General features: G+C 38.9%; 1 protein-coding gene and 1 long non-coding RNA gene across 2 annotated transcripts; both read right to left on the reverse strand.

Moving 5' to 3' along the window:
• Positions 1-13,755: 13,755 nt before the first annotated feature.
• On the reverse strand, positions 13,756-14,201 carry LOC110902712. The gene is made up of 3 exons (XR_002571352.2): positions 14,123-14,201; positions 13,914-13,999; positions 13,756-13,834 (listed from the first exon to the last, which is right to left on the reverse strand). It is a non-coding gene; the product is annotated as an uncharacterized LOC110902712 (long non-coding RNA).
• A 20,571-nt stretch (positions 14,202-34,772) lies between these two features.
• On the reverse strand, positions 34,773-36,562 carry LOC110922180. The gene is made up of 2 exons (XM_022166489.2): positions 35,373-36,562; positions 34,773-35,115 (listed from the first exon to the last, which is right to left on the reverse strand). The coding sequence occupies exons 1-2, from the start codon at positions 36,532-36,534 to the stop codon at positions 35,078-35,080; spliced, it is 1,200 nt and encodes a 399-aa protein (XP_022022181.2). The 5' UTR covers positions 36,535-36,562; the 3' UTR covers positions 34,773-35,077.
• Between the last annotated feature and the right edge of the window lie 35,527 nt (positions 36,563-72,089).

The following is a 72,089-nucleotide window of genomic DNA, read 5'->3' on the forward strand; positions in this document are numbered from 1 at the left end:
GATTCTGAAAAGGAAAGTTGATGGGAAAGGAAAAGCTCCATTGGTTGTTGAGAAAAAGGTTTTGAAAAATGAAAACATCAAAGTCAAAACTGAACCTGCTAAAAAGGTGGTAACTAAAAATGATAAATTTTTTAAGCGGGTTGCATCAGCTCAACAAACATGGAAGCCAAAAGTGGTTGAAAAGAAAGAAAGTGTTCCAAAACTAAAGGTTTCTAAGACTGAAAAACAGTCATCTTCTACCACACCAGTAAAGATGAATGTTCCTTTGGATTATTATGTGAAACTTGAGAAAGAAATGCAAAAATCTGAGAAGAAAGATGTTCAAAAGAAAGACCAACCATCTGGTCAACCTCAAAAAGATGAGTTTTTCTTATATAAAAAGGTTGAGGTTGGGTCTGAAGAAAGCCTAAAAATGAATGACAAAAATTTTCCGCCACTTTACACTACAAAATCTCACATCAAAGTTGAGTTACCTGAGTCAAAACAGGCTTGGGTAGCATCCAAATCTAACTAAGTGTTTGTGATTTGTGTAGGAGCTTTCGAGATCCATTTCGTGATGGATTATGGATAGTGGAGCTTCTCGGCACATGACGGGGAAGACAGCATTGCTGTACGATGTGAGAAATTTCAATGGAGGTTATGTAGGTTTCGCAGGCAATCAAGGTGGTAGGATTATTGGTGAAGGAACGTTATCCAATGGGATTGTGACGTTTGAAAGAGTTAATTACATTGCTGAGCTGGAGAATAATCTGCTGAGTATCTCGCAGATTTGTGACAGGATGTATATCACTCACTTCACTGACAAAGAATGTTTGATCTTGAAGCCAGGATTTGTTATCCCTGAAGAATGGATTATCATGAGGGCACCAAGAGTCAATGATCTGTACGTGTTGGACATGAGCGTAGCTACTACAACCACGGGTCAGGCTCATTGTTTTGTGTCTAGAGCAACGGAGAAAGAATCACAATTGTGGCATAGGAAGATGGGCCATATACATCTAAGGAAAATGAATCACCTGGTGCACAACGATTTAGTTACGAGTGTTCATGTGAAAGGTTTTCATCTTGAAGGGGAGTGCATTAGTTGTGTCAAAGGCAAGCAGAAGAAAAAGTCACACCCTAAAAAGCAAGTCAATTCAGTATCAAGACCTCTGGAGAGACTTCACATGGAATTGTTTGGTCCTGTGAATGTTAAAAGTATTACAGGATATTATTACTGTCTTGTGGTTACTGATGATTATTCCAGATTTTCGTGGGTATCATTCTTGAAGTCGAAAGATGAAACATATGATACTTTGATGGCGTTGTTCAGAAAAATTGAAAATCTGTACCAAAGGCGTATCAAAAGAATCAGAAGTGATAATGGTACTGATTCAAGAACAACAAGATGGAAGAATTTTGTGAAGAAAGAGGTATATTGCATGAGTTTAGTGCTCCGTACACTCCGCAGCAGAATGGAGTCGCAGAACGCAAAAACAGGACACTAATCGAAACGGCTAGAACTATGCTTACTGATTCAAAGCTACCGATAAATTTTTGGGCAGACGCTGTTTCCGCCGCATGCTATACGCTCAACAGAGTTCTCACTGTCAAGAAATTCAACAAAACATGTTTTGAGTTGACTAATAACCGCAAACCAAATCTGAAGTATCTTGAACCGTTTGGGTCACCCTGTACTTTTCTAGAGCCTTTTGGAAAGTTTGGTCCGAAGAGTGTTGAGGGAATATTCATTGGTTATGCAAGTCCTCTACGACGTGTCTTCGTTCCAAGTGAGAAGTGGATTATTGAAGCTCCCAATGTTGAATGTCAAAGTCAAACAATGCCGCCACAAAATCCTGGAGATTCATGGCGTTATCATTACGACACTTTGTGGGATTCGTTTGACATGATGAAAGAACCAGAAGAAGAAGATGATTTCTTTGATTAGTTGGATATTCTGAGAGAGTATGAGTCATCACAGGAAAGGTTCCCAGCCGAGTATTCTATATGACCAAGGCAAACTTCGAATGATGATGAAGCTGGTCCAAGCAATGTTGGTGAACATGATGATGTCCAACAAAATGAAGTTGCTCCTGATAATCAGACAACAGTCAATGATATTCAAGAATCTGAGAATATGCCAATATTTGATCGTGGTGATTCAGATTCTGAGGGGGAGCAAATCAAGATTTCAAGTCAAACAAACCCAGTCAGTGAACAAGGTGCAAATCAAAATGTTACTAATCTGGAAGGCAAAGTAGATGTTCCGGGCGAAGTGATGCCAAGAACACTTTCGTACCATCCAGAGGAGCTGATCATTGGAGAATTGCAATCAGGTGTTCGCACTAGACGTCAAATTGACCAAGGACTTACTTGTTTTTATTCTACATTAGCACCTTTACATACTGAATTTTCATTAAGTTGTTTTATTTCGCAGATCGAACCACGAACATATAAAGAGGCGCTAACTGAAGATTCTTGGGTCAATGCGATGCAAGAAGAGTTGAGCCAGTTTGAAAAGTTGGGAGTGTGGAAGTTAGTAGACTTGCCTGACGGTCACAGGAAGATAAACACAAAATGGGTTTTTAAATGCAAGAGAGACAATAGAGGAGTTGTTGTGCGAAACAAAGCTCGACTCGTTGTTCAGGGATTTAGTCAACAGGAGGGGATAGATTTTACTGAAGTGTATGCTCCTGTAGCTCGACTAGAAGCAATTAGAATCTTCCTGGCATTTGCATCTTAGAAAAACTTCAAAGTATATCAGCTAGATGTGAAATCGGTGTTTCTCTATGGGAAGGTTAAAGAGGAGGTATATGTCGGACAGCCACCGGGCTTCTCCGATCCAATCTACAAAAACAAGGTCTACTTGCTAGACAAAGCGCTGTATGGTTTACACCAGGCCCCGAGAGCTTGATACGAGACATTGTCTCAACACCTACTAGCCAACAGCTTCATTCGTGGAAAAGTGGATGCCACTCTCTTCACCAAAGAGGTCGACGGACATCTTCTGATAGTTCAAATATACGTGGACGACATAGTATTTGGGTCAACAAATGAGAATTTGTGCAAAGATTTTGAACAAGTTATGAAGCAAAAATTTGAAATGTCATCAATGGGGGAGTGTAAGTCCCGTTTAACCGGATCTTTCAATGATATCAACCAATCTTGTGAAAGTGCGGAATCCAATCACAAGATGATTCAAGATAAATCGAAAAATATGAAAATCAAAGAACACAATACCGAATCACCTTTAAATTTGCACACGATTCTATTACTATCAATTAGCAAAATCGTCTGGTACAAGCTTGCAACCAATCGTCTCTCACTCTAGAGGAAATCTGTAATTGTGAATGTCCAACCCTAAAACAAGTAGAAAACTTGTTTAAATACTAACCTAAGCCCACTTCCCTACATGGGCTCCCCTTGGGCCTGCTTGGCCCACATGGCCTAAAGCTTGGCCCAAGTGACCTGTAAAGGTCCAAAACCTAATATAACTAACCCAGTAAAGCCCAGTTCGTAACCATAGCCCGTTGGATTAATTTGATGCGTCAGTCTCACACTTTAGGGCCTAACAATCTCCCCCTAGACTGATGCCATCAAATTGTCTTCATAACTTGAATTCAGCAACGTCTTCAACGAAATCTATGGTTGTCTCCAAGCTGCAGATGTTGTGGAAGTTCTTGACTTCTGAACTCTCAGCACTGGGTCTCTTTCTTCAGCTCTTGTGGTTAGCTTCATATCAGGATCTCGATCAGCTTTGCTTGAAAATCTTTGTCAAAAAGAATGTGAGAGGAGGATTCTCAGCAGCTCTTTTCTTCTTCAGTCTTTGTCTTTCAAGCAGGTTCACGGTACTTCTTTAAATGTACTGTCACTGTCAGACGGCGTCTCGTGTCCGGTTCTTCTGACTCAGGTACATCTTGTTGTTGTGATGCTTTGGGCTTCTTCAGCAACTAACAGCATCTCAGTCTTCATCAACCCCTGTTCTTGATTGAAATCAATTTCTGCACATGCTCACAAACTCATAAGCAAACATTTCTTATGCAACAGGGAGAGTACCACATGAACACTAGGTACATGAAATTTTACAATTTAAATTCTTTTAACTTTTGATGATCAGTCAAATCTTCAAGAACGGTTATAATTTTTTAATTTTAAGAAACAAATAAGCACTCTATTTTTTGAATTTTTCATTTTTTTTTAAATTTTTGAACTTAAGAACTAAAACAAATAAAAATTTAAAATATAAACAACTACCATAATATACAATTACAATTGCAATGGGATCAAAATTCGTTCTCAGGCAGACTAAGGAACACTTTTCGGTTCGAGCCTAATCAAACTGGTCTATGCGATTGCCAATATGTTTGTCCACTTAAACTTTAACACTCAACTTTCAATATTTCAACTTCATGACATGCTTAAAGTAATATTATACTATTATACCCGTGTGTCCCATTCCAAGGCATACCCCCACGATCAAGGTAAGCACAACTTTCATCGTAACAAGTGAGTATACTGATGTCATCCTTTAAGATATCCTGACTGTGCAGTCTGCATATAATCTGATTTATCATGTTTTGATTTCTTAACAATGAACACCCAAATAAATACTAGTCAAATCCCGGAAATATAAACAGCACACTCTATCATGCAAGTATCTTCCCTACCACATATTTCACAAGTCCAATCCAGATTTCTGAAATCTTAACTGGGAATAGGTTGAGAAGAGAACAGAATAGATCTTTTGCAGAGATGATATAATATACAGATCAAATGAGTTTTTCTCAATTTGATATAGGTTTATTTGGGTTTCTTTTGGGCACTAGAGGGCCTCTTTCGGGTGTTTAGATCTACAGCGCGACAACAGACAGCTAGGTCAGCATGTATCTGGATGCAGCAGAAGCTGTCGTTGCCTAGCACCTCCAGGTCAGCATGTATCTGGATGCAGCAGAGGAGGTACACGACTTTTTTCAGATAAGATTTCAGAATCAGATCAAAATTGTGTGTATCGGGACAACATACAGACATTCAAATAGACATGAGCTAATTCCAAGTGACTTTCTTTCCTGGGGTCATGTACTAATTTAGTTCTGAACAGAAGAACAACCAAGATATCCCTGGATGATTCAACAATATAAAGACCCGAAACCTCAGATGTTGGCTATCTATCAACGCAAGATTTAAGACCATAAAATCATACGCCGTTGGTATGTTACCCACATGATACATAGTTCGTTATGTTTATATCACTTAGTATCTTTTATCATGTTGAGCGTCAAGCCTATCGACATATCACAGTAGATCCTAGTCTTTTTAGCTATGGCACCTTACATGTGTTAGTCAAACCCTTTAACACGAACATTTATTTCACTTCCCATATCATGCAATTTTTCTTTTTGGCTTTTTCATTTTTCTAATGTTTTTGTATTTTTCTCATTTTCTCCCCCTAAACTCTATATATGTCTCTCTCTCCCCCTAAATTTGTGCATAAATCTTGGATTTTTGCGCAAATTTACCCTTTACAAGAGAAAGGACACTCTATATACAAGGTTATAAACTAAGAAAAAGAGAGAAAAATATTTTTGCTTAACCGTTCTTTCATCAGATTGAAGACTAATCAAATTCAAATCAAAGTACTGAATTTAAACGGTACCTTTTGCTGATCATCTCTTACTTCTTTTATCTCCTCCAAAGGAAACATATCATCTGTAAAAAAATTTGAACTTTTTGCAATAGTGAAATGTTACCCGTTTTTATCTCTGGAACAACCGCTATCAACATTCCAGAGATTGTCAACAGCTCCTCCAGGGTTGTTCCTGAAAAGTAAGGAGGTTAGTAAGACATGGGTACCCAGGCCATAGTGGTCCTGGGATTTCCTGAAGCATCAAAGTAAGACACTTCTTTTAAACACAAGTCCCCTTTTGTCTCAAGGATTGGAGACATTGCTGCTTTGGATTTGGGTTTCCAAATCTGTTTCGGTTTAACAAACGTGTTTGTTGCCTTCGGTTGAGCAACTTTAACTGGTTCAGGTTTATTAGTTTTGAAAACAGATTTTTGTTCCTGAACAGCTTTGCGTTTGTTTTTAGTAGCGTTCCAATCCCCATCAGAAGGTTTAACCTTAGGATTCACATTCTTCACTGCCTTAGGTGATGATACCTTCATCGGCTTGGAATGGTAGTTACCCTTTGGTGTAACCCTCTGATTTTGCATATAGTAGGGTACGTAGGGACGATTTGTGCAGTTTCGAGCAATGTGACCAGCAATGCCGCAATTGAAGCATGTTTGTCTCTTTACGTAGAAGGCATTCTGATCAGCTTGTGTAGCTCTTGCAGGCCCTGAAGTATGAACCGATCCTTTCTGTGCTTGATTTTGTTGCACATTTCTTGCAGACGACGATGAATTTGGATGCCTATACTTGTCGTTTGCAGGGGCCTTCTGTGGTGGAGATTTCTTCTGAGTTATCTTGTTTTGAGTAGACTGCACGTCATGTTCAGAAATCTCACCAGTCTTTTCGAAAGCTTTGTTAGCACAGTCAAATGCATATTTTTCACATTTGCCATTACTGACTGGCTTAACAAAGGAATTTTTCACATCACGGGCCTTTTGATGACTATTGCTGCCCGTTGAGGACTGTGGAGAGCCTGATCGTCTTTGATGTTTAGGCTTCTTCTTTCCGCGTCCTTTACCTGCTCGCTTCGGCTCTTGTTGCTTGATCTGAACCTTTTCATCACTAACCGAAGATTCAGATTGTTCAGCTTGCGCATTTGGAGCCATTTTCACATATGTCTTCTCTTCATCCTTCATGTCATCAGCTTTGACAGAATCGGAGAGTTCTGGTTTGTCGGAAGAAATACCAGAAACTTTAGCAGAATCATTTGACGAGTTATCAGTACATGAACCATTTGTGTTCGAGAATGGTTCACTGGCAGCTTTGTTTTTGAAAGAAGTCTCCTGATCCGTTTGAGAGTGTGTTTCAGTGGTCCCACATGATACATTATCAAGGACATTTACAGAAACAGTTTCAGAAGAATAATCAGAACATTGTTGATCTTCACTCTCACTTTCATTTGTTTGTTCAGCTTCAGTTGCTGTTGAACAAGAAACATCACAATTATTATCAACTGAAAAAGAACCAAATAACGACGTAAAAAAGTTTGGTCCAAAAACAGATTCAGAAGCTGTTTCATTTATTGAGTTTTTAGAAAAATCTGAATTTGCATCTGGTTCAGAAACATTTGAAATAACGACTGGTTCACTCCCATGAACGTCACCACACTTTACTTCAGAGCTATCATCTGCACATGACAATGAAACGTTAGGATCAATTGTGCCTTTAGGAACAAAATTCAATGGTGAAGACTTTTGTGGCTCAACATGTCTGTTATGAACAGACGATTTGTTGTTATGTGAACCATAAGTCATTTTACTTTCGTTCAGTATCTCCTCCTCAGTCATTGGTAAATAAGTGTAATTATCATTGTACGGAGGAGGAGTCTGATTATAACCCAATCCTGACCCTTTCTTTTTAGAATATGCTAATTGTTGATCACACAGATTTTTGACTAATTTACTGGAGGAATCGAATTTCTTAATATTTAATTGATTTATTTGGTATTTATCCCTAACATTCTCCAGTTCTTTAGTCACCTCACACAGTTTTTCTTTGACTATGATGAGTTGGGCCGTAGCTACACTGACATCGTCCTTGAGTTGAACGATGTCCTTACGCTGAGCTTCAATTTTATCTTTATAAAGCTTTTCATTCTTTGATAAAGTAAAATTTTTATTTTTTATGTCGTTGTAGTCTTGAACCAACTCAGCGTTGTGTAATCGATATGCCTCATTTCTTTTTCTACACTCAGGAGTGCAAAATACAGAAAGTATCTCTTCACGATCACGAGTAACTTCTTGAGCCATGGGTTTGTTAAACATAGATGCTGAATTTTGTGGTGAGTCAGCATTGCCATAGGATTTGATAAGAGAGATCAGCTCATCTGACTTCATTTTGTAACAGTTGCCGTCGGTTGTCACTATTATCTGATTAACATTCATAAACCAACTACAGTTCGCCTGATTTGGAATCCCTTTTATAGCCTCCAGAAGCTTTCTGTTGCTTATGCGAGTAGACACCACCATTTCTGCCTTCTCCATTTCAGAAAGCAGTTCAACAAACCGGCCAATCACTACATCTATAGATTCACCGTATGAGTAACTGAATCCTTCGAATTTCTGCTGAAGCATCTCTCTTTTTGAAGACATATTTTTTTTTTTTAAATTTGATCCCCCAAAAATGTGATCCTTTTTAACAATTTCCTCAACACACGCTCAAAGCGAGAACCCGTGTACTCGCTAACTCAAACCCGTTGAACACGAAGGAACGAACCCGCTTTCGAAATCACACCTCAAAAACCTGTCAAAAACCGTTATCACAAACAAACAAACCCCCCTTTTTTTATTTATTTATTTATTTATTTTTATATATATATATATATATATTTTTTTTTTAATATTGTTTTTATTAAGTTAATAAATAACACTTATTATTATAATTATTTATTATATTTTATTTTAAAAACAATGATTTTGTAATGATGACCTAATGATTATGACAATTATAATGACTATATTAATTCAAATACTAAAGGTCATATCACGATTTCATGGCTTGTCTTCTTCGTTCAACAATAACAACCAGCAGCCCTAAATTCAAACAAAACGTCCGCCAAAACGTTTTTTGATGTTGCAGGTGACGATGGTGAGGAGGTGACGGAGATGTGTTGACGGAGAATGAAGGTGACGATGGTGAGGAGGTAGTCGCCGGAGGTGATGATCAAAGACGGATGAGATGATGGGTAGTGAACGATGATGGTACGTGAACGAAGGAGGTGATGGTATGCGAGGTCGGTGTACGGTTCCGGTGTGCGAGATGGTGGTGTCCGATGATGACGATGGCTAATGTTTCGGATTCGAAACGGAGATCGGAGACGGAGTTGCAGGTCCGACAGTGAGAATGAAGAGGATGACCGGAGACGAAGAAGATGACGATGAACGGACGTGATGTATGATAGATGACAGTCGCTGGCCGTATAGTTTTGAAGAATGGTGACCAGAGATCGACGAGACGGTTATCGGAATTTCGCAAAGATCGACGGAGAAGATGATGGTAAACGGTGATGATGACCGGAGGGTGGAAGATCGTCGGAGATGGCGGGTGTAGCGAAGATGGTGATGAAGGTGAGAATCACGATGATGGCAGTAACAGGTTGGTCGGACGATGATGGACGGTAACTGAATGATGAATGATACGGAGAAGATGATGGTTGCGACAGGCCGTGAAGAGTCGAGATCTCGGTTGCGACTCGGAACCGAGATTGCGACTGGGAGGAGATTGCGACTGGGAGGAGGTGATTGCGACTCAAAACAGGATTTGTCGAAACCTGGTTGCGACTAGTGATGATTTGATGATGGTTGCGACACGACCTGAAAATGTGGAGACTTCGCTGACTCGAGACCTCACCGATGTGATGATGACTCGAAACTGCTATGATGATGTGCCAAAACCTCCTGTGAAGTTGTTGGAAAATGACTCGAGACCGTGGCTGAAATTGTGAAGGCTTGAAACGTTGGACACCAAAATGACTCGAGATCTCCCCTTTTTATTTATTTATTTATTTATTTATTTTTTTTTTATCGAGACCTTGTTCAAAGATTGCAAGCTGGATAAAGTTGTTGTAATTTATAAAGAATATGGAAATTTTCAATCAAATAACAACTTTCCACCTAAACTTTGGGAGTTTTTAAAAAACAGAATATTTTCAAGAAAAATAAAAAGATTTCGTTTAATCTTTTAACAGCCCTTTTCAAAAATCAAAGTACCAAAATATGTAGATTTTTATAAAACTTGGATGAACACAGTGAAGAACGCGAAGAACGCGAAGAACACCAACCAAAAATAAGGAAAATCTTGAATATTTGATATCAAACCGAGCCTAGAAATAGGTTCTAAAGGCTCTGATACCACTTGTAAGTCCCGTTTAACCGGATCTTTCAATGATATCAACCAATCTTGTGAAAGTGCGGAATCCAATCACAAGATGATTCAAGATAAATCGAAAAATATGAAAATCAAAGAACACAATACCGAATCACCTTTAAATTTGCACACGATTCTATTACTATCAATTAGCAAAATCGTCTGGTACAAGCTTGCAACCAATCGTCTCTCACTCTAGAGGAAATCTGTAATTGTGAATGTCCAACCCTAAAACAAGTAGAAAACTTGTTTAAATACTAACCTAAGCCCACTTCCCTACATGGGCTCCCCTTGGGCCTGCTTGGCCCACATGGCCTAAAGCTTGGCCCAAGTGACCTGTAAAGGTCCAAAACCTAATATAACTAACCCAGTAAAGCCCAGTTCGTAACCATAGCCCGTTGGATTAATTTGATGCGTCAGTCTCACACTTTAGGGCCTAACAGGGAGATGAAATTCTTTTTGGGTCTTCAAGTTGATCAACTACCTGAGGGAATTTTCATTCATCAGACAAAGTACATTCATGATACTCTAGAGAAATTTGGGATGTCAGGTTCTACTCCAGCATCGACCCCGTTAGCAACAAATCATGGATACACCCAGATCTCACCGGAGACAGGGTAGATGAGACGCTTTATCGTTCCATGATCGGTTCATTGATGTACTTAACTGCTTCAAGACCCGATATCAAGCACCCAACGTGCCTCGCAGCAAGATTTCAATCTAACCCGAGAGCTTCGCATATGGTTATTGTGAAGAGGATATTACGCTACCTGAAGGGAACTCCATCATTGGGGTTGTGGTATCCTAGAAAAGGCTACTTTACGCTCGAAGGGTATTCCGACTCAGATTTCGGATGTTGCAAAATCAAAAACAGCAGAATGCCAGTTCTTTGGACCTCGTCTGGTCACCTGGCAGTGTAAGAAGCAAACTTCTATGGCTCTATCCGCATGTGAGGCAGAGTATGTATCTGCTAGCAGCTGCTGCTCTCAGATCTTGTGGATCCAGCAACAGATGCGCGATTACGGTTTGCAGTTTGTTACTACTCCGATTTTTGTTGATAATGAGGCTGCTATTAATATGACGAAAAATCTAGTACATCACGCTAAAACTAAACATATCGAAATTCGACATCACTTCATCCGAGATTGCTTCGAGAAGAAGTTGATACGAATTGAGAAAATCCACACTGACAATCAGAAAGCTGATTTACATATCAAAGCTTTTGATAAAACACGTTTTAAATATCTTTTAAAATTGAACGGTATGATGCTTTTCTCGGTGTCGGATGGAATTATTGGCGTTGATGAAGGTACTGTTGTAGATGAAGATGAGAAACAATCTGCAATGGTTAGTCGATTTTTTACTTGTTTTGGTATTTAGGGGGAGTAAATATTTTCAGAAAATACAAAAACAGTAAAAATTCAAAAATCCAAAAACATGAAAAAATTTCAAAATCCAAAAACAATAGAAAACTGAAAAAGAGCTTGTGTAAAAAGGGAAAATGATAGTAGACAGTTACGGCATGCTAAAGATTTGTAGTGTTTAAAAGCGTTAAACAGTCTCGCTGATGATGTGCCGATAGGGTTTTACATATTTAGTAGGTTTGTTCGGGATATAAACATAAAAAATTCAAACTTACTTATTTTGTGGGGAACACTACTTGGATATATATGTAACCCCTGAAATCTCGGTTGAAAGGTCCCTCTTTCTGAAATACTAGGTCTTTATACTCAGTGATATCTGGGGTATTATTCCGGGACTTCTACTGAATGGAAGTTCTGACCTAGTCCCCGAATAATACTTTATGCATTGCTTGAAACATAGCACCGCCCTCAGCATAAAAAACGATGAAACATTGCAAAATGATAATCGTGTGCTGTTGAAACAAAAGATCCTCTAAAGGGGACACACCGAAAGTCGAACCGTCATCTCTCTGCTGAACGGAAGTTCTGACCTGAGCTCTCATGGTTTCGCATCTAACCCTTTACATATATCATCTGTGGTATACTCACCTGTAAGACTGAATACTGGGATCTGGATACGGGAGTATATTCAAGAGGTGGGACACATGAATGAGTATAAGTTCTTAATTCACCTAATTCGTATCCTGAACAGATTGAAAATTGTGTGAGAATTTAAGTGGATCAGCATATCGACAATCTAAGTGAATTGTTTAATTCTGAGTATGAAATTAAAGCTTAATGGTGCTAGTGACTTGTCTGATAACTGATATGATTCCCTAACACGCTCACCAAAAAATATGTTTATAAAAAGACTTTACTTTCAATACATTCTGCATTTAAGTTTCTGTATTTCATTTCTAGTTTAGAAACTTTATTAAAAATCCAAAACGATTTTTCATTTCTGCTTTATTTTCCGATAAACCAATGTGGAAAGTTGATCGTTAGATTCTCAAAGTTGAAGCAGATGCAGGAAGTTTCTGGACTGGAGGATGAGGAGAGCTTATTCTGTTAAAATTTGATTGATAAAAAGTCAAAAACAAGTTCATTAACTTGAAACTTGTTATTTTCGAAAAATGTTTGAAAATTCTTAAACAAAAATCAGTTTGTGTTGTCACAGATCAACCAAGGTCATTAAGTTGAACTTGGTAGATTAATTGAGTAATCAGGGTCACCTGAATACTTAAGTGGATTTCTAAAATTGATGAACAGTTGAAAAATTTTAAGTTTGTATAGATTGTAATGTTATATGTTTGAGAAACAGGAAACATGTTTCAACATCCCCATGGCAACAAAATGTTAAAGTTTGAACCAGAAATTCGAGTCCCAGCATACCGAGAGGGGGAGTCTGTGAATGGGAAGTCAGATTTCTGGATCAACATTTAATTGGGAGCTTGAAGTCTAAAGTTTAAAGTTTGAAGATTTGAAGAAGTGCTTTTACAAGAAAGACAATTTGGAAAGAGACAAAGACTGAAGACTCAACGCCGAAGACTTCGTCAACATCCAAGGGGGAGTCTGTTGGTGCATCCAATGTCTGTTAACTTCGTCTTAATCGAGTCTTATGTCTAGATAGGATAGATTAGTGCACGAAAATCTAGAAAGTGGTTTTTAGAAGTGATTCCGCTTGAACTTAACATCAGTGATTTCGCTTGAGTTGTTTTAAAGCGGAATCAGGTTCCGCTTGGGCAGTTTCAAGCGGAATTAGTGGCACTATATATAGGATAGGTGTGTGTTCATTTAGAGCGGAATCTGGTCATTAGTTCTGAGTCGAGGTGCTGTCCGTTTGTCATTTGAACGTGTAAAAGCTCAGGAAATCAGTAATAGAAAAGAATTGAAAAGGAACAAGCTATTTGACATTGTTTGCATTGATTCCGCCTTTGTAAATGATGATGAACTACTCAACTTGACTGTTTAGGGTCACCGGAACGATCCAACATAACCTCTGTTGACTAACCCCTTTTAACCTCTATTGACTAACCCTTTTAACCTCTGTTGACTAAACCTCTTTTAACCTCAGTTAACTAATCCGTTCTAACCTCTGTTGACTAACCATTCCAACCAGCCTTGAAACAAAGTGGAATGATACCCATTCCAACCAAGTTGCTCCTATGGATTCTCTCGAAACTCTTGGCTATCACCGCTTTCACCAACCAGAATTGATATCCAAGAGCGCACTTCGTTTTCTAACAATAATTAAAATAATAATAATAAATAATTAAATATAAAGGAAATCAAATATTGAAATAGATAACTAATCTGGTAAATGGAATCATGTTGTAGAATCTTACCCCACACAATGATCACCAACAATCAAGGAATTAGTGCTAACATGAAGCAATGCTAAATGTCCATCTGTATGCCCCTGTATTTATCAAAATTACATACATGTGACACATCTTAAACTTGATCAAAATAGAGAAAATATATAAAGTGATCATTACTGGAGCAAAAATGATTCTCAATCTCTCCCCACCAATAAAAATCTCTTCCGTTCCAGAAAAAGTCGTATAACTACCAGACCAATCATCTGCTTGAAATAAATTAAAAAAACATCAGGCTTAAGTATTATTGTGCTCACTGTTCTGTGCATAACATTTTATAGAATAAGGTAATACAATGATCTGATTTCTTATGAATGAAAAGTCCTGACCCTTTTTAATGCGACCCATGGTGTTTTCGTGGACCAAAAGCAAAGCTTCGGGATTGCTTTTCTGGACAGTGGAAAGACCTGGATAATAACTTATTATTTATTGAAATTGCAAATAAAGGTGAAAAGGTCAAAGTAATTCAGTTGTGTTAATTGTTGTAAATGTAATCACATACCACAACGTGATCATGATGATGATGAGTGACAAAGTCAATTAATTTCCGTGGTAAAGCAGCAACAATTTCTGCAAGCTGGTTGTCACAATTTTAATAGTACAGAAGTTAGCAAACAAAATTCATAATTGAAGCGCAAAACTTATATCTATACCTCTTCATTCAATTCAGATCGACATCCTGGATCTACTATCATTGCATCCCCCCTACGTAAACTTAACCACCTTGTGTTAACATGGAACCTGCTGATACAGTTTCTGCAGCATCTTGAACTGGCAAAATGCCGATTATGCCCGCTGATATGGTTTCTGCACCAGTTTAACACTACAGTAATCAAGATTACCAGTTATCTTCAACCAACAACAAACCACACCATAAAATAGCTTAAATGCTTAAACCATTTCTAAACCCAACCACAAAAGCTTCAATGTATGTCTCCTCAACAACTACTCAAGTTCCCTTATAAACCTAGCTAACTTTCACAGGCAAAAATAATCATTATACAATTAAATTTAGTAAACCTAATTAGAACTTATACAAATACAAAATAAAAATAATGAAATTTTAATAAATTCGCTAAGAATTACAGATAAAGCATTTCTATAAGACACAGATATCTAGTACAGATAAACAGAATTAGCAGTTACTTGCACACGCGTCTCGTCTCGGCTGGTCTTCAAGTCCAAATTACGGATATCTAGTACAGATAAACAAAATTACCAAGTTACTTGCACATCTCCAACCACAAAACCTTCAAACGGAAATTGGGGTTTCAGAATCCGAAAAATTGAACAAATCACAGATATATATACACATAAACATATCAAATTCACGAAATTAAGCTGTGGAAGCGTATATTACAAGCTTGGATTTGAGAGAGAGAAAGTGAGTTTGAGAGAGAGAGAGCTGAGAGTTTATATAAATAACATACCCTTTGTGGATTGATACCAGCAGGGATGATCTGAAGCACGACCTTTTGTAGATGTTGAGCATCTAGGGTTTATAGAAATCAGAAGCCCAAATCCCAAATCCAAATAGTGTTCATTTCTGTTGAAGCTGTGAGCACACGTTCTTATGCGTATTATTTCCTGAGTCTTCTAGTCGTCGATCATAATACTATGCTGATCTAACTGAAAATGGAATCGTTCGTATCAATTGCCGTAGTCACCTCTCTCATTCTCGGAGCTCTGATCGCTTCATTTGGGCGGATTTACTTTTTATGGTGTGATCTGGATTTGAGAGAGCGAAACTGAATTTGAGAGGGAGAGAGAGAGAGTTGAGAGAGAAATTGATTAGAGAGGGTAATTGATTGAAGAAGAAGATGATAGGTTATATATCTAGAGCCATAATTTTGAATTTGGAGCCATAATATTGAATCGTTAGAGGTTTTGAAGTTTGAATTTTGAATCATCAGTGGTTGATTTTTGGAGTTGGCCAGTGGTTGAATTTTGAATCATCAATGGTTGGGTAGACCTTTGAAAAGGTGAATGTGGGCCACCTTTGAATTTTAAAGTAGGGCAGTGTTTGAATTTATGATGTCACCATGCTCTCTCTTTGGCTTCCACCTCATTGTTGATGACATAAGAAAAGCCTTGTTGGACATACTCTCTAGCTGACACATCAGCTTTTCTTATGTCACTTGGATTTCTCTTTTTATAGAAAGTATAGATAGATTTAGTTTTAATATCATACAGGTAAATCTAATAAATTACTATAATAAGCAATTTATTTTTAAAAAACGTTTATAAGGGGGTAGGAGCGCTCCACTAGTGATAGTTTTTCATCACTCACAACACCCAATCATTTCTCGTCACGTCATTGAGCTTGATTCTATTACTAATGATGGAATTTACTAGAGGTGCCCATCACTAGTGATGGTTTTTTATTTTTTGTTTTTTAAATTATAAATTACCTATAACAATTTCATTTAAATAAAAAATACATTAAATAAATCCTAAATTACAAACTTAAAAAAAAACTAAGCATTGCAAACTAAAAAAATCCTAAAAAATCTACGACATCGCCCAACCCTACTTTTCACATATCTCGCGTTTGCGTTGAAGTAGGGTCGACTTAAACGGTTCGTCAAGAGTGTTGTGCGTTGTAACAAGACGTTTAAATCAATATTTTTTCCGTTTTCGGTCAAGTGCCTAATATACGCCTCGTCACGTTTAAGTTTGGAAGCCGCAAGTTTTTCTCTTCTTTCTTTGGATTCGGCCAATTCCACCAACTTAGCCGCTTTGAATTCTGTGATGGACTCCGCCATCGCTTCCTTTCCTCTACTTGACGAATCACCACTTTTCGTGCAATACGGCCTTGTGGGTGTATCATCTTGATCGGGTTCGTCATCGGGTTGGTCATTCAAATTCATTTCGGGCATGTGGCCGGACTCGGAAGCAGAGTAGTTTCCGGACTCGGAAGTTTTTGATCTTTTGGGACCTCTTCTTTTCCTTGGAGCCGTTGGCCCATCCATGTCGACCAACACAACCGGTACCCACTTCGGGTGATATCTCGCAACCTCCCATGCTATAACACCCTGTGTTTCGAAAGTCAAAGTTAAAGTCAAGATTGAGGTCAAAAGAAGAAAAGATTGCTAATTGCGATATGTCTCTCCTTGCTCAATTCCTGTTTTGACTTCTTTGACTCATAGATTAGTCTATTTTATTTTTGCTTTAGTTGTATTATGTGGAGTATATATTAATAATCGCATGGTAATCGCTATTTATCGAATATGTTATCGCTTTATCGCTATCGCAATCGCACTCGCAACTCGAATTACGCATTTTGGTTACTGTTATACGTGTGTGTGCCTTATGTGTTACTTGTGCATGTTTAATTTATGTTACGTGCGGTAATCAATCAAAACGCAATCGAACTCAATCGAAATCGAACTATGAAAATTAGTGGAGAAGAGATAGTGCAAGATATGAGTAGTTGGGATTAAAAGTAATTTGACTAGGAATCTCTCTCGCCTCGCAATACTCGCAATCGAAAATCGAAACGGCAAAACTCATCACACCGAACACACGAAACAATTGACTAATCGATCAGGCAGCTGACCGATCGACCACTATCCGATCGAACAGCAGTTCGATCGACCAGCCAGTCGGCCGGCTTGCCAACCGATCGACCAGCCCCTTTCCTCTTTGGGTAACCCTATAAATACCCCATGCCACTCTCAAACTTTCTACTTTTGGCAACTACGTCCAACCAGCTCGTTCTCCTCATTTTTCATCAGATTTCTCTCGATTCCGGTAAGATCTCGTCCTAAATCTTGTACTTCCTTGATCTACACGCACTCCTACACCTTTCTATCTTTTGAATCTTAACTTTTAACCGTGAAATCATCAAGATTCAAGGTGTTCTAGGATGATGTCATCATGAGTTCTTGAAGAACTTCATGTTTTGGCCTCAATCCACCAAAAACAACTTGGATCTAACCGATTCCACATAAACAAACAAAGATCTTTCATAGATCTAAACATATTCACAAAGAAAAGGATTGAAAGATGGTTTTCCAACTTTCTTTCAACTCTTTTACACTCAATGCCTTCAAAACCGATAGAAACGGAGCTTGTGCCGACCTACTACTCATTCTTGTGGTTGTGTGGCCCAAGATCTGGATTCTATCCACGAGGTTCACCGATTTCGGGTTAAACATGAAACACCGTCCCGAACAGTTCACTAATCGGATTTGGGTGATTCCTGACCGACCAGGAGAGCCAAGTATTGACAAAGTTTCTGTTGCTTAACTCGTTATCAAAACGCCTCGATAAAACGACAAACAATCAAAACAACCAAGTGTAAGACGAACCGGACGACCAGGACGGGGTGCCGTCCGATCGGACCGATGTCCGATCAAACAGCCAATCCGATCGACTGGCCAATCCGAACGACTTGCACCATGGGTCCCACACTAAACCATTTGTGTCAACATTTGAAGTCTGAGTGTTGAAGGAATTGTTGTCCGATCAGACTACCATCCGATCGAACTGCCATTCGGATCATGAGACATTTGAACTTCCACACTTAAACAATTTTCAACATGTTCAATGCACAAAGGATGCCGCCCGGTCGAACAACCATTCGATCGAGTGACAACCTGCTGTGAACTTGTTCTCGCTAAAGTGTCCAAACAATCGGGTTGTTGTCCGATCGAACGACCTGAAAGGTAGAGATACTTCTATATTTTCAAAATACTACAACAAAAACTTCAAAAGTCAAACCATCATACATAAACACATCTCTCCCAAAGGAAGTAACAATCCACTCGAACGGCCATCCGACCGGACAGCCGTCCGAACGGACTATCACTCGCACGACCAGCTGTCCGATCGGACTACCATCCGATCGACCAGCTGTTCGACCCACCAACACTTATTTTCGTTTTACATGTCACTTATCGTATCATTCTGATCAGGCTAACCATACTCTCAAGCGCTCCCTTCAATCCATTCAACCGCTGTGAGTATACTCGATCCCCTTTTTACTTTCGCACTTTTGGGTGTCACATACGTTACCTATACAAAATCACAATCGAACACACTACACAATACATTAAACGCTAACCATTACCTCATGTTATACGTGACTTAATGAATGCTTGTTTGTTATGTTTACACATGGAATGCTGTCTACCTGCCTTAGCAACGATAGTACTATAGTTTGGACTCAGCACCTGCTCACGCAGGGGTTGTTAAGGATAATTATTTGCATGGATTACAATTGTGATCATGTATTACGAACTGCCTTGGGCAGTCAACCCACAGTCATTGGTATCGATAGGTTCATGTCGATAACTAACATGCTTCGTTTTACTCAGTGTACGTGCTGGTTATGCGTAAACTATTTCTAACTCTATTTGCTATTATCAAACTTGTATGCTCACCTTTACATTACGTGTATTGACTTTTATTTTAACGTATGTGACAGGTGCTTAATATGCCTATTTGCTTGGAAATCAAGGCTAGGAAAGAGTCCTAGGAACCAACAAATAGTTGTCTGTACTAATGAAACCTGAGTTGTCGAAACAGAACAATTTGCCTAGATCTTTTCTGTAATAATTATATTATCTTATATGACATGGTATGGGACATGTTGCTTTAAATGTTTGGTAAATATAGTTGTTATGGAAACTTCTGGACAATCTGTTTCGCTCAGTGTCGCGCCCCGATGTTTCCGCCATTGGTTGGGGTGTGACAGATTGGTATCAGAGCCATAACTATAGGGAATTAGGCAAGACTCAACCTAGTCCGGGTCGATGTCTTAGAGACCTAGTCTATAGTTAGGATCCAATAGACCGACTCGTGCATGACCAGTAGGGATTATGTATGAGCTTATTGCTAGTCTTCGCTATTCTCGCCTACGCTACACTATCACTGCACTCGAAATTTTCAATTGTGAATAAGCGGTTAAGTCAAGAATAGGTGTGAAAGCCGCAAACTCTCGATTAAATTGCTGGTTTGATCTGTATTTATCTATAAAACGCGAGAATTCACGTTGAACCAGGGGTGAAATCCATACTTTAGCGCGAACTTTCGTCTCTATTTTATTAAAATAGGAAAGGGGTTGTCAAGCCAGGGGTGAAACCCTAACCTTGACGACTTGTTCCGACTTTTACTTGGTTTTCCAAAACTCTCACCAAAGTCTCGACGGACTCCAACGACCTGAAAACACAATATGGCTAAAGGGACGTGTGCCGAATGCCCAAGAATCAAGGCAGTAGCCCCATCCTGAAAGTCAAAATGTGTACGACAAGTCCTTGAGAATAGTCGAATCACTTTGGATAGTCAATGTCTAATAGCCGCAGACAATCTATTTTCTCGATTTTTATGTGTTTCGATTCTGAGCTTGCAATTGCCGACTCTGATAATCGTCAATTTTATGTGAAGTTTATGTGTTTATATGGTTTTGTGCTTATTTGTTAGCATTTTGAGATATCACTGGTATCGATTTAACAACTCTTGCTTCCGCTGATCTCATAACACTCGCTACATCCCGCTGACAAATCGCTAAATTATGGACGACCTCATGCTATGTTATACGCTTATACTATACTAATCGCTAAGACTAAACGCGATCGCTATATTCGAACGCTCGCGAACTTTGAATGATAGGTTTTATATTCTGACTACCTCTGTGATTACATGTGTATCTGTTTCTGTGCTTCTGTGCTCTACGTGCTTATGTGTTTATGTGCTTATGTGGCTCTATGTGAATCTGTGACTTCGTTCCTATATGCTTACGTGATTATATGTGTTCCTGAGCTTTAGTAAGTATTAAACGTGTGAGGTGAGATTCGATTTATGACGTGTCTAAGACCTATGACGATGTCTACTGCAGACAATGTCGACTGGACCATCATCTGGACCTCGTCACCCACGACTCACTCGCCAAGAACAGAGGGACAAACGCCTTGCTGCCATCCTCGCTAAACAAGTGGCCAAGGTTGTGCCTCAGATCGTGAGTGAAATCTCTGAGAATGTTAGCAAATCGTCTGAGGAGTCGAGAACCGAAGCTCCTAAAGTTGCTACCAAGACTGCTTTCAGCTTCAAGCAGTTCAAGGCTTGCGGTCCAAAGGAATTCACTGGAGAAGATGGCCCAACGGCTATGTTTCAATGGTTCGATTCCGTCGAAGTCACTCTGCACCAGAGTGGATGTCCGGAAAATCTCCGCATTCTAAACACTACCGTCGTCTTCCAGTCCCGCGCACTAGACTGGTGGACGACCGAACAAACAAACGCGGGAATGATGAAGCTTACGAGCTGACATGGGAAGAGCTGAAGGCCATCATGATGGACGAATTCTGCCCTCCCCATGAACGCCAAAAGCTGGAGGACGAATTCTGGAATATTAAGCAGAAGGAAGGTGACAATGCTGTCCTGACTGCTCGCTTCAAGCAGCTTAACATCATCTGTCCCGATCAAGTGAAGACGGCCGATATGGCAATTAAGAAGTACCTCTGAGCTCTGCCCGACTGTGTTACGGATTTTGTGCATGTCGCAAAGACAGCAACGATCAAAGAAACTTACCTGCTCGTCGCCGAAATCAATGACAAGCGGGTAAAAGTTGGTTTTTGGGATAAAGCTTCAAAAAGTCTGCACCAAGTCACCGTCGCACCAACCGCCAAAACCGCCACCGCTCAACCGTTGAAGTCCTCACGCCGCAGGAAGAAGAACAACAACAGCAGCTCCAGCAACAAGAACTGTGCTGCCACTACCACTGCTGCCCCACTTCAAGCCGTACCGGCTCAGCAGCAGTCTCACCACCGCCCAGCGCCAGTTACTTATGCACCGCCTGCAAAGCGTGCATACACAGGCCCCCACCCTACTTGTCCAACATGCTCCTATCATCACCCGGTGGGTCTTGCCTGTCGTTTCTACGCTCACTGCGATATGTACGGTCATTTCACTACTAACTGTCGTACTAGCCCCCGTCAAGCACCAGCTCAAGCCACTGCTCATCAAGCTCTGCTCCCAGCCCCGGAAGGCCGACAAGCGGCTCAGGCACCCGCGGTCAACGCCTGAGTCTGCTTCGCATGTGGTGATCCCAACCACTTTGCAAACATGTGCCCAAACAGGGTTGTGAAACAAGAGCCCCAGCAGCAACAGCCTCAGCAGCAGCAACAAGCCGCACGCGCTAGAACTTTCAACATCAATGTGCGTCAAGCCTAGACTGACAACAATATGGTCAATGGTATGTTCCTTGTGAATGGTATTTATGCTTCATGTTTGTTTGATACTGGAGCCGATAACTGCTTTGTGTCGTTTGAATTCGAGAAGCTTCTTAGCCGTAAGCGCTCCCATCTCCCCTCAACGTTCGATGTAGAAGTCGCTACCGGAAGAACTATCGCTGTTAATTCTGTTCTTCGTGATTGTACTCTTGAGCTCAACAATCACATCTTCCCAATCGACCTTATTCCGATGCAACTCGGAAGTTTTGACGTCATAGTAGGCATGGACTTTCTTCGCGAAAACCATGTTGTAGTTGCATGTTTCGATAAGACGATTCGATTCTCGCTCGCGAATGGTGATTTATTGTGTGTCTATGGCGAAACTGCTTCGAAGGGTCTCAAGCTCATGTCATGTGTCCAAGCTAGCAAGAATCTCCACAAGGAATACAGAGCTTTCTTGGCTAACATTGTAGTAGCGGAGAAGGAAAAGAAAAGGAAGACGAAAGTGAAAGACGTTCCTGTGGTCCGTGAATTTCCTCAGGTGTTTCCTGATGACCTTCTTGGACTTCCGCCAAGTCGTGATATCAACTTCTGTATCGACCTGATTCCTAGAGCCAACCCTGTTGCCAAAGCTCCTTACCGACTCGCACCGTCCGAAATGCGTGAACTCTCGAGTCAGCTTCAGTAATTACTTGAGAAAGGCTTCATTCGCCCGAGCACCTCTCCTTGGGGTGCGCCAGTCCTTTTCGCCAAAAAGAAGGATGGGTGGTTCAGGATGTGCATCGACTACCGGGAATTGAATAAGCTAACCATCAAAAACCGCTATCCCCAGCATCGCATTGACGATTTGTTTGATCAGCTACAAGGTGCTACATGCTTCTCGAAGATCGATCTACGCTCAGGCTACCACCAGCTACGCATACAAGAGGAGGATATACCCAAAACCGCGTTTCGCACACGTTACGACCACTATGAGTTCGTTGTTATGCCTTTTGGTTTAACCAACGCACCCGCGGTTTTCATGGATCTGATGAATCGAGTGTGTAAACCATATCTCGACCGTTTCGTCATCGTGTTCATCGACGATGTCTTGATCTATTCCAAATCGAAAGTCGAACAAGCGCAACATCTACGTTTGGTTCTCGAGCTACTCCAGGGGAATCAACACTATGCCAAGTTCTCCAAGTGTGAATTCTGGTTAGAGGAGGTTCAGTTTCTGGGTCACATTGTCAATAGTCAAGGTATTCATGTCGACCCCGCGAAGATTGAAGCAGTTAGGAGTTGGATTACGCCGAAGAACCCGTCTAAAGTCCGTCTTTCCTTGGATTTGCGGGCTATTATCGACGATTCATCGAAGGATTCTCAAAGGTCGTTGTGCCGCTTACCGCTCTTACGCATAAAGACAAGCCTTTTATTTGGGGAACCGAACAAGAGTCTGTCTTCCAAACCCTCAAGCACATGCTTTGCAATGCTCCTGTTCTCACATTACCCGACGGAAACGACGACTTCATTGTCTATTGTGATGCTTCCAACCTTGGTCTTGGTTGTGTTCTCATGCAACGGGACAAGGTTATAGCTTACGCATCTCGTCAGCTCAAAATCTACGAGAAGAACTATACAACCCACGATCTCGAGCTAGGCGCGGTTGTTTTTGCGTTAAAGATTTGGCGACACTACCTGTATGGTACCAAGTGTACGATCTTCACCGATCATAGGAGCCTACAACATATCTTTGATCAGAAAGAACTTAATATGCGTCAACGCCAATGGGTAGAACTTCTCAATGATTACGACTGTGAGATTCGTTACAACCCAGGCAAGGCAAATGTCGTTGCCGACGCTCTCAGCAGACGGAGTTATTTGCTCAGCATTCGTAATACCCAAGCCCAACACGATCTCGAAACCCTCATCCGCGAAGCCCAGCACGCCTGTTTTAATGAACGCACCCTGAAGAAGGAACGAATCTATCACGATGGAGCCCAACTTGTGAATAAGTCGAATGGAATATTCCATTATCTGGACCGAATTTGGATCCCTAAACGGACCAATTTGCGACAGATATTAATGGGCGAAGCCCACAAATCCCGGTATTCTATTCATCCCGGTGCCGATAAAATGTACCAGGACCTTCGCTACAAGTACTGGTGGTCGGGCATGAAAAGGGATATTGCTCTCTACGTTGGGAAGTGCCTGACTTGTGCAAAGGTCAAGGCTGAACACCAAAGTCCCTCTGGCTTACTCGAACAGCCGCTGATTCCTATGTGGAAGTGGGAGAGTATAGCCATGGACTTCATAACAAAGCTCCCGCACACGTCATCAGGTCACGACAGCATCTGTGTTGTTGTTGATCGTTTAACCAAATCAGCTCACTTTTTGCCAATACGAGAAGACTACAAGGTAGAACGATTAGCCCGAATCTACACCAACGAGATCATTTGTAATCATGGGACACCTCGCGACATCATCTCTGACCATGATGCTCGGTTTACCTCCCGACTGTGGGAAACGTTTCAAGCTGCTCTCGGTACTACGCTTAATCTAAGTACCGCATTCCACCCATAAACCGACGGTCAGACTAAGAGAATGATCCGTACTCTTGAAGACATGCTCCGTTCATGTGTTATAGACTTCGGTGGTAACTGGGACACTTACCTACCTTTAGTCGAATTCTCGTATAATAACAGTTATCATTCCAGCATTCAAATGGCACCATTCGAGGCTCTATACGGAAGAAGATGTCGATCGCCTATTGTATGGCACGAGATAGGTCACTCGCAATTAACCGGTCCTGAGCTAGAAACGACTGACAAAGTCCTCCAGATTCGAGACAACTTGTTGAAAGCTCGAAGTCGACAGAAAAGTTACGCCTATAGACGACGCAAGCCCCTTGAATTTGACGTTGGCGACTACGTACTCCTAAAGGTATCACCTTGAAAGGGTGTGGTCATATTCTGCAAGAAAGGGAAACTAGCGCCTCGATATGTTGGACCTTTTAAGATTCTGGAAAGGATCGGAAAAGTCACCTACAGACTCGAACTACCGGAGGAACTTAGTAACGTCCACCCGACTTTCCATGTGTCAAACCTCCGAAAGTGCCTGGCTGAGCATGATTTGATTGTACCTCTCGACGACCTCCAAATAAACGAAACACTACACTTCATGGAGAAGCCTGTCGAAATCATGGATCGCCAAACCAAGCAGCTCAGACGCTCGCGCATTCCTATTGTGAAAGTCCGATGGGAAGGCAAACGAGGCGCAGAGTTCACTTGGGAACTCGAAAGAGACATGAGGGGCGAAGTACCCGCAGTTGTTTGTTACGGCTTCGGCCTAATTTCGAGACGAAATTCCCTCAACTAGGGGAGGCTGTAACACCCCGTGTTTCGAAAGTCAAAGTTAAAGTCAAGATTGAGGTCAAAGGAAGAAAAGATTGCTAATTGCGATCTGTCTCTCCTTGCTCAATTCCTGTTTTGACTTCTTTGACTCATAGATTAGTCCATTTTATTTTCGCTTTAGTTGTATTATGTGGAGTATCTATTAACAATCGCATGGTAGTCGCTATTTATCAAATATGTTATCGCTTTATCGCTATTGCAATCGCACTCGCAACTCGAATTACGCATTTTGGTTACTGTTATACATGTGTGTGTGCCTTATGTGTTACTTGTGCATGTTTAATTTATGTTACATGCGGTAATCAATCGAAACGCAATCGAACTCAATCGAAATCGAACTATGAAAACTAGTGGAGAAGAGATAGTGCAAGATATGAGTAGTTGGGATTAAAAGTAATTTGACTAGGAAACTCTCTGGCCTCGCAATGCTCGCAATCAAAAATCAAAACGGCAAAACTCATCGCACCGAACACACGAAACAATTGACTGATCGATCAGGCAGCTGACCGATCGACCAGTTGTTCGATCGAACAGCAGTTCGATCGGCCGGCCAGTCGGCCGGCTTGCCAACCGATCGACCAGCCCCTTTCCTCTTTGGGTAACCCTATAAAATACCCATGTCACTCTCAAACTTTCTACTTTTGGCAACTAACGTCGGACCAGCTCGTTCTCCTCACTTTTCTTCAGATTTCTCTCGATTCCGATAAGATCTCGTCCTAAATTTTGTACTTCCTTGACCTACACGCACTCCTATACCTTTCTATCTTTTGAATCTTAACATTTAACCGTGAAATCATCAAGATTCAAGGTGTTCTAGGATGACGTCATCATGAATTCTTGAAGAACTTCATGTTTTGGCCTCAATCCACCAAGAACAACTTGGATCTAACCGATTTCCACATAAACAAACAAAGATCTTTCATATATCTAAACATATTCACAAAGAAAAGGATTGAAAGATGGTTTTCCAACTTTCTTTCAACTCTTTTACACTCAATGCCTTCAAAACCGATAGAAACAGAGCTTGTGCCGACCTACTACTCATTCTTGTGGTTGCGTGGCCCAAGATCTGGATTCTATCCACGAGGTTCACCGATTTCGGGTTAAACGTGAGACACCGTCTCGAACAGTTCACTAATCGGATTTGGGTGATTCGTGACCGATCAGGAGAGCCAAGTATTGATAAGGTTTATGTTGCTTAACTCGTTATCAAAACGCCTCGATAAAACGACAAACAATCAAAACAACCAAGTGTAAGACGAACCGGACGACTAGGACGGGGTGCCGTCCGATCGGACCGATGTCCGATCGAACAGCCAATCCGATCGACTGGCCAATCCGAACGACTTGCACCATGGGTCCCACACTTAACCATTTGTGTCAACATTTAAAGTCTGGGTATTGAAGGAATTGTTGTCCGATCGGACTACCATCCGATCGAACTGCCATTCGGATCATGAGACATTTGAACTTTCACACTTAAACAATTTTCAATATGTTTAATGCACAAAGGATGCCACCCGGTCGAACAATCATCCGATCGAGTGACAACCTACTGTGAACTTGTTCTCGCTAAAGTGTCCAACCAATCGGGTTGTCGTCCGATCGAACGACCGTCCAACTGACCGACCTGAAAGGTAGAGATACTTCTATATTTTCAAAATACTACAACAACAACTTCAAAAGTCAAACCATCATACACAAACACATCTCTCCCAAAGGAAGTAACAATCCACTCGAACGGCCATCGGACCAGACAGCCGTCCGAACGGACTATCACTCGCACGATCAGCTGTCCGATCGGACTACCATCCGATCGGCCAGCTGTTCGACCCACCAACACTTGTTTTCGTTTTACATGTCACTTATCGTATCATTCTGATCAGGCTAACCATACTCTCAAGCGCTCCCTTCAATCCATTCAACCGTTGTGAGTATACTCGATCCCCTTTTTGCTTTCGCACTTTTGGGTGTTACATACGTTACCTATACAAAATCACAATCGAACACACTATGCAATACATTAAACGCTAACCGTTACCGAATGTTATATGTGACATAAGGAATGCTTGTTTGTTATGTTTACACATGGAATGTTGTCTACCTGCCTTAGCAACGATAGTACTATAGTTTGGACTCAGCACCTGCTCACACAGGGGTTGTTAAGGACAATTATTTGCATGGATTAGAGTAGTGATCATGTATTACGAACTGCCTTGGGCAGTCAACCCGCAGTCGTTGGTATCGATATGTTAATGTCGATAACTAACATGCTTAGTTTTACTCAGTGTACGTGCTAGTTTTGCGTAAACTATTTCAAACTCTATATGCTATTATCAAACTTGTATGCTCATCTTTACATTATGTGTATTGACTTTTATTTTAACGTATGTGACAGGTGCTTAAGATGCCTATTTGCTTGGAAATCAAGGCTAGGAAAGAGTCCTAGGAACCAACAAATAGTTGTCTGTACTAATGAAACCTGAGTTGTCAAAACAAAACAATTTGCCTAGATCTTTTCTGTAATAATTGTATTATCTTATATGATATGGTATGGGACGTGTTGCTTTAAATATTTGGTAAATATAGTTGTTATGGAAACTTCTGGACAATCTGTTTCGCTCAGTGTCGCGCCCCAATGTTTCCGCCATCGGTTGAGGTGTGACACATGCCGTCAAGTGTGGAAATGTTTTATGCTTGTATGTCCAGCAATACTCTTCTAGGTCGTTTTTTATGATAGTCGCCTCGCTCGCTCCGCTTTGTGAATTTCGGGTCTATAAAAAATACAAAAAAAAACTATTTTATAAAACAAGATAAAAAAATAACATTTTTCTGTTTAAAAAATAAAAAATACAATTTTCTGTTAAAAAATATTAAAAAACAAGTTTTCGGTTAAAAAATAAGAAAAAAACAGTTCTCTATTAAAAAATATAAAAACAGTTTTCTGTTAAAAAAATATAAAAAAAACAGTTTTCTGTTAAAAAATATAAAAACCGGTTTTCTGTTAAAAAATATAAAAAACAGTTTTCGGTTAAAAATATATAAAAAAATATAGTGATAAGTTAAAGAAAAAGTTTCCAATTGAATGAAGCAAGAGTTAAATTTACTCATTTTTCGGTTCAAATTTCCCCACTTCGAAGTTATTTGATCCATGTTGCGTTCTGTTGAACTGGGAAGTCTGAAAAAATGTGATATAACTCGTCTCCAAAACAAGTCTCTTCGTTGTTCATTCGAGTGTTTTTTGTTTTCGGATGTGTGCAAGTATGCCTTGACCAAGATGACCTCCTACTCGCTCCTCCAAGCTCTCCGAGCGAATGTTGGGACGATTTCAACTTCTTTTTCCTCTTCTTGAACCGGTTCACTATCGTCATCGTCATCAAGTTGTTGTTGTGGTTCGGGGTATGCACGCGCGAATTGGTGGCTGAGATTGTTATCCTCTAGTGGGTCGAGGTTGAAATGATGGGTTTGAAATGGTTGTGTATGAAATTGTTGAGGTTGAAATGGTGGAATAAAAGGTTGGTTTTGAAATGGTGGGATTGGTTCGGGTTCGTCTTGCAACCGAAATCTCACGGGCTCGCCAAGATTAGCTCGAACCTTTGGCCGTACGGGTTTTTTCTTCGAACCCGAACCGCGTTTGCTTGAACCTTCCATTTTGGGTTGAAAGATTGATTTTTTTTTGTAGTTTGAAAGATTGTATTTTTTTGTGTTTGAATAATTGTATTTTTTGGTATTTTTGTAGGTTGAAACCTTAAGTATTGTGTGTGTATATATATAGCATGACATAAGGTTTTTTTATAAAAATCATCCTCCCAAACGGTCATATCCCTCAAACGGTCATCAGCAATGGTCATAAAATTCGAAATTCAACGCATTGGTATTTTTGTTGGTTCAAACCTTAAGTATTGTGTGTGTATATATATAGCATGACAAAAGGTTTTTTTTATAAAAATCATCCTCCCAAACGGTCATATTCCTCAAACGGTCATCATCAGCGGTCATTTTTCGAAATTCAACGCGTGATATCTACCACGCGTCACCAAGTCCACGCGTGAAAGTTTGATGGTGGCGGCGGTATATAACGTGGTATAAGGGGTAAAATTTATTCTTCACGCGACGCCCCGGGTGCCCTAATAAGATAAATCAATAACTTTTATAAACTTTTATCAAAATTACTATAATAAACCATTTACTTTTAAAAACGTTTATAACAAGATAAATCAATAACTTTTATAAACTTTTATCAAATCATCCTTCCATCCAATTTTTTTTATATATATTTTCTTGCACCATTACCGTAATTAGTATTTATCTTGTATAACAAAATTATCTTCTACTCTGACTAATAGTTTAGTGATATCTAACTACTACAATAAAAGAAACTAATTTTTGAACACGTGTCATTTATTGAAGGTATCCTCAATTCTATACTTATTTTATATTAACTAAATAAATAATAAATTAATATTAAATCTTATCAAACTTTAATAAAATATTATCCTCAAATCTAAATTATTAATTTAATATATTTTTAAAATAAATACCTCTCTTATCTACTTATCTTATATTAAATATATAAATAATAAATTAATATTAAATGTTATCCTAATTTATTAAAAAATATAACTTTTTTATTATTTGTTATACAAAATTATATTTATTCAACTCGTATAAAACGCGGGGTTTTTAAGGATATAATTTTTTTTTTACAATTTGGTAGATTTTTCAACCCGACTATACATGGGTTTTTTAAAGATACGACGTTTTTAGTATTTAATATACAAAATTACATTTATTTAGGGTATAATTTTTTTATTATTATGTAGATTTTTCAACCCGACTATACACGGGGTTTTTAAAGATACGACGTTTTTAGTATTTAATATACAAAATTACATTTATTTAATCTATGTAATACACATGGTTTTTAAAGATATAACTCTTTTTTAGATCTATTCAACACGTGTAATATACGGGGTTTTTAAGGATATAATTTTTTATTATTTGGTAGATTTATTCAACCCGATTATACACGGGTTTTTTAAAGATACGACGTTTTTAGTATTTAGTATACAAAATTATATTTATTTAATCTGTGTAATATACATGGTTTTTAAAGATATAATTTTTTATTATTTGATATATAAAATTACATTTATTTAACCCGTACAATATACAGAGTTCATAAAAATATAACTTTCTATTTTTAATATATAAAATTATATTTATTCAACCAGTGTAATACACGGGATTCTAACCTAATTATCATATAAATCAATCAATAAATCTAATAAACTACTTTCAAATAAATCATAATATTAAAAATAAAAAATAATCATTTGTAAAAAAATTATAAGAAAACTAGCAAAAAACTTTTAAAGTTCTTAAATTCTATAAAAAGTTTCTCAAATTTGATTAGGAAATTTTAATATTAAATTGAATATTATAGTCATTAATTCATACTTATTTTACAAAATCTGATATTAACAATAGTTATATACTTTACAAAGCTTTTGCATGTTCATATATTAAATATGAGAATATTAGTAATTCTTTTAAATGAACAATAAAAACAAAAATAAAGTAAAACAAAAAATTAATAAATTAATATGTAAAAAGGGTGAGGATCAAATAGGAAGTTTATTTTGGCTAGCAAGGATAGCAAGCAATAGGATTAGAACATGTGGCAAAATTAAAGAGGAATGATATTTTAGTCAATCTTATCCTTTTCTTCTTCCTTCTTCGTCCCAGTAACAGTAAAACCCACCATTTTCAAAACCCGCCATCTTCAACCATTTCTCCACTTTCTATCTCAATAATCACTACATTATAATGCGATTTTCATCACCAATCAATGATTCAAACACCCGATCAACATGTTCTTCAACTTTTTTTTTTGAAGAAAACCCAGTTTAATTTCATTCAAAATCTCGTTTTTTCCCGTGATTTTGAAGATAATCACTCGAACCGTTCGATTCGATCGCTGATAAGTGTTTCTATCATTCAAATTTCGTCAATCGTTGAAGAAATCGACTTCGATCCATGTAAGAAATTCTTTAATTTCATTTTTACGATCTGTGTTTTTGATTTAGTCATTGCGTTTTATAATCTTGGCGGGGGTCCGGGGACAGCGCCCCTGGTAGTAGGGTCCAAGGGGCGGCAGCCCCTGGCGGGGTCCAAGGGGCAGAGCCCCTCGCTCATTTCGAATTCAGAAATTAAATTGCTTTAATAAAAATGCATCAAAAAATTAAATTTTCCAGAAATTGGCTCATTTCGAATTCAGACAATTTCTGATTTGCTACTCTCTGGTTCAGACAATTTACAGACAGTTCACAGACGGTTTTATGTGTCCATTGCGTTTTAGAAATAAGAGAGTTTTATGTGTTTTGTGGTCATTGCGTTTTATAAAAAACACATTTTTTAACTGTTTTTAGTCATTGCATTTTAGGTAAAACACATTTTTGAAGTGTTTTTAGTCATTGCATTTTAGGTAAAACACATTTTTAGGTGTTTTCAGTCCATTGCGTTTTAGAGAGAACACTTTCTTTTGTTTTTTAGGCCATTGCGTTTTAGAAATGAGACATTTTTAAGTGTTTTCTGGCCATTGCATTTTATAAATAAGACATTTCTTTGTGTAGAAGATTATGGTTCAATGTTTGCCTTGATTCTCATTAAACAACCCTTTAAATACACAATACAATCTCAATATTATGGGAAGAGATAATTACAATGAATTACAAATAATATCCTAAAGTACATAAATGATATTTCCCTAACATATTCCATTACACCCCCGCAGTCGAAACGGGAGGTGGTCGAATGTTGAGACTGGATCGAAAATCTTCGAATAATATACGTGGCAAGCCTCTGGTGAAGATGTCTGCAATTTGAAACCTAGTGGGAGTGTGTAAAATTCGAACCGTGCCGCGCTGAACATGTTCACGAACAAAATGGATATCCAACTCAATGTGCTTGGTGCGCTGGTGCTGTACCGGGTTACCAGACAAATAAATGGCACTGATGTTATCACAGTAGATGAGAGTAGCCGACTTGACCGGGCGGCGAAGCTCAAGAAGAAGGTTGCGTATCCAACAAACCTCGGCAACGACATTTGCAACTACCCGATATTTGGCCTCTGCACTTGAACGAGAGATGGTAGATTGGCGTTTAGAAGACCAGGATAACAGATTGGGCCCCATGTATACACAGTAACCGGAGGTGGAACGACGAGTGTCTGGGCAGCCTGCCCAATCTGCATCAGTGTATGCTCGTAGAGAAAGATCCGTAGAGGCTGAAAGTGTTAAGCCATGATCCGCGGTTCCCTTGATGTAGCGGATAATACGTTTGAGTGCATTCCAATGGTCAGTTTTAGGGTCATGCATGTGCATACATATCTGCTGGACGGCATAGCTAATGTCGGGTCTGGTGAACGTAAGATACTGGAGAGCACCAGCTAGACTCCGGTAAAGAGTAGGATCAGCAAACAGTGGGCTGGCAGCGGCACTAAGCTTCGGCTTCGTATCCACCGGAGTTGCAACTGAGTTACACGTGGACATGCCAGCGCGAGAAACTATATCCAAGGCGTATGATTGCTGAGACAAAAACATTGTGTCAGTATTCCGGGAAACCTGAATGCCCAAGAAGTAGGTGAGAGGCCCAAGATCTTTCATAGCAAATTCAGCCGCGAGGCTAGTGATAAGATGCGAGCGAAGAGTGTCAGATGAACTAGTAAGAATAATGTCATCCACATAAATGAGTAGGTAGGCAACGTCACCCCCTGTATGATATGAAAATAGCGAGTTGTCACACCTGCTTTGGATGAACCCAATAGAGAGAACAAAGTCTGTGAATCGTTGATACCACGCCCGAGGAGCTTGCTTAAGCCCGTATAGGGACTTCTTTAGTAGACAGACATGATCTGGATAATCTCAGTGCCGAAAACCCATAGGTTGGTACATGTAAACGGTTTCGGATAAATGACCATGTAAAAAAGCATTTGTAACGTCCAGTTGATTGATGGACCACGACTGTGAGAGCGCTAATGTCAAGACCATACGAATAGTTGCGGGTTTGACAACTGGACTGAATGTTTCACCACAATCCACACCTACCTCTTGAGTACGACCATCACATACCAAACGGGCCTTGTATCGTTCCAAAGTACCATCTGACCTGTATTTGTGACGAAAAAGCCACATACTACGAATCACCTACATGTTAGCCTGCCTCGGGACAAGTTCCCAAGTCTTGTTTTTAATTAAAGCATTAAACTCGTTAGTCATAGCATTATACCATTCCGGTTTGGACAGGGCTTCAAGTGGTGTTTTTGGTATAGGAGAAATGGTGGTGTTAGAAAGGTTAAAAATGTGTTTGGGTTTAATGATACCGGACATTGAACGAGTCCGTATTGTGCGAGTGGGGGGTGGAGGCGGTGGTGTGGGAATCGGGCTGGGCTGGATCGGTGATGAGATTAGTGGGTCGGATGAGGTAAAGGGCGGACTGGGTTGGGCCGGTGAAGTGGGATGGGTCATTTGGTGTTGGGCCGAAGGGATGGGTGGTTGGGGTGAGTCTTGGGCTGATGTGGTAGTGGGAGGTTGGGTTGGAGGGGTCGGCTGAGGTATAGGTGGGCTGTGAGGAGGAGGTATCGTGTGGGATGTGTGGTGGTATTGGGCTGGGGTATAGTTGGGATGGTCTGCGGTTGAGGGGGCGGGTAACAGTAGGCTTGGATTGATGGGGTCATCCAAAAAGGTGTAATTTTGGAGTTTAGGTATGGGTTTGGTAGCAAATGGGAATATCGTTTCATCGAAAAGAACGTGCCGGTTAATTGTGATTTTGTGGGTTTTAAGATCAAGGCACTTGTAACCCCTATGGTTGGGTAGATAACCAATGAAAGCACATGGGGCGGAGCGGAATTCCAGTTTGTTAATGGCAGTGTGGGGTATTAGTGGATAACACATGCAACCAAAGACTCGTAGGTGGTCATAAGTGGGTAGACATTTGTAAAGGCGTTGGGTGGGTGTTTGAAATTGATGTAATTTGGTGGGTATGATATTTAGCAGGTAGGTGGTTGTTTCAAGGGCATGTGGCCAGTATGTGTTTGGCATGGACGAGTGGGCTAGGAGTGTGCGAAGAAGGTTATTTATGGTACGAATTTTCCGCTCCGCTTTTCCGTTTTGTGATGAAGTGTGTGGACAGGAAAAGCAAAAGTGCATTCCGTTTTGGGTACAAAAGGTGTGAAATTGATGATTAGCATATTCACGGCCATTGTCACATTGTAATTGTTTTATTTTAGCACCAAATTGGGTTTGAACAAAGGTGGTAAATTTAGTGAACATGGAAAAAACATCGGATTTATGGGCAATGGGGTATGTCCATAGGAAGTTGGTGTAATCATCTAAAAACAACACATAGTACCGATGACCCCCGTTACTAATAACGGGAGAGGTCCAAACATCACTGTGCACAAGATCAAAAGGCATAAAGGTAGTAGTAATAGATGTAGCAAAAGGAAGGCGAGTATGTTTGCCAAAAATACAAGAAGAACAAACTTTATTGTCTAAAACACCACATTTAATAATTTTTAGAAGTTTTCAAAGTTCGCAAAATAGTTGGTACAGGGTGGCCAAGCCGTTGGTGCCATATGTCTTGGGAAATAGCTGCAAAGGTAGAAGCGGTGGTGAGGTTGGTGATGTTGGACGGGCTGAGAGTGTAGAGATCCCCCGAGCTATTGCACCGCAGGATAGGTTTCTTGGTCTGGAGATCCTTCACAGTAAAACCATAAGGGTCAAATTCTATGGATAATTGGTTGTCAGTGGTAAAACGACGGACAGATATAAGATTTTTCACAAGGTTAGGTGCATACAAGACATTTTTAAGTTTGAAAGGTGGAAAGGGTGGGGGTAAAGTAATGTCACCCTGTCCGAGTACTGGAATGGTTTTACCATCACCAACAATAATATTTCGAATAATGCTAGAATTAAAAATAGACGGAAATTTATCAGATTGAGGAGACATTGTACCTGAGGCGCCCGTATCCATGGTCCAAGACGATTCGTTGTTATGTAGTGCCAAGTTGTAGAGGGCCTGAGCTATGTCCGTTGGGCTGTAACCAGTGGTGTATGACTGGGCCGCGACATTAGAAGAAGCTGGTTTTGGGCCCAAGATACCCTGGGCCGAAGCTGCGGAGGAGGTCGCATGAGGTGGGGCTGGGTTGTTGGGGTATGGGCATGGTGGGGGGTTATTCCAAGCGGGCCAGGGAGATCCATTAGGAGGTGGGCCGGCCCAAGGCATGTATGGCCACATGGATGACTGATAATTGGCAGGTGGCCCATAGAAGTTGGAATAGGATTGTTGACCACGCCCTAGACCAAAGCTGTTGCGGCCTCTGCCGCGTCCGCGACCACGACCCCGTCCACGGTAGCAATCCGACTCGGTCCTAGTACGATCACGATTTTCTGTGGTGGCGCGATTGGAGGTGTCAGGTGTGGCGGTTAATGCGGTACCCGCAGCCTGTGCCGATATCTTGGCTTGAGCCGTTTTACGTTCCTCAACTTGGCAAAGGCGAGAACGGGTGTTGTAAAAATCTGGTAAGGGGGCGGTTTGTTGTAGGATGAGGGCGATGTTTTCGTATTGATCGTTTAGGCCGGTCAGGATTTGCATGACAAGTTGTTTTTCGGTTAGGGTAGAGCCAAGACTAGTGAGTTGGTCGAACATGAGTTTCATGGCTTGGCAATAGGCTGACATGTTGGGAAATTGGTCAAGGCGGGTGTTGGCAAATTTGTTTTGGAGGTCGATGGTGCGGGATTCTTGGTTGTCAAGGAAGATGTTACGGAGGGTAGTCCATGCGGTATAAGCGGTGGTGTCGTTTTTCATGATGGTGTGTAAGAGGTCCTGAGTTATGGTGTCGTATATCCATTGTAAAACAATGGCGTCGATACGTTCCCATGACTCGGAGTAAGTGGGTTTCGGTGGTGTGGGGGCGGTTTGTTTGTCGGAGGAGGTGGAGGAGTCGGTGTTGGTTTTTCGTGGTTGAAGGTGATCATAAACTTCATACGCTTTGCAATGGTTTTTGAAGAGTTCAGCCCAGGTATTGTAGTGGTTTGTTTGTTGATCAAGAACCAAGGGGATGGAGTTCTTGATGTTGTTGACAGTGACGGCTGGATGTATGGTATGAGAAGACATGGCCACTGTTTGTATTTGATAAGGGACAAAAAGTTAGACGACAGCTACCTATTGCAATCCGTCTTATATCAAAAGTGATAGAGAAAAAAAATTGACTTTTGGTCAACAGAAAAGAGAAAATTTGGGTGAAAGGTGATGAAAACAAAAATTGACTTTTGAAAAGGTAGTTGGGCGGCAATAAAATTAGATGGCTGGAAGCAACTGGGTGAAAGAAAAGTAGGAGGTAAATTCCTATTATTTTCGACCAAAGCAGAAGTGGCGGCAGGAAGGTCAGAGAAGAAAGAAAAGAAGGTTGGGAGGGTGACGGCAAGAGAGGAGAAGGAGGGCTAGGGTTAGGCTCTTAATACCATGTAGAAGATTATGGTTCAATGCTTGCCTTGATTCTCATTAAACAACCCTTTAAATACACAATACAATCCCAATATTATAGGAAGAGATAATTATAATGAATTACAAATAATATCCTAAAATACATAAATGATATTTCCCTAATATATTCCATTACTTTGTGTTTTTTGGTGCATTGCGTTTTAGGTAAAACACATTTTTATGTGTTTTCAGTCCATTGCGTTTTAGAAAACAGACATTTTAAGTGTTTTCTAGCCATTGCGTTTTAGAAATAAGACATTTGTTTGTGTTTTTGGTGCATTGCGTTTTAGGTAAAACACATTTTTATGTGTTTTCAGACCATTGCGTTTTAGAAAGTACACTTTCTTTTGTGTTTTTAGGCTATTGCATTTTAGAAATAAGACATTTCTTTGTGTTTTCTGACCATTGCGTTTTACAAATAAGACATTTCTTTGTGTTTTTGGTGTATTGCGTTTTACAAAAATGTCATTTTTTATGTTTTTTTTTCATTGCGTTTTACGCAACTGGGTTTTTTTATTGCGTTTTACGCAACTGGGTTTTCGAAAAATAGCAATAGTATACTCGTTTTAAAGATAAAAAAAACGCTCGTTTTTTTTGGTGCAATTTTTATAAAAAATAATGTTGTATGAGAGAGTTATTAACGTTTAAAAATTTGGGGGAGAATTGGAGGAGAGAGAAACTATTGCCTTTGATTGACTAGAATGCCCCTAAACAAACCCACGCCCCTCTTTTTTTTTTCCTTCATTTTCACACATTTAATCTTACCCCTTGATTAAATAAATGGATGATCAGGATTATTTTCTAGGCTTTCTACCCAAATAAACTTCCTATTATATCCAACCCTATCTAAAAATTTTATGCGTTGGCAAGGATCTCCAAAAACACTCTTCACGGTCCTCTTATAGTTAATTTTTTTGCGCGTGTTAAATACAATTTTTATTAAGGTTATTATTAGTTTACAATAAAAAGTCATTTAACAAAATTAAATTTGAAAAATTTAGAATATGAAACAAACCAACCTTGATTAGCCATGCATTTTACCTTTCGTAAAAAAAGTTTAACCCCATTATTTATTTTAGATTTCCAGACATGATTGATACATTAACTATTTTTTGAAAGCACGTTTATGTTTATAATGTAAACTGAGTTTTATATAATAATATAATAAGATAATACATATTCAAACTGCAACTTTTTGAAAGACTAAACTTGACGACGAAAAAGGATTTGTATTGAGAAACTTTATGTTAGTATTTTATTTTATTATATATAAAAAAAAAACTCGTTAGCTGATAAATTATAATTTATCATATAATTTGTCATGTTTGTCATATTTTATTTTTATATTCAAATATAAAAAAGAACGCGTTAGTTTTGTCATGAGCTTACCATCACTCCTAAACTAACACAACTTCCAACTTTCAATTGGGTTAGGATTCAGTTAGTTTGGAGTGATGTCGGAAAATAAGTTAAAAAATTGGGAGTGGTGTTGTACAAATCGAAAGTTGAAATTTTATCAGCCAATTAGTGAAAGTTAAAGTTATTTAAATTCAATATCCCTATAACAAGATTATGAAGAACTTGTAACTTCGATCATACCTTGATTAATAAGAATAGAATAGGTTATCACTATCTTATTAGTATGAAGCATTTAATAATATATAGCATTAGAGTGAAGTAATGTGAAGGTAATATATACCTATTTAAAGAGAGGTATTTAGTGAAAATAAACCGTTAGTTTTTTTTTTACCGAAAAATTTGGATCACTGACGGACCATTAGAGTATCATCGTATTATTAGTGAACCACCCGATCATATCCATCTTCACTAGGCAATAATGCTTATACACCAATTCAGGAGTAAACCTAAAAAATTTGAAAAACCCCCCTTGTGGAAATCGAACCCATGACCTATAATGTCATGGGCAAATATAAAGCGTTAGTTAGTGGATACCAATTTAGTGAATCTAAGGCCACCTGGTATACTCTAACACCCATAGGTGTTAATCCTAGATAGCATCCGTTAACATATGTTAAACCGCTCCTGAAGGGTGTTAAGAGGCATTAAAAGCTTCACGTGTTAAGAAGTTAACTAGGAGAGAGATGGAGGGAATCAAGCATTGCAAAATTTGCACACACACAACATGCTATATATATGTATTTTAATTAATTTTAAGGGGCGTTAATGGCGTTAAACCATTTTCTTGGTGTACGGTGAAGTGAAAGAGGGTCAAGTAGGTGATGTGGTGCCTACGTGTAATTAAGGGGCGTGAAAATATACCCCATAGCCTAAAGTGAATTAGTTAACACTCATTCAAACTGTTATAAATTTTGTATTTAATGTCTCAGTCTTTCTTTCTTCTCTAACTTTTTTATGTATTATTTCCACATACAAGTTTTTAAGAAAACTTATAGCCTAATGGTATTAAGTTTGTTGAAAAAGGTAACACTAATCATAAGGTTGAAGGTTTCAGTTTCTTGGACAAACGATATAGGTTTAAAAGTAGGAATATTGGATTTAAATAACCAAAACTTTCACTTATTGGCTGATAGCACTCTCAACATTCGGTTAGTACCACACCATCTGAAGTGGAATTTTTTGATGACATGGCAGCTGACGTGGATTATGACATGGCTTTTTTGATGATGTGGCAGCTGACTTTGCTTTTTTTAATGATGTGACACAGGTTTGGTGGCGTGGCCGCTGATGTCACCAAACTAGGGTAGGGTTCAGTTAATTTTGGATTGTTATTCGTCAATAAATTGAAAGTTGAGAGTTGTGTGGTGCAAATCGAAAGTTGAGAGTGCTATCGACTAATAGTGAAAATTAAGGTTAATTAAATCAAATATCCCTTAAAACTAAGATTAATGGATGTGTGACTTTTATGCTTTACAAAAAAAGGTAATCAAATTTAAAAATAAACTATTTATCTCATATTCTTAAAAAAAAGTATTTGTTAAGGTACTTCATATTGGAAGATTGGTTAGGATTGTACCATTATCTCTATATAAATTATATAAACTAGTTATTTTTCGCCCGCGCGTTGTGGCGGGACCCAATGACTACAAAAGGCGTGTCAACAACGGCAAACAGATATCGAATATCAAAACATAAATAAAATGACGTGGTAAGGATAATCACTCCGTCATAAAAAATAATTTTAAATAACCTAATATATAACAATAGGACCCACACGTCCTACACGTTGGAAATTCGGTTGTTTTCAGTTCAGTTATTACGGTGCTAACACGTTAAAATATGGATGAGCTCGGTACCGGTAACGGCAGCGAAAGTACCAATCCGGAAAATCATCGAAATTAGGTACCGGCACCGAAAATACTCGGTATAATACGATATGGTATTTGAAGGTAAAAATCAATAAATACAGGTATGGTGCTAGACCGGTGTCGAACCGAAAGTAACGATTCTGAAAACGCCAAAAGGTGGGTACCAAATTGGTACCGAAAATGATTTGGTATAGCAAATTTGGTACCGATACGATGCTGATTCATTTACAGGATTTGATACGATTTGCTCATCAATATTCTAAATATGCAAGTTAATTTAAATGTTACAATTTATTCATTACAGAAAAAGACAAAAAAGAAAGCAAAATAAGTTGTTGTGTATATAAAAGCTCATTCAAACGAAATATAGTTTACTTACCGTGTGTATGAAAAATAATCTAAACGGTGCAATTACTTGCATTGCTGCGTTGCTACAGGATTTGATGAGCTCGGTACCAACCGGTACCAAAAATACCGTTACCGAAATCCTCAAAAGTGGGTACCGGTACCGAATATACCTAGTATGGTACGCGGTACTGGTACGGTATCGGTATTTGAGGGTAAAAACCGGTGAATACCTGTGCAGAACCGGTACCGAAAATACACCGATTTGGTAAATTTGAGACCGGTACCTATACCCGATACCATTTGCTGATCTCTTAATGATGTATTCCATTCTAATTTTAATTTAAAAAATAAATTATAAAGCACTGTTCCCGTTACCGAAATCTCCAAAAGTGGGTACCGGTACCGAATATACCTAGTATGATACGGTTCGGTACCGGTCGGTACTGATACGGCATCGGTATTTGAGGGTAAAACCGGTGAATAACTGTGCAGAACCGGTACCTAAAATACACCGATTTGGTAAATTTAAGACCGGTACCTATACCCGATACCATTTGCTGATCTCTTAATGATGTATTCCATTCTAAATTAATATATGATAAAAAAGAAAGTGAAGCATTGTTCATTCACTTTCTTTTTTATCATATACTAGTAATAAGACCCGCGCGCGTTGCGGCGCGGGTACTTCGTAAATGTCAAATGAATTAGTCCAAGCGTTATGTGTATGATTGAACTCAGTTTAACCTATATAAGCATCGTGATTCGATCAAAACGTAAAGTAAATTGAATTTATACCATACAATCATAAGATATTATACGCGACCCGACTAACTCGAATACTGTCAAGTCAAAACGAATACGCGACTTGGATCATATGTAGGAAATGTACAAAATAAACCACAAAAGTGTACACCAAGTTAACGTTAAAACGTAGACAAACTCGAACTTATAGGAAAACGTATACGAATTTTGAGTCGAAATCTAGACAAACTCGAATATTGTACCGGCTATGCGGCGTGATTATATATAGACTATTAGCGACCCTTTACGTTAAAACGTAGACAATGTCGAATTTAATCGACGAATCGTATTTGACCCGATTATTTTTAAACAAACGACATGTACATCGAAAGTATGCTCGAAAACGTATTATAATTGAAAACAAAATTTTCTTCGAAATGTAGACCAACTTGAATTTATTTTGTCAAATCAAGACGTATTATATTTGACCTGAATAGTTTCTGAGCAAAACTGACATCGAAACATACATAAAAAAGTAAGCACAAAAATGTATTATATTTTATCCGACTTGTTTTCAAACAATTTTTTTCATCGAAACGTAGACCAACACATTTTTTTATACCAACACGTACATAAAAATAAGCACACAACAATTTTTTTTAAGTTAACTACCTAGTGTATTAAGAAAAAAATAGAATATATATACTCTCAATGGGGTCAAAGTGACATTTTATAAAGTTTACAAAAAGTTAAGGGGTTGAAAATTACATTGCCTAAACTAAAGGACCTAAAAAAGGGATGAAAATGAAAGTTGAAAAACTTGAATGTCAAAAAGCAATGTCTAAGGGGTAAAAATGAACTTTGAAAAAAAACTTTGAGGGGTTAAAGAGGAATGTCCACCGACATTCCTCTTTAAGATTATATAAATTAATTAAAAGAAGATAAATAATGTATTTTTCTTCATTTAGTCTATTTTTTTATTTATTGTAAACTTTCATTTGTAACTCACGTACTTTAATTATTCTATTTTTTTTCTTTTAATTTACCAAGTTATTTTTCTACCCCTAAATAGTTTTTTTAACGAACACGTTAATATCGTTTTAGAGATATTTTTTTAATTTCTCTTTTTCTTCTTTGCTATAACGAGTGTGACGAAAGTTTTTTTTTTTTTAGTTTTTTAACGAACGTGTCGGTACTCTTTTAAACATGTTTTTATACTTTTCTTTTTCTTTGCTATAACGAGTGCACTGAAACCGGCCGAGTTTCTGTTGGGATTGAACCCTATCAGAGGAACAGATAATGTAAAGCCAAAACTGGGTCAGCTCGGTGGATTCAGAATAAGCAGATGCTGATATGCATATCTCTCCCCTTGAAAGTGATTACAACAACTGATGACCTCCTATCTGCTGATCTTACTAACTGCTGACCAATAACTGCTGCTCAATTAAAGATCTGATGAAGAATCAAGTCCTGCTGATTCAATCTACTGCCTTGAGTCAAGCACTGCTAATCCGGACAAGTGCTGCTGGGTTCACAGTAGTAGAAGGTTGCAGTAGTTGTTCTATAGTCTGTTATGTAATAGAATGTAATAGCAGTAGTTAACACAAGCAGTGTCTATATAGATCAGAGGTTAGAGTTTGTTAGGAGGTTAGATGTCACTTTCATGGTGACGTCAGCTAAAGATGCTCAGTAGTTTGCAAGTGCTTATAAATAGTACAGTACTTTGTACTGTTCTATTAGCTCTTCACATCATTCGTCTTCTTTGCACGAACAAACTACTGAGCTCGGGCTGAGGGGGAGTTTGCATTCATACATCATCATTGTAATCGTGTTTGAAATAAATTCAATCATTCGGTTCTATGTGTAAAGATGTTTGATTAAAAGTATTACTCTCATTTGATTGTATACAAAGTTTGTGTTCATCTTAATTTCCGCTGCACACTCATTCATTTCCATCTTATTTTACAAACAAAAGTACAATCAAAAGGAAACTCAGATCCAACAATTGGTATCAGAGCTAGAACAGTCAAATTTGATTTAACAATCATTTTGACGTAAATAGTTCAGCTCAAAACAGTTGATACTGATCGTTTGTTCGTCGTTGAAAAATAGAGTAAGGATTAATCACCATTATAGTTGATTTTTCAGTACCTGTAAAACAACAAGAATGACGTCACAATCTCAGGACGATAAAAACAACATTGGCTCGCTCTTTAAACCACCTATGCTAAAAAGAAATGAGTACAACATCTGGCAGAGGAGGATGGGTCACATCCTTGCTCAACAAAGCACAGGTTGTTGGAAGTGTGTTATCTTTGGTCCTCATGTTCCTATAGTGCCAAGCGCTGAAGATGCTAAAAAATTTGTTCCTAAACCTGTTGAAAATTATACTGAAACGGATTATCAAAAATTTGAACTAGATGCTAAAGCATTTAGTATTGTTGCATCAGCGCTCCCCAACGAAATATATGCTGGACTGTTACATTGTAACAGTGCCAAAGAGTTGTGGGACGCACTTAAGGAACAGTTTGGAGGTACCGAAGAGGTCATAGAAAACAATAGGGAAATCCTGAACCAACAGTATGAAACATTTTGTCATGTTAAAGGTGAATCACTGACTCAACAATTTGAGCGTTTCAGTTGTCTCATCAGTGAACTGATGCTTGTTAAGGTCACTTTTTCAAACTCGACTCAAAATAGCAGGTTCCTCAGATCACTGCCAGAAAAATGGGACACAATAGCTATTGTCACCAGAACTGCACCTGAGTTCAAGGATCTGACCTTGACCCAACTCCATGGTCGACTCCTGACCTTTGAGAGGGAGTTGAACCAGAAAAGGAAGTTACAAGAGTCAGGAAAAACCGTTGATGATTATTCATTCGGTAACACTGCTCTTCTGGGTCAAGAAGAATCTGGTGGTAGTGGTAAGGATCAGGGTTATGATCACTTCATTGACATAACTGCTGGTGCAAACTTCAACAACCTTGATCCTCACTCTACAGGTTATGCATTCACTGCAAATGAAAACCAGATGTCAGACAATTTAAGCTTTGAACTCAATGATTTACAGCATTTCGACCCCACTGACCTAGAAGAAATGGACATCCTGCACCAACTGGCCTTGCTAAGTGTTAGAACTAGCAAGTTTTATAAGAGAACTGGGAGAAAATTTCCAGGTCTTCATGGGAACCTAAGGGTTGGGTTGGATAAATCGAAAATCAAGTGTTACAAGTGTAACAGGTTGGGACACTTTGCTAGGGAATGTAGGAGTCAAACAACTGGTCCCATAGTCACTCACCCTAGTTCAAATTCTAGACCTCAAACTCAAAACATTGTGCACTATGCCCAATATGCCCCAGCAGCACATGTGAACACTGCTCACTATGTTGTTGCCCCTATGCCAGTGCATTATGTCCAAACAGCTGCTCCACAAATCCAATTTGTTCAAACCCCTGCTCCCCAGGCACAAGTGCAATCTGCACCTCAAACTACTGCTCCAGTAGTTACACAACCTGAACAACAAAGTTTCTTTAGTCAAGAGTTTGTTGACTGGAGCAGTATGCCTGAAAATCTTAATGATTAAAATTTTGCACTATATGCTTCAAATGATTCTACTCACAATGAATTTTGTTTGATGGCATTAGAGTCAATACAGGAGGGGGTTGAATCTGAGGAGGAACAGCTGAAGGTTGAAATAGTGGAAGAGGTGACTGAAGCAGTGGTTACTGCTGTGACTGATGAAATACTGCAGGGAGAAAGTTCAGGTGCCCTGATTGAACCAATGATAGATCTATGGTCTGAAGAAGACAAGAAAGATGAAAAGGCTGGTGAGGAAGAAGAGAGAGCTGATGAGGAAGAGAATCCTAAATGTGATTGTGCAATGATGGCTGCTGCCAAGGTATCACCTCAAGTTCTAGAAAAACTATGTTCTGACAATTGCATTATTGCTTTTGCTAACATCAAAGAGGTGAATGAAAACCTTAGGAACAAAATCTTAACTGATGAAGTCAAATTTGAAAGATCTTTAAAAGAACTTAAAAACAAGTTGACTGAAAAGGAAAAAGAGATTAGCAGTTTGAAAGAAGAGCAAAGCATAACCAAAACCCAACTCCAAACTATGGTAGAAAAATACCAAGTTTGCAAAAAGGAGTTAGAATCCACCCAGATTACTTGTGAAAAATGGGTGGAATCATGCAAAGGGTATGAGGTTATGCTTGAGAAACAGATAAAAAGCAATGTAAAATTTGGGGTTGGTTATAGAAAACATGATGATGAAAACACTGCTTTTGGAAAATCTGTTTCAACCACTGATGAAACTACTGAGTTCATCTCAACAAACAAGGATGGCCAAGAAGTGAAAATCACTGACAAACTTGGTAACAAAATCACACTTGACAGACTAGTGGGTCCCTCTGCATTTGAGGAGATTGAAATCATCAATTTAAACCAAGATGGTCTGATGAGTGTGATATCCTTGAAAATTTCAAGCCAATGGACTTTACATCAACTGATGGTGTTAAGGCTCCAAAAGCTAAAGCCATTCCTCTTAAGGATATTCCAGCAGTGGTCAAAACCTCTGCTATAAAGGAGTCTGAAAAGAGGAAGAAGAAAGAGAAAATTGATAACTTGTTTTGTGAATTCTGTGAGAAGAGGAACCATCTAACAAAAGATTGTTTCCATCTAAAAGCTTATGACTTAACCAAAACAAGTGTCACTACTTCAGCTGAAAGTTGCAGTGTTTGTGGTAAAACAAACCATAAAACTCAGGCATGTGTGTACTTCAAAAACTTCAATGAAAAGAAGAATGAGTACATGGCTAAAACATCCTTGAGTTCATCAGCATCTTCACCATCTGTCAAGTTCACAAAGAAACAACCACTGTTTGTGCCAGTTCAAACAGCTGTCACAAAACAGCTGAACCAAACATCTGTCAAAAGAGATGTTCAGGTTATTGATGCACCTCCTGCCAATCAATTCAGAAAGGGCAAGGAAAAACAGTCTTACCAAAGGATTCCACACGTTTATGAGGTCTACAAAAAGCCCTCTAAACCCAGAGTGAATAGGCATCCTTTCGGTTACCAGCAGTTGATTGGGCAAGACCCCCAACAGTGGTTAGCAAGAAACAGTACTAAAACTGTCCAAACCCCTGACTTAACCACTGCCCATCACACTGCATCCATACCAGACACTGTTGAGACCCCATCCAAAGCCCTGTTGGCTTTGGAGTCCTTAATGAACTAATCCTTTTACTTCATGTGCAGGGAGCTTCTGCATGCTTTGATAGTCTATGGTATGTAGATAGTGGAGGCTCCACGCACATGACATGATGTAAAGCCCTCCTCAAAGACTTTAAAATCCATGGTGGGGGTGATATATCCTTTGGAAATAATAGTAAAGGGAAAGTTCTGGGGTCTGGAACAGTGCAATCTGGCAATGTAAAATTTGAAAATGTCAATCTAATAGACAATCTAAAATTCAACCTTCTGAGTGTGTCTCAAATGAGTGACAAAGGGTTTGGGTCATTCTTCACAAAAGACTGTTGTAGGATTGTTGGACCAGAAATGGTCAAAAAGATTGAAGCAATAATTAAAAATGGTCAAACAAAACTTGTTGCTCAAAGAAGTGGCAATGTTTATGTTGTTGACATGTCTAAAGAGTGTCCTAGAGCTGATGCCTGTCTGTTCTCAGCTGCCTCTAACAAAGAGACAGAACTTTGGCACAAAAGACTGGGACACACAAATCTTAAGACAATAACAGAAATTTCAAAAAATGGTTTGGTGAGAGGCCTACCACAAAAATTATTTTCATGTCCTGAACATTGCATTTCCTGTTTAAAAGGAAAACAGCATAAAAGTTCCTACAAGTCCATTGAGGAGTCCAAAACAACCCAGTGCTTGCAAATGCTGCACATGGATTTGTTTGGCCCAGTTCAAGTCATGAGCCTCAAAAAGAAAAGATATTGTTTAGTTATAGTTGATGACTTTTCTAGGTTTACATGGACTTTCTTTTTGCACTCTAAAGATGAAACTGCAGGCATTTTGCAAGACTTTGTGACACAGGTTGAAAAGCAATTTGATCTTCCAGTGAAAAGCTTTAGGAGTGACAATGGCACATAATTTAAAAATAGGGAGTTGGATGCCTTCTGTGTGAAGAAAGGGATTGTAAGGCAGTACAACATCCCTAGAACACCAGAGCAAAATGGGGTTGTTGAAAGAAAGAACAGAACTTTGATTGAGGCTGCCAGAACCATGCTTGCAGATTCAGGTTTGCCATTAACTTTCTGGGCAGAGGCAGTAAACACTGCTTGCTATGTCCAGAACAGAGTTTTAATCAACCCCAGGCACAAAAAGACTGCCTATGAAATTCTGTATAAAATCAAACCACTGATCTCATACTTCAAGGTATTTGGCTGCCCATGCTTTATTTTGAACTTAAAAGATTCCATTTCAAAATTTGCAGCCAAAATTGATTGTGGTTATTTTCTGGGATACTCAACCACTGCCAAGGCCTACAAAGTGTTCAATGCACGGACCAAGGTAGTGGAGGAGACTTTGGATGTAAAGTTCAATGAACTTTTATCAATGAAAATCCCAGCAAATCCTGCTGAACTGTTTGATCTTGAAAAATTCACTTTTGAAAATACTGCTGTCAAGACTAACAATGCAGGTCCATCAGAGGATACAACACCAGACTATGGGTATGAAGTCATCATCCCTCAAAGGTCTGCCACAAAAGGTAAAGCATCAGTTGTTCAAAACAACTGTCAAAGCTCAACCACTGCTGCATCAATAGTTGTTGATCAAAGTAGCCCATCCACCACTGCTTCCATATCCTCAACTACTGCTGACAAAAGTCCTCAAACAGTGGATAAAAGTCAGCAGTGGTCCACTCCATTACCACCCATTCCACCACCTTTTGAAGCCACTGCTAGGTCATCAAAGTCACCAGCAGTGGTTAGCTCAGATGATACACATTTGCAGCCTTCACCAACAAATGCCATCATACCATATCAAGGAGATTTAATCTTCTTGAGATCTCATCCACCTGATCAAATCATTGGCAACATCAATGAAGGGGTGCTCACAAGAAGCCAAACCCAAAACATTTGTCTTTTTGCTAGTTTTCTATCACTCCATCAGCCAGTCAAGTACCAAGAGGCACTGAAAGACAACAGCTGGGTAGAAGCCATGCAAGAGGAGCTCCAACAGTTCAAGAGACAACAAGTATGGGAGCTTGTACCACTGCCAAAAGAGGTCAGTCCCATTGGCACAAAGTGGGTCTTCAAGAACAAAACAGATGAAAGGGGCATTGTTGTCAAGAACAAAGCCAGTGGTTCAAGGTTATAGACAGGAAGAGGGGATTGATTATGATGAAACATTATCCTCTTTTTCTCATTTTTTTCCTGTGGTTTTTTTTCTATTGATTTTTGGTGGGGCCGTCTTATTGTCTGAATTGATGTGAACATTATTTTGTATGTTTGTTTTGATCTTTTTGCTGTTGGGATTTGATTTAATATGGTTATGATTGGTATATTGGGGTTTTTGTTCTTGGCTCTTATTTAGTGGTGTTTCTGTCTTGATCTGTTGGTGATTTTGTGAATTTGTTAAATGTTTTGATCAGTGATTTCGAATTGGTTGAATGTTTGTGTGAAAAAAAAACTGTGGGTTTGACATGGTCGATTGGGCGGCGATGATGAAAAAAACGAAAATTTAGATAACGATGGCGCGCAAGGACGGCGGAGGTAGGTTTTTTGAACCGCAACCCCACTTTTGCAGCCTTTTGTTGGGATTGAACCCTATCAAAGAACAGATAATGTAAAGCCAAAACTGGATCAGCTCAGTGGATTCAGAATAAGCAGATGCTGATATGCATATCTCTCCCCTTGAAAGTGATTACAACAACTGATGACCTCCTATCTGCTGATCTTACTAACTGCTGACCAATAACTGCTGCTCAATTAAAGATCTGATGAAGACTCAAGTCCTGCTGATTCAATCTACTGCCTTGAGTCAAGCACTGCTGATCCGGACAAGTGCTGCTGGGTTTACAGCAGTAGAAGGCTGCAGCAGTTGTTCTATAGTCTGTTATGTAATAGAATGTAATAGCAGTAGTTAACACAAGCAGTGTCTGTATAGATCAGAGGTTAGAGTTTGTTAGGAGGTTAGATGTCACTTTCATGGTGACGTCAGCTAAAGATGCTCAGTAGTTTGCAAGTGCTTATAAATAGTACAGTACTTTGAACTGTTCTATTAGCTCTTCACATCATTCGTCTTCTTTGCACGAACAAACTACTGAACTCGGGCTGAGGGGGAGTTTGCATTCATACATCATCATTGTAATCGTGTTTGAAATAAATTCAATCATTCGGTTCTATGTGTAAAGATGTTTGATTAAAAGTATTACTCTCATTTGATTGTATACAAAGTTTGTGTTCATCTTAATTTCCGCTGCACACTCATTCATTTCCATCTTATTTTACAAACAAAAGTACAATCAAAAGGAAACTCAGATCCAACAATTGGTATCAGAGCTAGAACAGTCAAATTTGATTTAACAATCATTTTGACGTAAATAGTTCAGCTCAAAACAGTTGATATTGATCGTTTATTCGTCGTTGAAAAACAGAGTAAGGATTAATCACCATTATAGTTGATTTTTCAGTACCTGTAAAACAACAAGAATGACGTCACAATCTCAGGACGATAAAAACAACATTGGCTCGCTTTTTAAACCACCTATGCTAAAAAGAAATGAGTACAACATCTGGCAGAGGAGGATGGGTCACATCCTTGCTCAACAAAGCACAGGTTGTTGGAAGTCTGTTATCTTTGGTCCTCATGTTCCTACAGTGCCAAGCGCTGAAGATGCTAAAAAATTTGTTCCTAAACCTGTTGAAAATTATACTAAAACGGATTATCAAAAATTTGAACTAGATGCTAAAGCATTTAGTATTGTTGCATCAGCGCTCCCCAACGAAATATATGCTGGACTGTTACATTGTAACAGTGCCAAAGAGTTGTGGGACGCACTTAAGGAACAGTTTGGAGGTACCGAAGAGGTCATAGAAAACAATAGGGAAATCCTGAACCAACAGTATGAAACATTTTGTCATGTTAAAGGTGAATCACTGACTCAACAATTTGAGCGTTTCAGTTGTCTCATCAGTGAACTGAGGCTTGTTAAGGTCACGTTTTCAAACTCGACTCAAAATAGCAGGTTCCTCAGATCACTACCAGAAAAATGGGACACAATAGCTATTGTCACCAGAACTGCACCTGAGTTCAAGGATCTGACCTTGACCCAACCCCATGGTCGACTCCTGACCTTTGAGAGGGAGTTGAACCAGAAAAGGAAGTTACAAGAGTCAGGGAAAACCGTTGATGATTATTCATTTGGTAACACTGCTCTTCTGGGTCAAGAAGAATCTGGTGGTAGTGGTAAGGATCAGGGTTATGATCACTTCATTGACATAACTGCTGGTGCAAACTTCAACAACCCTGATCCTCACTCTACAGGTTATGCATTCACTGCAAATGAAAACCAGATGTCAGACAATTTAAGCTTTGAACTCAATGATTTACAGCATTTCGACCCCACTGACCTAGAAGAAATGGACATCTTGCACCAACTGGCCTTGCTAAGTGTTAGAACTAGCAAGTTTTATAAGAGAACTGGGAGAAAATTTCCAGGTCTTCATGGGAACCTAAGGGTTGGGTTGGATAAATCGAAAATCAAGTGTTACAAGTGTAACAGGTTGGGACACTTTGCTAGGGAATGTAGGAGTCAAACAACTGGTCCCATAGTTACTCACCCTAGTTCAAATCCTAGACCTCAAACTCAAAACACTGTGCACTATGCCCAATATGCCCCAACAGCACATGTGAACACTGCTCACTATGTTGTTGCTCCTATGCCAGTGCATTATGTCCAAACAGCTGCTCCACAAATCCAATTTGTTCAAACCCCTGCTCCGCAGGCACAAGTGCAATCTGCACCTCAAACTACTGCTCCAGTAGTTACACAACCTGAACAACAAAGTTTCTTTAGTCAAGAGTTTGTTGACTGGAGCAGTATGCCTGAAAATCTTAATGATGAAAATTTTGCACTATATGCTTCAAATGATTCTTCTCACAATGAATTTTGTTTGATGGCATTAGAGTCAATACAGGAGGGGGTTGAATCTGAGGAGGAACAGCTGAAGGTTGAAACAGTGCAAGAGGTGACTGAAGCAGTGGTTACTGCTGTGACAGAAGAAATACTGCTGGGAGAAAGTTCAGGTGCCCTGATTGAACCAATGATAGATCTATGGTCTGAAGAAGACAAGAAAGATGAAAAGGCTGGTGAGGAAGAAGAGAGAGCTGATGAGGAAGAGAATCCTAAATGTGATTGTGCAATGATGGCTGCTGCCAAGGTATCACCTCAAGTTCTAGAAAAACTATGTTCTGACAATTGCATTATTGCTTTTGCTAACATCAAAGAGGTGAATGAAAACCTTAGGAACAAAATCTTAACTGATGAAGTCAAATTTGAAAGATCTTTAAAAGAACTTAAAAACAAGTTGACTGAAAAGGAAAAAGAGATTAGCAGTTTGAAAGAAGAGCAAAGCATAACCAAAACCCAACTCCAAACTATGGTAGAAAAATACCAAGTTTGCAAAAAGGAGTTAGAATCCACCCAGATCACTTGTGAAAAATGGGTGGAATCATGCAAAGGGTATGAGGTTATGCTTGAGAAACAGATAAAAAGCAATGTAAAATTTGGGGTTGGTTATAGAAAACATGATGATGAAAACACTGCTTTTGGAAAATCTGTTTCAACCACTGATGAAATTACTGAGTTCATCCCAACAAACAAGGATGGCCAAGAAGTGAAAATCACTGACAAACTTGGTAACAAAATCACACTTGACAGACCGGTGGGTCCCTCTGCATTTGAGGAGATTGAAAATCATCAATTTAAACCAAGATGGTCTGATGAGTGTGATATCCTTGAAAATTTCAAGCCAATGGACTTTACATCAACTGATGGTGTTAAGGCTCCAAAAGCTAAAGTCATTCCTCTTAAGGATATTCCAGCAGTGGTCAAAACCTCTGCTATAAAGGAGTCTGAAAAGAGGAAGAAGAAAGAGAAAATTGATAACTTGTTTTGTGAATTCTGTGAGAAGAGGAACCATCTAACAAAAGATTGTTTCCATCTAAAAGCTTATGACTTAACCAAAACAAGTGTCACTACTTCAGCTGAAAGTTGCAGTGTTTGTGGTAAAACAAACCATAAAACTCAGGCATGTGTGTACCTCAAAAACTTCAATGAAAAGAAGAATGAGTACATGGCTAAAACATCCTTGAGTTCATCAGCATCTTCACCATCTGTCAAGTTCACAAAGAAACAACCACTGTTTGTGCCAGTTCAAACAGCTGTCACAAAACAGCTGAACCAAACATCTGTCAAAAGAGATGTTCAGGTTACTGATGCACCTCCTGCCAATCAATTCAGAAAGGGCAAGGAAAAACAGTCTTACCAAAGGATTCCACACGTTTATGAGGTCTACAAAAAGCCCTCTAAACCCAGAGTGAATAGGCATCCTTTCGGTTACCAGCAGTTGATTGGGCAAGACCCCCAACAGTGGTTAGCAAGAAACAGTACTAAAACTGTCCAAACCCCTGACTTAACCACTGCCCATCACACTGCATCCATACCAGACACTGTTGAGACCCCATCCAAAGCCCTGTTGGCTTTGGAGTCCTTAATGAACTAATCCTTTTACTTCATGTGCAGGGAGCTTCTGCATGCTTTGATAGTCTATGGTATGTAGATAGTGGAGGCTCCAGGCACATGACATGATGTAAAGCCCTCCTCAAAGACTTTAAAATCCATGGTGGGGGTGATATATCCTTTGGAAATAATAGTAAAGGGAAAGTTCTGGGGTCTGGAACAGTGCAATCTGGCAATGTAAAATTTGAAAATGTCAATCTAATAGACAATCTAAAATTCAACCTTCTGAGTGTGTCTCAAATGAGTGACAAAGGGTTTGGGTCATTCTTCACAAAAGACTGTTGTAGGATTGTTGGACCAGAAATGGTCAAAAAGATTGAAGCAATAATTAAAAATGGTCAAACAAAACTTGTTGCTCAAAGAAGTGGCAATGTTTATGTTGTTGACATGTCTAAAGAGTGTCCTAGAGCTGATGCCTGTCTGTTCTCAGCTGCCTCTAACAAAGAGACAGAACTTTGGCACAAAAGACTGGGACACACAAATCTTAAGACAATAACAGAAATTTCAAAAAATGGTTTGGTGAGAGGCCTACCACAAAAATTGTTTTCATGTCCTGAACATTGCATTTCCTGTTTAAAAGGAAAACAGCATAAAAGTTCCTACAAGTCCATTGAGGAGTCCAAAACAACCCAGTGCTTGCAAATGCTGCACATGGATTTGTTTGGCCCAGTTCAAGTCATGAGCCTCAAAAAGAAAAGATATTGTTTAGTTATAGTTGATGACTTTTCTAGGTTTACATGGACTTTCTTTTTGCACTCTAAAGATGAAACTGCAGGCATTTTGCAAGACTTTGTGACACAGGTTGAAAAGCAATTTGATCTTCCAGTGAAAAGCTTTAGGAGTGACAATGGCACATAATTTAAAAATAGGGAGTTGGATGCCTTCTGTGTGAAGAAAGGGATTGTAAGGCAGTACAACATCCCTAGAACACCAGAGCAAAATGGGGTTGTTGAAAGAAAGAACAGAACTTTGATTGAGGCTGCCAGAACCATGCTTGCAGATTCAGGTTTGCCATTAACTTTCTGGGCAGAGGCAGTAAACACTGCTTGCTATGTCCAGAACAGAGTTTTAATCAACCCCAGGCACAAAAAGACTGCCTATGAAATTCTGTATAAAATCAAACCACTGATCTCATACTTCAAGGTATTTGGCTGCCCATGCTTTATTTTGAACTTAAAAGATTCCATTTCAAAATTTGCAGCCAAAATTGATTGTGGTTATTTTCTGGGATACTCAACCACTGCCAAGGCCTACAAAGTGTTCAATGCACGGACCAAGGTAGTGGAGGAGACTTTGGATGTAAAGTTCAATGAACTTTTATCAATGAAAATCCCAGCAAATCCTGCTGAACTGTTTGATCTTGAAAAATTCACTTTTGAAAATACTGCTGTCAAGACTAACAATGCAGGTCCATCAGAGGATACAACACCAGACTATGGGTATGAAGTCATCATCCCTCAAAGGTCTGCCACAAAAGGTAAAGCATCAGTTGTTCAAAACAACTGTCAAAGCTCAACCACTGCTGCATCAATAGTTGTTGATCAAAGTAGCCCATCCACCACTGCTTCCATATCCTCAACTACTGCTGACAAAAGTCCTCAAACAGTGGATAAAAGTCAGCAGTGGTCCACTCCATTACCACCCATTCCACCACCTTTTGAAGCCACTGCTAGGTCATCAAAGTCACCAGCAGTGGTTAGCTCAGATGATACACATTTGCAGCCTTCACCAACAAATGCCATCATACCATATCAAGGAGATTTAATCTTCTTGAGATCTCATCCACCTGATCAAATCATTGGCAACATCAATGAAGGGGTGCTCACAAGAAGCCAAACCCAAAACATTTGTCTTTTTGCTAGTTTTCTATCACTCCATCAGCCAGTCAAGTACCAAGAGGCACTGAAAGACAACAGCTGGGTAGAAGCCATGCAAGAGGAGCTCCAACAGTTCAAGAGACAACAAGTATGGGAGCTTGTACCACTGCCAAAAGAGGTCAGTCCCATTGGCACAAAGTGGGTCTTCAAGAACAAAACAGATGAAAGGGGCATTGTTGTCAAGAACAAAGCCAGTGGTTCAAGGTTATAGACAGGAAGAGGGGATTGATTATGATGAAACATTCGCCCCTGTTGCAAGATTGGAAGCTATCAGACTGTTCCTGGCCTTTGCTGTCAACCACAACATGAAGGTGTTTCAGATGGATATCAAAAGTGCTTTCCTTTATGGTACATTGCAAGAAGAGGTATATGTATGTCAACCTCCAGGCTTTGAGGATCCATTTTATCCTGATCATGTCTACAGGCTAAACAAAGCCTTGTATGGCCTGAAACAAGCACCAAGGGCCTGATATGAAACTCTTTCCAACTTTCTACTCTCAAATGGTTTCAAAAGAGGTACCATTGATAAAACACTGTTTCTTAAATGGAGAGGGAAAGATTTAATGATTGTCCAAATTTATGTGGATGACATTATTTTTGGAAGCACATGTACCAAAATGTGTGAAGAGTTTAGAGAACTCATGACAGCTGAGTTTGAAATGAGTGCAATGGGTGAGCTGCAATGCTTTCTTGGTCTCCAAGTACAGCAAATGCAAAATGGAACTTTCATTCATCAAAACAAATATGCTAAAGAACTTTTAACCAAACTTGATATGAATGATTGTAAACCATGCAGCACACCCATGGCCACAAATAAGCTGGTCATGTCTGATGAAAAGGATGAGCTGATTGACCAAACACTTTATAGAAGCATGATTGGGTCTTTATTGTACCTAATTGCATCTAGACCAGACATCATGTTTGCAACATGTGTCTGTGCAAGAAGTCAATCAGCTCCCAGAAAATCTAATCTCATTGCTGTAAAAAGGATTCTCAGATACATAAAAGGTGCTCCCACACTTGGTATCTGGTATCCAGCTAATGGGAATATCAAGCTTTCAGGTTTCTCAGACAGTGACTTTGCTGGTTGTCACACAACAAGGAAGTCCACATCAGGAGGGTGCCAGTTTCTAGGTGACTGCTTAGTTTCTTGGCAAAGCAAAAAGCAAGCAGCAGTTTCAACATCCACTGCTGAGGCTGAATACATTGCTGCTGCAAGCTGTACAGCCCAACTCCTGTGGCTTCAAAATCAGTTACTGGATTTTGGTATCACTGCCTTAAAGACACCACTTATGCTGGATAGCCAGGCAGCAGAAAATATCATCAAAAATCCAGTTTCCCATTCTACCACCAAACACATCGACATCAGACATCACTTTGTGAGGGATTGCTATGAAAAAGGTTTGATTTCTCTGCATCATGTCCCAACTAAAGACTAGCTGGCAGATGTGCTCACAAAAGCACTTGATACAGCCACTTTTGAAAGTCTGGTCTCTAGGATTAGGATGCTGAACATGGAATAACAAGCAACATCTTGTTTTCTATGAATAAAAGCAACAAAATGTTTTCAGAAAATCAAAAATCCATCCTTAAAAATAGCTTAAAAATGAAAATTTCATTAAAATCCTTAAAAGTCTGCCATAACCACTGATTGTTCAAAAGTCTGCTCTACATCAAAAAGTCTGCCCAATGCTGAAAGGCAACCTCTGTTCTCTCATTCCTTGATAACCACTGTTGTTCAAAAGCAGTGTCTTATCCACTGATATGCTATCTACTGATAGTAAAAATCATCCACTGTCCTCTTTCCACTGCTTTCATCCGTTGCTTTCACCAAAAGTATTGTCCTTCATTTTCACCAGTGGTTGTCACGTGGGCAGTACATAGCAGTCAGACTTTTTGTAACGGCTGCCACGTCAGCATTCACTCTCTCTCTTATAAAACTCCCCACTCACCATCCAAACAGGGTTTTACTGTCGAATTGAATTCACAAAAATTCTCTTCTCAAAGCAGTTTTTCTTTCCATCTCCCACAAAATTCCTTCGATAAATCATTTCAAAAATGACAAAATCGAAGTCATCTGCAAAACCCACATCAAAATCCTCGAAAACAGCCTCTCAAAAGGCAATCATCACTGACATTCCATTCAAAAAATCTCACAATCTCCTGGGTCTTCTCACAAAACCAGGAACCACGGATGTTTTCGATTCCATTATCGCCATCTTGGCAAAATCAAAGTACAAAACTTTGCTCACCGCCGACGCACCCATCTACTTGGCAACCCAAAGGGAGTTTTGGAAGAATGCAACCCTTGAAAAACAAGGAGACATTACAACTGAAATCAAATCTTCCATAAAGGGTAAAGCTGTTCACATTACACCACAATCCATCTCCGAAGTCTTTCAACTCGATGACCAGGCAGGTAAAACTTCCTTCACCAAAAACGAGTTGCACATTGACTTCATTGAAAGAGGGTATGAAGCTACAATGATGACGAAACTGACCTTAGAAAAGGGTTATTTTCCTCCTGCAACAAGATTTTTATTTCATACCCTCCTAGTATGTGTTTCAAACAAAACCACTTCTTTCAATGAGATCCCTATAAAGATTCAAAATCTGGGATATTCGATTCTTCAAGAAGAAAATTATAACTATTCTCGGGAAATCTTTAAAGATTTGGTTAATAATGTTGAAAGTAAATCATTTTTACTGTTTCCAAGGTTTTTAAGCTATTATTTTCAAAAGAAATTCAGTAAGGATGATTTGCTTCTAATAAACCAAGGTGAAATAACTGCAATAAACTGTCTAACATCTGAAACATTTTCACGTATGTTAGCACCTTGCAAAACACAAGCAGGGGTACCTGAGCAGACTTTAGCAGCTACCACTGCTCCTCAGGTATCTGCTGCTGAGCCTACTGCTCTAGGTGATCAAAGCAGCAGAACAACTGTTTTGAAACCCACACCTACCACACCAAAAAGGCCATCCAAAAAGAAAAATCAAAAACCCTTCAAACCAATCAAAAAGGCAACTCTGGCAGATGAGATACCAGAGTTAATGCCTGTGACAACACAAATGTCACTAGCAACCACTGCTGCTTCTTCCTCACAGCAGTTGGTACAAATATCTCAACCCGTAACCATAACTCCTCCTGCTTCTTCACAAAAAGGACAGGTTGTACACAAAGGGCCACCACATCATGATGCTCTGGATACACTTGTCTCCATCATCCATAGCTCAATGCCCGGAGCAATTTCGCCTTCTAAACCCACCATCACATCCTCAATTCCCCCAAAAACACAACTACTGTTGGATGCAATTGACTTGAACCAGGCACTATCCAGTCCTTCTCAATCACCTGTCAATGAGAATTTACCTCAACAAATGATTGGACCTGCTGTATCATCCATTGCTAACCCACCAACAGAACCTGAGGAGGTTACACCCATCGAGTTACAAGTAACTCTTTGTGGTAATCCAAGTGAAGCAGCCACTACAACTGTTGAACCTACAGGTTTACAGTTGGGCAGTGGTTTCATTAATAAGACTTCCTTAGAGGCAATTCCTTACATAGCACCTCTGCCAACCACCAGTGGATTTATATATTCAACTGGCATCATCAAAAGGTTGTCAAGTGTTGAAGGAAGAAGACCCTAGTACCAAGAAAAAGGGGCATCAGTGGTTAGTGTTTGGAATAAATTCCCTACATCTGCCACTGATAAAACCACTGTTAGTGGGAAATCAGATGATCCCATTAAATTGGGTGATGATTTAAAGTACCGGAAATTGACGGATCGTGTTGAAAAACTTGATAACTCTGTTGCAGAGCTCAAAAATATGCTCCAGCAGTTGTTACAGGTACAATCCACTGTTGTTCCACCTCAAGCACCTGCTCTACAACAAGCACCTGCTACAAATGAGCTCTGGAATCTCTTTCAACCTTATCTCCATCATCAGGCACAACTGGCAGATCAGCAACATGAAAAACATGTTCAACAGCTGAGAAATGCTATGGAGTCTAGGTTCAAAGACACTCAGGCTGATCTAAAGGCTCTCAAAACTCAGATCCTACACACCACTGGCACTGCTCCTCCACCAGTATTTTTCATTGATCACCTCCCTGAAGATAATGCCAAAAAGGGGGAGAAAATTCAAGAATGGAGAAGAAAGGGAATAACTGATGGTCTTTACCTTGCACCAGAAAATTCAAATATGACCAAGCAGATCCCTTTGCCAGATGGTAGTAAGAAGATTGATGAGACTACAAATGCACTTGCAGAAGCACTTGCTTGTGTAAAAAGGGATAGAGAGGCCAAAAAGAAAGCCAAGGTGGATTATCCGGATCAGGGTACTTCAGGGTCAAGAGATGATGAAAATCTTTTTGATGAAAAGAAGAAGCCTACTAGAAAAGTAAGACTACCCAAATCCATTCCGGTCAGGCGTTCAAAGTCTGTTCAAAAACCACCTCCCAAAACAGGTGTTGTAGCCTCTGTTGTATCAACTGCTGTTGGTACCTCAGTAGTTTCAACATCTGCTCCCACTTCAGCACACACCACCTCAACACACACTTCATCTACTGCTTTACCACCATCACCACCAAAATCACAATCACCTCCTGTCAAAAGGCAGAAGACAGTAGATGTTAAAACATCTGTTGTAAAGACAACAGTGGTTGGAACACCAGTTGTTTCAACAGCTGTTAGTCTATCACAAACCACTGCTACTACAACCACCTTTCCATCCAAAACATCATCAGTCCCTCCTCAAATAAAGAGGAGGAGGCTAACTCCTAAAGATGATGTCACTTCACCATCCCAAACATCTTCAAAACCTTTAGCCCTTGTCAATATACCAAAACCAGTTCCACTTTCTTCTGTTCCAATGCACAAACCTTTACCTCCTGCAGGTGTTCAATTTCTTCTTGAACTAGAAGCTGTCAGAGAAGAGATAAAATCCTTCTATACTGAGGATGACCCTGCCAAAAGGAGTTTGCCCTCAATCAAAGGATAACCATGGCCCAAAAACATTGATGAATATTTGAAAATAAAGGCCAAACAAGCAGAGGATATCTCACAAAGAAACTCACAAGGGAAATCTGACAAAGAAGTTTCAAGATACTACCAACATCTGCTTACACAAGTCAATTCCCTGGAACGTTTTGCAAAGAATGTTAGTCAACAAATTTCTGAAAGAGCAGCTGAAACTCTGAAGAAAGACTACATTGAAAGCATCATGTTTTACAAAAAATACAAAGGAGAGAGACACATGTACAAAGAGTGGACTATCCCAGAGCTTGAAGCTGAATAAGCCAGAATTCAAGTTATGATAAAAAGGAAAGTCACTCACACTCCTCCTGATTGGGCAAAGTTCAAAAAGAATGTACCTGAAAAGCAGTTGGAACTGAAAAGAATGAAAGAAGAATTGGTTGTTGCTGAATTTGGCACCAAAAGACAAGTAGCTAGATGGAAGGAAGATTTGGTCAGGTCAACCTACAGAAGGTTAGAGGAATTAAGGAAGAAAGATCCTAAAATCCCTCAAAAACCTGACTACCCTGAAGCAGCGGTTTCAAAAGGACCATCAAAGCTGCAAATCAGGAGATCCACTGCTCCAGCTGGTACTGCCTTTTACAAAAGAAGGAGTCAAAGCCAGCTAGGTGCTGAAACAGTTCAAGATATTCTTACTGGCAATGCTGTTGTAAAAGAAGGCCTGTTAAGAACGTTGAAAGAAGAAGTTGAACAAGAAAATTCTGCTCCCACTGCTCAGCCAGTGATGAACCGGCCAGCCTCTCCAAATACTTCTGCAAATAAGCATCTCCCAAGAAACCCATCAGGCTCAAAAATACAAAAGTGGGCAACTCACAAACAGACCCGCGTATTAACTTTGCTCAGGTCTGGTGGAGAAGTGAAGATAATATCAAGGGAATAAGCTCTTGGCCTGAGTCTTGAAGATTTGCAGGATCTCCTTGATCTTCCACTTAGCAGGGATGATGAAGATACAGATGCCCTGAGCTTTGAATTGCAATTTAAAGGCCAGATAAGGGAGCTGTTGATGAGGCAATAAAATATCCACAATAATGAAGAGTTTTGGCATTATCTGTTCCAGGGGGAGATTGTTGGGATTGAACCCTATCAGAGGAACAGATAATGTAAAGCCAAAACTGGGCCAGCTCAGTGGATTCAGAATAAGCAGATGCTGATATGCATATCTCTCCCCTTGAAAGTGATTACAACAACTGATGACCTCCTATCTGCTGATCTTACTAGCTGCTGACCAATAACTGCTGCTCAATTAAAGATCTGATGAAGACTCAAGTCCTGCTGATTCAATCTACTGCCTTGAGTCAAGCACTGCTGATCCGGACAAGTGCTGCTGGGTTCACAGCAGTAGAAGGTTGCAGCAGTTGTTCTATAGTCTGTTATGTAATAGAATGTAATAGCAGTAGTTACCACAAGCAGTGGCTGTATAAATCAGAGGTTAGAGTTTGTTAGGAGGTTAGATGTCACTTTCATGGTGACGTCAGCTAAAGATGCTCAGTAGTTTGCAAGTGCTTATAAATAGTACAGTACTTTGTACTGTTCTATTAGCTCTTCACATCATTCGTCTTCTTTGCACGAACAAACTACTGAGCTCGGGCTGAGGGGGAGTTTGCATTCATACATCATCATTGTAATCGTGTTTGAAATAAATTCAATCATTCGGTTCTATGTGTAAAGATGTTTGATTAAAAGTATTACTCTCATTTGATTGTATACAAAGTTTGTGTTCATCTTAATTTCCGCTGCACACTCATTCATTTCCATCTTATTTTACAAACAAAAGTACAATCAAAAGGAAACTCAGATCCAACAGTTTCTATCGTTTTATTTTTCGTTTACCACTTTTTTCCTTTGTTATTTACTATATTATTTTACCTTTTCTTATTATTTTAATGTTCAGACCCGAGTTACGACGCAAATAACATAACACATTTACATATCATCTTATATAATTTTATGAATTTATTTATCAATTGTCATGATGTGCTATACGTTCTGAATTTCAACTGCGTCCATGCGTAACGCACGAGTAACTACGACTCTAGTTGAGATTATGTGTATGAAATTGAATTCTATTGTGATTTAGAACCTTGTTGAAATGTGTTTTTAGTTGTTGAAATAAGATCATGCGTAGTGGTAAGGGTGAATAATGCCCTAACTCTTGGGTGTTTTCCACCATGTGGCAAGGGGCATTAAAAATGGGTGTAGTGGAGATGTGGACATTATGTTAAAAGGGTTAGAGAGTTAAATAAAAATAGAAAACCCAACAAAAAAAAAAAGCTATTGGCCAAAAAAAGGAAGATTAAATGTGATTGGCCCTTCAAATTTGCACAAAGCGTGATTCTAAAAACGCCCGGGGGCTTTTTTGAACAATAACGACCAATAATGCCTAGTGAGCGTGTTTGGGCGTGTTTGAGAATGAAAAACGTCAAAAATTACACCACTACGGATGGTTAATGGCATGGTCACTTTGACTAAGTTACCGCATCAAAATATATGATCAGTTTCACTAATTGCAATTCTCTCAAACTTTTTTTTTTTTTTCATTCTTTAAAGTCACTCAATTTACATTTTCAAATTCATATTGCTTATTTATAGACTAATAGGTAATATTTAATCGCATGTCAGGTTTCAGTTTTTTAGTTCTTAATGATAACTAGAATTTTGACCCATGTAGCGCGTTACAGTGGTAACGTCATTTTTGGGACTTCATTTCACGTGTGATGATGATGATATTAACGTGTAGTACGCGCATATGACATTAGGCGTTTTTACTTTGTAATTACATTACCTTCGGTACATTAGTGTCATTAGACATAGATAAAAAAGAGTATGTCTCGAACGTTGCAATGTATAGTTGTAAAAGTAATTTAGACAACGGTGGACAGTCGTAAAAGTAATTTAGACATTAACGTAGTTAGGCTTAGAAAAAAAAAGTATAATAATGTATTGCCCGTTACGATGTAAAGTCATATAAGTTATTTATGCAAATGAAAGGTGTCAACGTTATTAAGGAAATGATATTTACATAGGATGCAAAATGTCACACCTTGCATTATACAATTACATTATAGTGACATTGGTTATTAAACAATTTTTTTAGACTAAAAATCAAGAAATGAAAATAATGAATAAAACATATTTACATAGGATCCGAAATGTCACTCCCTGCAACGGTGTAATCATTGGAGTGCGACACAAAAGGTTTTTACAACATATGATAACAAAAAATCTAAAGGATATTAAACAAAGTTTGGAAATACCAATATGTTCAAAAGATCGATTACATCACCAGAAATAATTGTTTAAAACCAACTTTGTCTTAACTCGACTATTATTCATGAAAATAAATGCGATGAATCAAAACAAAAGACTTGAATGCATGCTCAAATGTCCAATCCTGCGGAGCCACACTTTGAACAACGGTGTCGTCCGACACCATTGAATTTTGTATTGCAAATACAACGTATAATAGGAAAAATTCGAACGACACCATTGTTTTTTACGAGCGACACCATTGTGTTTTTACAAACGACACCATTGTTTTGTTTTCTGCTAAAGCAATTACATAAAAAACAAATTTATATTTCAAGAATTAAGCATAGTTACTTGAATTAATTAGTATACTTTAAATCATTAAAGGTCTATGCTTAATTTTTATTTTTTCTAATCTAGTAAGCATTATAGTCCTATGTCTAATTGGTTTTGTTTCAATTGTTTAACCTAACAAGATGTTTGATGATCATTTGAATGATGCGTCCACTTGTATGTTACAATGAAAAAGAGGTTTTTTTTTTTCAAGTTGCCATTGAAAACATTATTAATCGTTTGCAAAACATGAAAATACATACAGAGCAACTATTAAATGCATTTTATTATATATTTCAAATGACTTTGTAATTTTATTATGTGTTTTAATTCAATGACATTGTACTTTTACTGTGATTTATGCTTTTATTATGTGATTTGACCCGACTAGATCCGAACCGATCCAAAAAAGTTCGACTCTGGGTTACTATAAACCGGGGTATCCATAAAAAAATGACACCATAAGAAAAAATTTCTAGCTCCGCCACTGCTTGAAAAGCATACTAATAATCATCAAGATAAAGTTGTTGAGTTCACAGTTTTAAATCTACAAGTAAATCATGCGAAATTGTTTATAAAAGCATAGGCATAGTTTGTAGTATTTGTAAATGACCAAATCATAGCCTAGCTACAACAGTGACATATGTGATTAGATGTGCCTATAACCAAACCTTGATTGAAAATGTCATGACTCTTTGTACCCAAGACGACAATGTAATCATTTTTGGAAGTTTCATGCACCCTTTATTTTTACTGGGTTAGAGCTACTAACCAACGGTGAGGACGTCAACACAATAGTACTATCACGATATTCGATGGCTAAATTCATAGTTAATGGTTACACTATGTAAATACGAGGACTTTTCTGAGCTCTTGTGATATTTGATGATAAAAACTCATGTACACATAAAAGCTACAGCTAGAGTACACTATCGTTCTATTGCATATCAACTTTAAATAAATCGTATAATTTCCCTCCAAATGTTATGAAAACAACAAAATAGGGGCCGTGAAACTCACCTCGAAATATGTGCAAAAAGCTAGCAAACTATAAGCCCATGTGAAAGCGAGTTGCCTACTTGTTCCCTAAATACACGTAGGACATCCTAAGGTCTAACCAGGTCCATACGTCTATCACAAAAAGTTGTTCACCCAACTTACAAGACTCGATTGAGATGTTTTCGTTTAGAAAAATCTTTAACCATGCATTTAACTCTTATTATTATGAGAAAGGAAGGACATGTTTAACGAAAATGTCATGTGTATAAGATTTGGATATGAAGAAATGGCCCCCTACCACAATATTGGTTAGATTGCGATGGTTAGTTCTGTTCAAATTTCTTTGGAGTTTCAATTATACAAAAAAGGGACCGACAAAACACATAACTTCTTGTGAACCCGTATGCTATTAGAGTTTTTTTTTTTTCTTTCTTTCAGTTTCAATCAAATCTACTTTAATACGAACACCTATGCCCTCATGTATCGAATGTCGATTTCAGACCATGCCGGCCTACAGCCTAATGTCACGTTAAGAATTATTGAGAGGGGCTGAATTTTCATAATTGTCGTTAAAATAGTTGGTAGTCAATACAGTTCATGCATAACTCTTAGGTAGCGTTCGTTTCATGGAATGGAATGGAATGGAATTAGGAAGTTTTTCTTTGTAAAATTGATCTTGGTTGGGGGAGGGGGGAATTTGAAATCCCATGAATTTCTTTAATCAATGAAATTTGTGACTATTTCAACATTCCTTAGAAATCCTTCACTCTAATGAAGGAATGGAATGGAATGTTGAAATAGTCACAAATTTCATTGATTAAAGAAATTCATGGGATTTCAAATTCCTCCCTCCCCCAACCAAGATCAATTTTACAAAGAAAAACTTCCTAATTCCATTCCATTCCATTCCATGAAACGAACGCTACCTTACTTCATATGCGTTCGTGGGTTTATGCTATAGTAGTTAGTATTAGGGGCTGTTTGGCTAAGCTTATTTTAGTGACTTATTTACTTATTTACTTTTTGAAAAGTTAAAAGGTGTTTGGGTTAGCTTATTATGTGAGAGGAATAAGTAAATAATGTGAGATTAAATATATAAATGTAATATTTAATCTTGTAGCCTATATAATCATTTATATTATATTAGATCAAAATATATTTAATAACCTATTAATAATTAGTTGGTAATTGTTGATGGACCATATTACCCTTATTAACTAATTGGGTTTCCTCTTGGGTGTATAAATAAGGGGCTTATTAGAGAGTTAAAGGGTTACACACATTACACAATCAAACCCTCATAACATCATTATTTTCGTGACTCTCTCCCCATAACCGAAACCACCCTATTTCGGTTTCATCACCATCATTAACTTACACCCTAAGGAGGAACCAGATCATCCTGACAATCATGTCGAACTCAATGGCTGCATCTCTGACTGGATTCTCTGCTGGCCTGTCTGCTGTAACAGGTATTATTCATGTTTTCCATTACATTAAAACAGAACTGATCCAACATGTGGTATCAGAGCATATGTTGATAAATCAGTTCTGTTTTCGTATCCATTATTCTGGGATCATAATCTGGAAAACAGAAAATTTTAAGCCTTAAAATCTTGGCTGTTTTCGTTTTTATTTTTTGAGCCGAAGTCACAGTTTGGGAAAAAGGGTGGTTTATTATATCACTCGAAATCATTATGGGTAAATTGATATCCGAAATATGTTAATAAAAAATCTTAAAATTCAGGTTTCGGATCCCAGAATTATGTTTTAAATTTTTTAGGGTTCATCATAATGTTCTAAGAAAACTCGAAAATTCCCTAAGATTTGGAATATAATTTAGATTAGTGGGTGTTTTTTACTGTTTTTGATCTTAATTTTATCTAATAAAATTTCGGAAACTGTTAAAAGATAATCAGTTATTATTTTCGAAATCTTTTGATAAGTTTAGATCAGCATTAAAACAGGAAACATTATCCCACAATCCCTAAAATTTCGAGTTTTCAGTTATCATCACAAAACAGCTGTTAACAGGGATTCGAGATCATCAGACTGCGAATCGAGACCATCAGATCTCGACTCGAGACCACAAGGTCTCGACTCGAGACCACAAGGTCTCGACTCAAAGTCATAAGCGCTCTCAAATCTGCATAACTCGAGACCATAAGGTTGCTACTCGAGACCATAAGGTTGCTACTCGAGACCAAGGTTGCTACTCGAAACCATAAGGTCATAACTCGAGACTAAGGTTGCTACTCGAGACCAAGGTTGCTACTCGAGACCAAGGTTGCTACTCGAGATAATAAGGCTACAACTCGAGACTAAGGTTGCGACTGGAGACCTCATAACTCGAGATCTCAAAACTCAGTCGAAACCATGACTCGAGACCTCACTCGAGATCTCAAAACTTAGGCTGTTTAAATGTGAACTAAAAATTTTTTTTATTAAATACTTGGTTTTGTTAACACTTAATTAATTTATCAGAATCAGATAATTTTTTGCAAAACCAAAATAGCTTTACTTGAATGAGCTTCTGATGTATTAATTCTGGCCAAAGCTGATTTAATACATCTGTTTATTGTTCAAGTATTATGAAAGCTATGTTGAGTATGCATTACAAACCTGAAATGTCTTAATTCTGGCCAAAGCTGATTTAATTCATTTATGTTTAGCATGCTTGACAAGTGCGTAACTAAAGTGATTGTCTCATTTCTGGCCAAAGCTGATTTGTCACGATTACTTTGCACACATGCTTAAATGATTACACTTCTGGCCAAAGCTGATTTGTCTTCGTTTAAGTAGAATTTTAACTAAGTCTATTATTTTGATGTTAGTAATAGGCATTATCACAGCTTCATAATTAAAATGGTCATTATTTATGCCTGCCTTAGTATAACAAGCCCATTAGATCACATTAGGACTTCTTCTTTTGTATCATAACTTGCTCATCTTATTTCCACTATCAGCACCCAATTGCGGGATTCCACCTTTGACTGGTGATAACTTTGCTGAATGGAAGGATGCCCTCATGCTTACTCTAGGATTGCTAGACTTTGATTATGCTTTAAGAGAGAATAAGCCAGCGGACCTTACCGCTACAAGTACTGCTGCTGAGCAGATAGTCCATGATAAATGGACTAGGTGTAACCGCATGTCTCTCATGTTCATGAAGCAGTCCATTCATAACTCAATCAGAGGGGCCATTCCTGATTCTGAAGATGCTAAAACCTATTTGGCTTCTGTGGAGAATCAATTCAAGGGAACATCAAAGGCACACGCAAGCACACTTATCCTAAAGCTGGTGACAACTAAATATGATGGGAGGAGCGGCATTCGCGAACACATCATGATGATGCATGACATGGCCAATAAGCTGAAGGGCCTTGAGATGGAAATCAGTGATGGTTTTCTTGTTCACTTCATCATCACTTCGCTCCCTTCGTCCTATGAAGCATTCAAGATCAATTACAACACTCAAAAGGACAAGTGGACGATGAGTGAGCTGATCGCTATGTGCGTGCAGGAGGAAGAGCGTATGAAGATGGATCGCACTACTGATGTTGCTAACTTTACCACCTCCAGCTCAAAGAAGAGGAAGAACTCTTATCAAAGAAAGGATGCTTCTAAGGTTCAAAAGCCAAATCCTAATACTAGTACACCTTCCAGCTCTAAGAACTCCTTAGGCAAACCCTATTGCAAGTTCTGTAAAAAGACAGGACATAAGCAAAAGGAATGCCCTGACTTCAAGGAGTGGCTGGCTAAGAAAGGTAACGATTTTTTCATGATACTTGAGTCCTTTAATTTAAATGTTCCTGCTAATTCTTGGTGGTTTGATTCTGGTTCTATGGTTCATGTTACCAATTCACTTCAGGGATTCCTTACAATCCGGAAGCTGGGAAGAAACCAAAGAACACTTAAAGTTGGGGATGATCGGGAATTAGAAGTGAAGGCCATAGGAACATTACAATTATTTTTGAAAACTGGTTTATGTATTAAACTTTATGATACCTTATATGTTCCTGAGGTAACTCGGAACCTTGTATCAGGACCAAAGTTAGACATGGACGGTTTTGTCGTTTCTCATGGTCATCGCAAACTCTCTATTCTCTATGATTCCGTTGTTTATGGTACTGGCATTCTGGATGGTGGTCTCTATAGATTAGAACTAGATGATAATTTTTCCAAATCTTTGTTGTCATATAATATTAATGAATCACTCACAAAGATGGAAAAGAAACAAATTCGAGACTTAGAGACTTCATCTATGTTGTGGCATCAACGTTTAGGCCACATCTCAAGAGAACGATTAAATCGTCTCGTAAAGGATGAAGTCTTACCTTCTCTCGATTTCACTGATTTTGGAACATGTGTCAAATGTCTTAAAGGCAAAATGACATCAGCGAATAAGAAAGGTGCCACTAGGAGCTCTAATTTATTAGAACTCATTCACACTGACATTAGTGGTCCCTATCAAATCGCTGGCATCACAGGACATACTTCATTTATCACTTTCATTGATGATTATTCTCGTTACATGTACTTGTATCTTATAAAGGAAAAGTTTGAATCTCTAACAACTTTTAAAGATTATAAAGCTGAAGTTGAAAAGCAATTAGATCGTCAGATTAAAGTTGTGAGATCAGACAGAGGTGGTGAATATTATGGAAGACATACTGATGTGGGTCAAGCTCCTGGTCCATTTTATGAGTTTTGTAAGGGCCAGGGGATTGTGAACCAATACACCATGCCTGGTACACCTCAGCAGAATGGTGTCGCTGAACGAAGAAATCGTACCCTTATGAACATGGTGCGCAGTATGTTAGCCAACACTAATTTACCATTATTCCTCTGGACTGAAGCGTTAAAAGCAGCTGTTCATATACTCAATAGAGTTCCTTCTAAGTCTGTCCCTAAAACTCCTTATGAACTTTGGACAGGAAGGAAACCGAGTCTTAAATATATGAAAGTATGGGGCTGCATTGCTGAAGCAAAATTATATAATCCTTTCCTAAGGAAACTTGACCCTAAAACAGTTACCTGCTTCTTTATCGGGTATCCTGATCATTCAAAGGGTTATCGTTTCTATTGTCCTTCCCATGTCACTCGTATTGTTGAAACCAAGCGTGCTGCGTTCCTGGAGGATTTCAAGGTCAGTGGGAGCAGTACTAACCCATACGAAGAATTGCAAGAAGTACAAGACGCGGGGGGGGGGGGGAGACTCGTCGCTTACCATTACTCCGTTTACTCCTCTTGTACCCCATGCAACTGCACCTGAAGCCACTGCACAAACTCCAACTCCACAACCAGAACCCATCATACCTCATAACGAAGGCACATCAAACGCTCAAAACCAAGACAACGCTGAACCCGCAAATCAGCTCAGGAGGTCATCTAGGCAGAAACGGCCTACTAATTGGGATGATTATGTTACCTACCTGACTGAAATGGATGCTGGAAAGCTCAATGATCCTATCTCTTATAATGAAGCCATTAACAGTGATCAGTCTTCTGAATGGAACAAAGCAATGATTGATGAGCTTGAATCCATGAAGAAAAATGACGTTTGGGATTTGGTAGAATTACCCAACGATGTCAAACCTGTAGGTTGTAAATGGGTGTTCAAAACAAAACTGGATCCGAATGGGAACGTTGAACGCTATAAAGCGAGATTGGTTGCAAAGGGCTACACTCAAAAAGAGGGAATTGATTATCAAGAGACGTTTTCACCTGTCTCTCGTAAAGATTCATTAAGGATCGTTATGGCCCTAGTAGCTCATTTTGATTTAGAGCTACATCAGATGGACGTCAAAACTGCTTTCCTTAACGGAGACTTAGACGAAGATGTTTACATGAAACAACCTAAAGGCTTTAAACCTGAAGGTCAGGAGCATCTAGTATGTAAGTTGAAGAAATCCATTTATGGGTTAAAACAAGCATCACGTCAATGGTACCTCAAGTTTGATGAAGTCATGAAGAGGCAAGGTTTTATGAAGAATTAAGTGGATCAATGCACCTACCTCAAGATGAGTGGGAGTAACTTTACTATACTTGTCCTTTACGTAGATGATATTCTATTGGCAAGTAATAGTTTAGACATGTTGCATGAGTCGAAGCGGTTACTCTCGCATAACTTCGACATGAAGGATCTCGGAGATGCTTCTTACGTCATTGGCATCGAAATTCACCGAGATAGACACAAAGGGATCTTAGGATTGTCTCAAAAGACTTACATAGATCGTGTCCTTACACGTTACAACATGCAACAGTGCAAACCCTCCGTCGCTCCAGTAGTTAAGGGAGATGTTTTCGGTTCATTCCAGTGTCCGACAACAGAGGTTGAAAAGGAGCAAATGAGCCAGATACCTTACGCGTCAGTAGTCGGGAGCCTGATGTATGCTCAAGTCTGTACTCGCCCAGATATCGCTTATATTGCTGGAATGCTAGGCCGTTATTAGACTAATCCTGGCCTAGATCACTGGAAAGCAGCTAAGAAGGTCCTCAGATATCTGCAAGGGACGAAAGACTATAAACTGACTTATAGAAGAAGTGATCACTTAGAAGTGGTAGGTTATTCTGATTCTGACTTTGCCAAATGCAAAGATGACAAGAAATCCACTTCGGGCTACATCTTTATGTTAGCAGGCGGACCTATCTCATGGAAGAGTCATAAACAACAGTTAACTACAACTTCCACAATGATGGCAAAATACATTGCTGTTTACAACGCAACCTGTCATGGAATGTTGCTTAGAAATCTGATCACTGGACTCAAAATCATTAATTCCATTTCTAGACCATTGAAGCTTTACTGTGATAACTCAGCTGCCGTTAGTTTCTCGAACAGTAACAGTTCGACTGGAGCTGGTTTATATCTCGATACAAAATACTTGTTCGTACGTGAACGAGTTGAGGAAAATAATCTTTGTATTGAGTATATTAGTACTAAAGATATGCTAGCGGATCCGATGACTAAAGGTCTCCCACCTAAAGTTTTCGAAGAACATGTATCGAATATGGGACTTACTAAAGACCTTATTTAATGGCATATTGTACTAGCTTATGTTTTAATTAATGAAATTTCCTCAGTTTGATTTTGTGTGTCTCTAAAATATGTTCTGCCGGTGTAATGACATATAGACAAATATAAATACAAATCAGACGCTAAAGGGCTTATACATATTTTGATCGTAACTATTAGGTTTTAAATTTAGGCTATAGTATGATTAATGGGGGTCCTGAGTCGAATGATGATTCAACGGTTGTATTTCTCTGCTATAGTTCTTGGTTTAAAGCTAAAATGAGTGTTAACTCCTGGCCAGGCTTACCTAATACTCATGATAAATGATTACTTGGCTAAGTGGGAGAATGTGAGATTAAATATATAAATGTAATATTTAATCTTGTAGCCTATATAATCATTTATATTATATTAGATCAAAATATATTTAATAACCTATTAATAATTAGTTGGTAATTGTTGATGGACCATATTACCCTTATTAACTAATTGGGTTTCCTCTTGGGTGTATAAATAAGGGGCT

The sequence above is a fragment of the Helianthus annuus genome, chromosome 13, assembly GCF_002127325.2.
Source record: "Helianthus annuus cultivar XRQ/B chromosome 13, HanXRQr2.0-SUNRISE, whole genome shotgun sequence".
In the NCBI taxonomy this organism is placed as follows: domain Eukaryota; kingdom Viridiplantae; phylum Streptophyta; class Magnoliopsida; order Asterales; family Asteraceae; genus Helianthus; species Helianthus annuus.

What these genes read in the sequence shown, in the direction of transcription:
- LOC110922180 (XM_022166489.2), bottom strand. Translation starts at nt 36,534, where the DNA reads ATGTCTTCTCATACCATACATCCAGCCGTCACTGTCAACAACATCAAG. An exon ending in CATGGATACGGGCGCCTCAG is followed by an intron (nt 35,116 to 35,372) that starts GTACAATGTCTC and finishes TTTACTGTGAAG; the next exon opens with GATCTCCAGACCAAGAAACC.